Below are 72,089 nucleotides of genomic sequence, written 5' to 3'. Positions count from 1 at the left end.
TGGCAGAGCTGGGGGCAGGTGCACCCACATAGTGTGCCATTTAAAGATGGCATAGTTAGGTTCATTACTGAGTTTGAGTTCACAGGACCAGCTGATGGTAGTCAAAGTAACTGGCGAGAAAGAGATGGTGGAAGGTAGTCAATACTAATATAAGAGGTGTATGTATATATAATTCTCCTCTAAAGAAATCACTCCACACTGACAACTGCAATTCCATCCTGTACATAAAGAACCTCACTAGCTTGAAATCATCCAGAACTCTGCAGCATGGATCATTGATGTCCCAAATCAACCAGCCAGAGTAGGCTACACATTTTCTCATCCAATATGCGCCTCCAGAATACAGTTCAAAATACTATTTACATACATACATTCAAAATGGTACTTATGCACTTAGCTACTGACATACGTGTGCCACCCCCAACTGCACTGCCCCTCCTCACTGACCTATTGGACATCAACATCCTTTCAAATACTTTCTGTTCCAATGGACATCGCACCTATAGCAACCGTGGAACTGCCTTCCCATACAATATACAGTCAAATTACTCTCATCATGACTGAGATGATATTCCAAAAGTGACAAAGGCAGCGATGATAAAGCACAGCCCATCTCGTAAAGCTTAAAACCTCTGAAAGTATGTTTTATTGTTGAGGTGAATTAAAATTGCATTCCAGAATACTAACATAAAATTCTTAGGCTATACATTAGATCCTACTCAATTCCCTAAACTTTCTAAACTTGTGACGCATAGATAGCCTTTGTGATGCACTTAACTCTGTAATGCATACACATAACCTTGTTCTTTTCTTTTCCACCAGCAACAGCCCTTTCTGGCATGAGACATGCCACTCCTGTCAGCTGATGCCATTAATTAAGTGGCAGCACAGAGGCGAAGGTCCTCGTGGCACAGAGCCACTGGGGCACCCACAGAGACCATCACACTAAACATGACAGTGATAAAGGAGGAAAAAAGTGAGTGACAAATGTGAGCATGTGAGAGAAAGCAAGAGAGGGGGAAAGGCGAGAGAAAGAGAGCAAGATAATAAAGAGGATGGACCAACACTAAAGGGAGTGGGACGAGTCAGCTCTGAGAACGGGCTGTGTACAAGGAACCAACCCCGGTGGGAACGGACACAAAAGTGAAGGCCCTTGACAAATGGTAACAGACATCAACAAGCACACAAATGCACACACCATTCTCTCTCTCTCTCTCTCTCTCTCACACACACACACACACACACACACACACACACACACACACACACACACACACACACACACACACACACACACACACACACACACACACTTTCACTTCTCTGCAGGTCCCCCTATTATAGATACAGGCCGCTACAGCACCATAGGAACAAATTGCAGAGAATATGTGCGTCCAACTCACATGGCCCAGCACAAAGGTGACCACCCCAGCAGTCCAGCACCACCAACCTCCAACCTCCAGCACCACCAACCTCCAACCTCCAGCACCACTCCCAGCTCCATGTGTCCTCATCAAATAGCCCATCAACACTGGCTGCTCCCCCTCTAGCCAGCTAATGCACAAAACAAATCACACAGCTGACAGCATAATTCACAGTGGGGCCTTAGCTGGCGCGCCGCTTAAGGCTTCCCCTTGGCCCATTGAGGATGGCCCCCCTCCACTGCGCACCCCATCCCCCCCCCCCACTCGTCTCCTCTCCGCTCCCCTCAGGAGGAGGCAGGAGCAGACCCACCAGCTCAGTGTGTTCCTCTCTATGCCTGAATGAATGCGCTTGAGCCTAATACCGACTAATCTGGTCATCAAGTAGCCCTGCTGCCATGCACTGAAAATCTGACCCGCCAGCAGACCCTCCTCCCCACCACTGCCCCATCAGCCCACTCCATCCAGAGAGTACTGAGGATGGTGAGCAGGGGGTCGGCACCCACAAGCCACTCTGAGCACACTCAAAGAGAGAGGAATACTGAGGAAAAGTCTGAAAGACAGGAACTGAAAAGAGGGAGACTGGCACAGTGGAAAACAGAAAGAGCGTAAAAGTGATTAGCTCCCTCTGGGTTTAGCTAAGGTCTTAAAAAACTGTTTCAGTTCACCAAACCAGCTACTAAAATGGTTCTCAAACTGGAACCCTACTAAAATATGCTATATGTGCTTTTTACAAGGAGTAACACAATCACATTAACACTGATCAACATGGAATTCAAAAACAATCTCCAATGTAAGTCTATAGAACATTAGTGTAGTCAACTTTCCTCATGAATCAAGATGTTGTTTAAATCAGACTTAATAATATAGCATGTCTGAAGCCACAGTGTCAGGCAGGTGTAAATTAATACACACAATGTCAGTATGAATGACTGCAGTCGGTTGACTGGGTGACCGTCTGACTGACAGGTGGATGCACTAAAAGTGCCATCTGTCATCAACAGCCCACAGGAAAACAACACTGGAGATTTGTGACAGGGTGGGCACACACACTGAGCCACACAGTGATTTGCAATGATGCACTTCAGTGCACAGGTGATGTAAAGAATCCCACCATTCATTCATTCATTCATCCATTCATTCATTCATTCATTCATTCACTTTTTCACTCCTGTGTACCTTTACCACTCTCTTTTCAACTGTTCAGGGATGCCTGCCACCTTTGTCGATTGAACGCCCTGCTGGAATTGAAATGATGTTGTGAAGCAGGTAGGCTAGCACTAGGCCTATTAGAAATCAAGTTCTCACAAGATTCCAAACTTTCTCTCCATTCATCTAATTCTCCTCCTTGCAATATGCCTTCCCACATTAAAAAGAATGATTGTTCACTCCATGGGAATACCAAGGCCAGTCACAGGCAAATAATGTCAACTTTTAAAAGAAAAAAACGTTGTTAAATTTCAGGTATTTTATGCTATTAGTAATAAAAGTAGCCTAGTCATCATCATTAACCAGTGAGGATCACAAAAAATGTTAGAACCAACAAAATGTTGCCAAATCCCAGTATCACCACCTCTAAATCTACTACGTAGGCCTACACCCACTCTCCCCTTCTCAAACACACACCCTCACACAAAGAGTTGTTGGTATGAAAAGACCACTTGGTATCAGTAGCAACAGACGAACCTCAGCTGCCAGACTATTCATTTAAGTAGCGAGTTTTGACCAATCAATTCTTGTTTGGGTGCACAAACATAGCGCTTGACTTGATAATAACACAGACCTAGTCCGACTACCGTAGCGAAAGCCCCTTTTCATGCGTGACAGGTCCCTTTTTGTGGTGATGGACTAAATAAATGCTATAGCTTACGCCTGATGCCGGCGAACGATTTAATTGAACCAGTGCGTTATTGTATGGTGTCTCTTGAGAGTATGTGTTTGTTGTCTTTATTTAAAAACAGAAAATGTGAACAAGCAGAACATAGAGATTCAATCAAAGCCAAAGTCCTTGTCTGAGACGGATGCTGGTCAGTAGTATTTAGTGAATAGGAATAGGTTTATTCCTTTGTAGCGCGACCTGCAGAACACTACATTTCAAGTGCCATGTCAGTTTAACAAACAGCCTATGTTTCAAAATCAGTTCAGTGTATTGGCCTCAATAAGATGTACAACGTAGATACCATCGAACCTATTTGTACTTGAACTTCGGTGTTACTGCGTAACAGCAAAACAACAGCCTCAATTCAGTATTTTAAATTTTGTTTTATTGGCTATATAGCCAATGAAAAGTTATTTTAGACAAATCACATTCTAGCCTATTGCTATACTGCAGCTGAACAACTACTCAAAGAAGCAGGTTTCCAAAGTCCTTACCTATTTGACAGAGAAGCAAGAGCTGACCAAACCAAAGAACGTTCCTTAAGCTGGTAACCTCCATGTTCTCTCTACTTTGTACTCGCAGAATGGGTGATGGATTGAATTAAGTTATAGGGGGTAACACTCCCACTGCGAGAAATAGTTTACATTTGTCTCATTCCGATAAACCTTTGACGTTACCACGCTCCACACTGCGCTGGCGACTCTCGCCCCGTTGCGAATGCAACCCACGGCCTTAACAAGACAGAGAGCTGCGCTTTACGGTGTGCGCCGCCCACAGACCACATCAATCTAGGCGCTACTTTCTGTACAGAGGTGAAGTTGCTCACACGAGAAAAGTAAAATGCCTTTCTCTCTGGGGAAAAAATCATGCTCAGTACTATCATTATCAGGTAACGATATTTCCAATACGAGAATAATGTCGCTGTGGAATGTGGGTTAATTGGGATAATGCCAGTATGTGAGTGTGTCAGGAAAGGGGCAGAAATAATCCTACTTGTGCATGCAGACGCACCACACAGACATTCAGTTTAACAAAATGTTACTCATGTTGAGAAATGACTGATTTTTTGACTGAAATAATCTTGCATTTAATGATGATCATCTATAACACATTCTGACAGACAATACAACACACTAACCATAAGAGTATTACAATAATGGTGCCTATAGTGAATACCTTATGAAATTATTTAGTGCAGTGATTTTATGTACATTAGATTATTATTCTTAACGGGCAGTTGAGTAAGAGTATTTCTGGCATTCAACAACTTAAAAAAACAGTTGTATTTTCCAAATGTATTTTCATATTTTATTTAATTTGTTCCCTATATATAGGTCGCCTTGAGGCATACAAGTGAAACAGCTTTCTGGCCAGTCCACTGATGGGGTCGTTTTTCTACTTTAATAATGTTCTGCCATGCTCCCTGTTTGCACCCCTGTGAATACATTTGCATATTTTACACTGGATCACTGGATTATCTGTAATGTATGCACATGCTTCTCACTTGTTGAATTGTATGTTTCTGCAGTGAAAAAAAATCTGAATCTAAATCTGAAAAACTGAATCTACATCTATTACAGGCATTGTGTGTGTGTGTGTGTGTGTGTGTGTGTGTGTGTGTGTGTGTGTGTGTGTGTGTGTGTGTGTGTGTGTGTGTGTATGTGTGGATGTGTGAAAGAGAAAGAGAGAGAGAGCACTTAAATAGTTTGGTTCTTTCAGGATGCATTTGAGAAAGGAGATATTCTATTTCATATTCCACTTATTATTTCCTATTCTCTATCTTATGACTCGCTATGGGACTTGATCTCAAATGCTCTTCTTATGCAATTTGTTTTGTTTTTTTAAATCAGCTAATTGACTGATTCATTGACTGACCAATTGTTGTGTAGGCTACTATAAGTACTTGGTGATATGAGTCTCTGAAGGCCTGGTATAAATGGGATGTTGCTTTAATTATGCTGTGTCCAGGAATGTTCTGGACTATGGACATCCTCAGTGGGATTTTCACAGAACAATCCTAGAGGGAATATGTTTAATTGGACAGTATGTTTCATTTGAAGAGAGTGGCCATGCGGACTTTTCCCGGAGTTAACAGTGTCACGAAAAGGTACCCAGTATAGTAGTAGGACTGCTTTAATGCTCTGCATGATTCCGACAAATCTTGACATAATAATATTAGGTCATCAAATCATGAACACTGAACAAAGCTTCACTTACTTTTCACATTATCAGATGCAGCAGTATAGTTTTGGAGATTGGATGGTATATAGGCTAGTAAATATTTTTACCTACAGTGAGTTTTAGATTAAGTCCATTTTTAAAATGATTTCTGCAGACATTTGCTAGGCTACTGGAATCTATAATTTTGGATGGTAAATAATACTGAATGATGAAGTTCATAGTTTATGTTAAAGACATCATAGTTTTTGTCTAATTGGCTAAACAGACTTGCAAACATCAGTAAAATTACACTTGACATCCAACCTTAACATTAGAATTTACCAAACCCTTTACATTTTTATCAAGATATATTAGCAACACTGAATGTTGTAGTTAAAGCTTTTAAACACTTTTTGTAGTTTTGTTTCATCTTTTGACTATTGTTGTGCAGCTACTTCTGATACTATCTTCAAATCAATTGATTCACATGGTATTCAATCAACCACTTTCAGATTCATGTATCTATTGTCATGTGAAGGACAGATAAACACATCTGTTGTTCCAAATGGCTGCAAATAAGCATCATTCACCTCTGTAGTCTGGGCTGAACCGCCTCAAGTTGTCACAACACTAGGTTACATTGCCAACTTTATCACCAAAACATGAGTTACTGTGCTAGCAAACTTACTGCCAGTTGGGCTGTTATTTGTGTTTGTAGGGTTTGTGCATGTCTTTCAGTTATTAGATTGCTAGCTTTCAACCAAAACACTTTCAAACAACCCCTCTGTATCATTTCTAGAGATTGCCAACAGTATGAAAATAAGTCTAAGAGTAACCCCTTTCCCTTTTTTAGAAGAATCATTAGCCTTCAGTAAAACAATTTCATAATTTCTCTTTTCAAATGCAGGTTTATCGGGGGCCTTATTTGCAACACATTTTGGCCAATAGACAAGCAAATAAAAACACCTGAAACAAAGTCTCAAGATGAACTGCTCAGAATAGAAGATTAGTAAACATATTTCCACCCATCTTTTAGTGTGCATTTATGATAGTTCCAAAGGGACTTCATTTTTAAACTTCTCCCTCAAAGTCTGCATAGGCTACATGCACAGTTCTTTATATAGATTGTTATTAGCAACCAGTCAGATCTCAGTGTTCTAACAATTTGTGTCATGACCTCATTTCCTCACAAATGACATTGATCCCTCTGCCTCCGCATCAACTCTGTTTTTGGTTCACTGCCTTAGCTCAATTATTTACTTCACATTACAATCTACAGTAGCTTGCTACACCAGTTTTATTGACAACAACCTATGTCACCCAAATCCCAATTTAGTGGTAGGCCAAATCAATGGCTCAAAGTGCATTGTGGGTGATAATGGTGACAGCTCGCACCTGCTATGCCCTGCTTTGAGATCTGGTCATCCACTACAAATCACTTAATAGTTATGTGAGAGCAATACTAATGGAAAAATACTTTAGATTAGAATGTTGAAGAAAAGCATCATAATGAAGATTGTGTCGGCATAATTAATTAAATGGCCCACTTCCTATTTTAACGCTAGTTGAAGTTCTCTCATCAATATTTCATGGGGACACAAACAAGGCAACAATACTCCCTTACTAATAGTACTACCTTTCATGAAACTGAATAGATATTTATTTAGAGCATGAACAGAATATGAATCAAGTTATTTGTTTACCTTATAAAGGAGTGTATTTGTACTCTTTCCCTTTATTTATGAAAAGTATTCATAAATATTGCAATTACAAATCATAGTGAATCACTGATGGAATAAGATATGAAAAAGAAATGCTTTCAGAACAATATTGAGAGTCCCTGCACTTGGCTCTCATACTTTTGATGACCCATCAATATTCAAAGCTCTGCTGCTCTATTGTTGAGGCCAACAGTTTGTGAGCCTTGGTTACCATTCATGTTTTATGAAGATTAACTGTCATTGTGGGCTTCCAATGTACCACTCCTCTGTGAGCATTGTGAGCCTGTCTCCAAACTCATTTTCTGGGCTCTGAGAGCTGTATCCACTGCAGCGTGGAGCTCTCAGCATACCAGTCCCAGAACAAAACACCCCTCCAGAGCCCCAAACTTGGAGTTGAAATCAAAGTGCTTACAAATGACATCAGGTTCCCTGAGTGTCAGAAGAAAAGATGGGAGGCAGCATTGAAGGCTCTTTCATCAGAACCCAGCCCAGACTTCTGTGTCAGCCATGGCCAGTGAGCCCATAAAGAGGTGACTCACAGACACACACACACACACACACACACTTACTGTTTCTAAGACTGGGAAAACTCACAGACTTAACCCTGACAAAAATATAATGAGAGAGGTTTGAATGAGAATTACATGGAGAATTAAAACTGATGTTTACAGTACCTTCCTCATTCCCAAATGACAAAAGTTGGCATTTAGTATCTAACAAGTTACTCTATACATATACCTTAAAGTTGATTAGATGGTTTACACAAGAACATTTAGTTCAATAACCATCTACAAAATGAATTTCATTTACTCACATTCCCATAATATCAACTATTTCTCTGGATTACAAGAATATTGATAGCACCTCTGTGGTGATTGCTATCCACTTCAATAATTAGATGGAAAAACTATTTCAGTCACTGAAATTATTCCCTAGATTTGGCATGCATAATTAATACATTTGTATTTGTAAATGTCCCGTTCTTAATCTTCAAAGCCTGCTAATATTTTTGTCCCTTTGGGGACTGTTTCCGACGGCCTCCAGTTATTGGGCTAGCTGGAGAAGAAGCGCAGGGAGACAATGGGCCTAAGAGCCCGCCTTTCTCTGAGGGTCCCACCTCACAATGGACTTCCTCAGCACTCATACAAAAGAGCCTGAATGTGCATAAAAAAGTCCAAATTCAATGGCATTCCTATCCCGCCTCCTGCTCACAATACACCCAGAATGCATACTCTCTATTTCCTTCTCACATACTCAACTGGGCAGCTGGACCAACATTTTAGGGTAACCTTAGAAAAGCATGTACTACAGAAGTATGACACATGTGCTATAGTATGGATAAGATGCCTTAATGGATAGATGCCTTAATATGCATATAGGCCAATGACCATGTCTGCAGTAACACATGTCTAAGTGACAAAACTTTATTCCAGAACAATAAGACAGTGTAATTTCATTTGAAACAATAAAACTATGTGGTTGTACAAAAACATCCAGGTGTTACAGTTGAAGCAATTTAAAGCATTCATTGCCTTAGTCCAAATGAACACCCCTTTTATAAAAAGGTCCCAATAGGGCTTTGTGGTTATCATCAGAATAACATCTCAGTGCACCCACTGCCCTTGGGACCGGGTACATTAGCTCTCCTATCACATCCTCAGACTGATCTGCGGGAGCCCTATTGTCACTAACTACAACGGCGCCTTTGGCACCCCAGCAGCTTAACACCCTGGGGCAAACTGGCGTCAATGGCAAGAGCTCCAATAAGAGAAAAAGCGCCTGGCTGTACGCAACAGAAGGAACGGCATAATCCTTTTGCCCTGTACATCTCCACAGGCCGTTTTTACGCCACAAATCAAAAGCCTCCTTGCCAATTACCCCCAGTATTTTCACCAATGGTCTGCCTCAGAAATAAGACTGCTGCTCTGAGAAGAGGAACATGTCCGTATCAGTCTCCATTCTCCATCCACTTTTGTCCACCTGGGAACATAAAAATATTTAAAAAATAGTTTTTATTGACATTATTTTGCTCTAGATCACATTTTGTCCAAACAATCACTCAGTAATGTACTGCAGTGTGGGGCTCTATGGGACAAAGTCAAGATAATCATCATCACAACTGAACACCCTTAACTTATCAGTGTGGGATGATGTGGCGGCTGTACCATCAGGACCTGATGTACTTTAAGAATTGTTTGAATCAAATCATCTTCCATTTATAGCAACAGCCTTTCAAATATTTGATAATGTAGCTGTCCATTTAGTAGTGATCATCATTGTGTTCATAATGTACATCTTTTCATAATGTCTGATTTTGGAAGAAGTCCAGTCCTCCAGTCTTACCAATACCTGATAGGGTTTGTTGATTTTGAGAGGGTCAGAGCTTCCTGTGTATCTATCTGGGGCAGCATCAGTCTCTTCATGGCAATAGTCATTCTGATTAGGGCATCATGGCGAGAATCAAGACCTTAGACCTTAGTTAACTTATAACATTGATTGCAAGCATAATACACAATATCATTCATTAATATAGCTCGGAAATGAACAAAGTTGTCTCAAGGTGGTTTATAGAGCCCACGGCCTGAACCCCACAGAGTAGGCATAGAGATGACAATGGAAAGGAAGAACCTTGACTCCAAAAGGGGGTCCAAAACTCTGTAAGACTGGCACAATATTGGAACAGAAAGGGATGCCATGTCCTGCTCAGCTGAGTCAATTGATATATTCATTGCATGTGATTCGAATCACCCCAACTTTCTGCTTGCTTAAATACATTAACATAGCAATAGCCATTACAATGAAACCTCCATTGTACAAGAGAGAAAATGGTTCTTGAAATACACTGGGTGTAGGTAGACAGGCAGAGATAAAGTATCTTCAGTTAAAGTTTTCATCCCTGATGGATAAATCACATTTCAAAGTCCAAAGTTAGACTGTTGTTGCACTGCTCTGAGGCTATTTAGTGCTTTTTCACATTTTGCTCTTATCTTGGTATTTTAACACTCATTTTCAAACAGTGCCCCCTAGTGACATAATTTCAACCTCACACATCAAGCAGATGCATGTTCTAGGAGTTGAAACACAAACACAGCAGGGGAGTGCGAGGTAACTTGGCCAACAATTGTGTCTAGGAAACAATTTATCTCAAATATGTGGATTAATTAAGTTGGAATTTATTTATTAATTTATTGCATATGAGGCAGCCTGGGGCAAACTGAGCCACTGCCTTAAAGTAAGTCAATTCTGTGGATTATTTTGTTTACTTTTTCTCACAGAAATACATCAAATCTGGAGATTACTGAATATTTTTAGTTTTTCTTTCCTCTCAGACCCCCACCTGAAGTTAAATAAAATGATTAAAATTACTGTTACATCCTACCAATGAATAAACATTTCATATTTTAGATGAAACACAACTCCATGTCATGTTAACAGAAGAAAAACAGATAGGGACTTCATAGTCATGCTAGCAACCACTTACCTCCCTATGGATCATGTTGTAGAAGCATTGTTTGGTCATCTTGAATAGCATTTCTTCTACATGTATGTTATTGTCAACAAGGTTTGCTATTAAACAGATATATATATATATATATAGTCTTTTCCAGAGGTGGGAGGTCTTAACGAGAAGTCCAAGTCAAGTCCCAAGTTAAGACAGAGATGTCCCAAGCAAGTCCAAGTCAAGTATTACCAAGGCCAAGTCGAGTCCAAGTCCAACTCCTTATTTTTTCGAGTCCTAAACAAGTCACTATCGTATTACCGCATATTAATATGTCATCAATCATGCTTTCTATATATCATTTTTATCAATATATAATACAAGGATACAAGGATACAAGGAAGTTTATTGTCACATGCATAGTTACTGGAAGTAAGAAATGCAGTGAAATTATGTCTGGTGTCAGCCTATTTGTGCATTTATGGGGGGGGGGGGGGGGGTAAAAAGTGCAGTAGAAGAGGGGTTTAGTAGATTAAGTGGCAAGGGCTGCATAAAAAAGGTGGGGGAGGATTGGGATTGGGTGGGGGGCACCAACAAGGAGCACCCAAGAGCAAATACTTATTGACTATTGACAAATACATATTGAAGTGTTTTAAAACACTTATAAGCACAAGCCCAAAGACAAAGTATCCTTTGTTCTCTTACTGAGGAAAAGTACGAGTGAATACAGGATTTTTGATTCTAATGAGTTCACTATGTAATATTATGTCCCGACTTTCATGCTAATGAAGCAACTTTAAAGGAACACACCGACAGAGTTCGATAAGTCGAACGTGCGATAAATCTCTGTGCGTGTATAGGCTACTCTGTCTGACCCCCACTGCTAGTCTAGCTTATTACAAGTGCCTCGAAGTGGCTGGCTTCATTAGTCTACACCTCCTAATAGTGACAAAAGAATTCCAACATTTCCTATTTACATGCTGTGATTTGTATTTACAATGTGTACAAATAACAATGTGAAATGAGACACAGAATTTTAGGGGCAAGGCCACTTGGCCGTCAGTTGGGCATATTTGGTGGTGGGCACAAAGGCCACATGTCAGGGCACCAAGGCCAAAGTTAACTATACAATAGTAGGCTATAAAAATGATCAAAGTTGTATTAAGCCTATTCACAGCAGTAGACCTGCATCACTGTATGAAACAAACATGAAACATGACACATTACATAGAACTCATCTGATCATTTAATATTTACAGATATCTATATTTAAACATTTTTTTATATTTGGCCAGTTATGAAATCATGTATTGAACAATTTAAGCACAGCTCAGCTTTAAGAAACTCAAATAGCCTAGATGCATGCTTAGCATTTTGTGATCATTAAGGCTACTTTCACAAACTCTTAGTCAGCTGTCCTCTGATTTACCAATATCTAGGCAATATTTGTAACATTTATTTTGTATTTGGCCGGTTATGAAATCATGTAGAACAATTTAAACACATTGTAAAGCTTAGAGCCCAAATTTGGAGACATCCATGCATGTCGAAATTTGCTGCAAATTCAAAATCGGATTAATCTGGAATGGCTAACTATACAGAGGACTGCTTTACACCTTTGTGTTCGGTAAGGTCTGCTGTTTATTCTGATATATGGTTTGTCATGTGTTAAAGGAAGGGTTCGTGAAGTATTCCACCGAGATGAATGGGTAGGGAGATGGGTGCAGAACCTTCAGTAGAATTTATGATTAAATTTAATTATTTACTTTTCTTGCAAACCGTTCACCACAGCAATTTGAGACAAAGAATTCAGACAAGGAATTTACCTGCAAATGTTGTGGAGGCCAGCACAAGGCCAGACAGTGCCCAGCATTCGGAAAGACCTGCTCCAGGTGTCATGGACAAAATCACTATGCTAGAATGTGTCTTTCAAGGGAGAAGGAATGCAAAGTTCATGTAGTGAATGAATGGAACAGATGAGGACAGTGATTCGCAGAGTGATCCAGACTTTGTGTACAGAGTTACTGAGGGGAGCAGTGAAATAGAGGAGACGGGTCAGCCAGTCAATGCAGATGAGACTGTGCGGCCAGTCAATGCAGTGCAGACAGATATATGGGTGGCACCTCTGTTAGTTAATGGGGCAGTGGTGTTGTTCAGACTAGACACAGGGGCAAAAGCCAACCTGATCAGTGTAAAGGACAAAGAGAAGCCAAACATACAGAAACGCACTGTCCCACTGAAAACATATACAGTAATTGACAGCAAATTGAAACCAAGGGGGTGTGCCGGCTTAAAATGCATGTGAAAGGCAAGACACAAAACCTCATGTTCGTAGTGGTTCCTGATGACCACAAATCGTTGCTCGGAGACAGAGCATGCAAGGACCTAGAGCTGGTCAAGAGAGTCTACCAGCTCAACAGTGAAAAGGTGTCAGACACTAACACAGAAAATGACTGTAAATGAGATAGTGCACAGGTTTCCAGAAATGTTCAAGGGCCATGGAACGCTGCCTTTCACATACAATATCCAACTTAAAAGTGATGCCAAGCCAGTTATACATGCGCCGCGGAGAGTACCAGCACCACTCAGAGGCAGTCTAAAAAAAGAGCTGGACAGAATGATGGATCTGGGAGTAATCGGCCCATCGAGGAGCCGACAGACTGGGTGAACTCCATGACATGCGTAAAAAACCCCAATGGTGAGTTAAATGGTTGTGCCTAGACCCCAAAGATCTCAATGACAACATTAAACGAGAAGCATTACCAGATACCAAAAAGGGAAGAGATCACAAGTGAAATGGCAGGGGCGAGATATTTTAGCAAACTAGATGCATCTCATGGTTTCTGGCAACTGAAACTGGACTCTGAGAGTAGCAAGTACTGCACATTCAACACACCTTTTGGCAGATACAGCTTTCTTAGATTACCATTTGGAATAAAATCGTCCCCCGAAATGTTTCATAGGGCGATGGAAGCAATCATAGAGGGGCTAGAGGGCACCCGTGTGTACCTCGATGATGTAATAATATGGGGCTCAACACAAGCAGTACATATTCAAAGTCAAAGTCTGCTTTATTGTCAATTTCTTCACATGCCAAGACATACAAAAAGATCAAAATTACGTTTCTCACTATCCCACGGTGGAGACAAGACATATTCTACCAATTTAAGTCCACAGACAAACATAACATTCAAGTAAACAATAAAAAAGTAAATAAGAAGGCACATACAATGAAGAAATAAGAGCAGCAAAATTGGGTTGAAATTGTGCAATAAGTGCATAGACAGTCAATATAATAGTGCAAAGTTAGGCCAATAAATGGCTGACCTAAGTAAGCAAGTGGCATAGTGGTGCAAGTTATGTAAGAGCAGCAGAAGTGTGTTGTGTTTTCAGGACAACAGGACAACAACAACAAGTTGCAAAGTGTGCAAGTGTACAAGTGGAGTAGTGCAAGTGGAGTAGTGCAAGGCAGCCATTGTGGGTCCAAAGTCCAGGATGTTATGTAGCTGAGGGTGGAGGGGGGAGAGAGTTCAGCATCCTAACTAGGGATGTAACGATATGAAAATTTAACCTCACGGTTATAGTGACCTAAATTATCACGGTTTTCGGTATTATCGCGATATTTTTAAAAGGGTGTTCAATTATGTTCAGAAAGGACTAATAGGCTGAAATAGTTTCAAAAAGTGTGACAGCATTTTACTATTACAAAATATAGGCAAAACCTTATCAAAAGTGCAACATTTAACCAGGGACGCTGGAACTCATTTTCATCTGGGGGTGCTCATAGAGGGGGTGCTGAGGGAGGGTAAAAAATTGTTCCTGAGTAGATGTGATTCTTTTATTCTGGTGCATTTTAAGGTGGCCTATTGCTACTGGAGAAGGGCATATTTTCATTCACATTCATAGGCCTACATCCTGACTGCACAAACAAACCTGGCTGAGCTGAGCATTCTTAATTCATAGCATAACGTTACAGTGACATTGTGTGTTGTCCCGTTCACTTTTTCCTTGGTCATGTATAATTGGCTTTGTGCCACAATTAAATCCATCAAGTAGATACAGAATCAGTAGGGTACCAGTTTTGTTTCATTGTACCAGGCCTACTGTATGTCAAAAGCAGGCTTGGATGAAGCTGGGAAGGATTAAACACACGGTTTCTACACCGTGGTAATCATCCGTGATAATCATGATATTTGAAATGAAAACGATAATTGTTATCGTCAACATTTTTATCGCGGTTTACCATTATACCTGTAATCGTTACATCCCTAGTATCGGCCGTTCTAATTGCTGATATCGATAGTATGTGCGTGTCTGTATGTGTGTGCGAGTGTATATGTGTGTGTGTGTGTGTGTCTGTGTGTGTGTGTGAATTTGTGTGTTTCTGTCTATGTGTGTGTGTGTGTGTGTGTGTGTGTGTGTGTGTGTGTGTGTGTCTGTGTATTTGTGTGTGTATGTGTGCATGTGTATGTGCGTGTGTATGTTGTATGCACTGTATGTGTGTTTGCGAAAAGAGTGCGTGTGAGACAATATCCTCTTCAAGCAACCCTTCGCTCAACACCACCATCTACAGGCCAATGAGTGTACAGTCACTAAATGTACACATATCTTAATTTTTTTTAGACCCCCCCATAGATGAAATTCTACGAAACTTGGCATACCCCCAGAAAATGTCAGGTTAATCATACACATAAAAATTGGTGCAGTTCTGAACATCTTAACTAAAGAGAGGGGCAATTAAAGCAGAATGATATTACATTTTATTTTTTTACCGGGAGGGTGCAAATCACAAATGAGTGATTATGGGCTAGGTTGATGTGGGCCCTTGAGACCAACATACCATAAAATGTCTTCATCCTCGGTGCCACGGTTCAGGTAGTTAACTTTGACAATCCCTATATGACCGCTTCGCTAGCTTCACTAGTGGCGGTCATAATAATAATAGGCCCAAGGCCATATCAAGACTAGACTTGAAAGCCACACCTAAACCCATTAAACATAGTAAGGGCTACCACACCTAAAGCTTTTCTTAAAGGTAAACTATGCAGTATTGGCAATTTCCTTACTGTTTTTTTCCGGTTTTTAATAATTTTTTGCTTGCTCTGTCATGACGAATGGCTGACAAACTCCATCGCTACCTTTTTCTAGCCGATGCCTGGCGTGTATGTGTATTTGAATGCAGTAAAGCAATTTGTTACACTCATTATACTTCCTGACAATGAGGCCGTCGGCCCGCCGGCCCACAGTTGCAAGGGTGGTTTTTCCGCTCACAGGCGCTAGGGGGAAGCGAGACGGCCATTCAACCCGAAAAAAGTCATATAACCATTCCAATGACTCTGAAGCTGGTAAATTAAGGTAAATTAAGCTAAAAAACTTGCATATTAAGCTAAAAAAAACTGCATAGTGTGCCTTTAAAGGTAAACAAGGTAAACAATGAATCCCTTCTTTCAGATAACAGGTTTTAGAAAGTTACCTTAATTGACTGTACTGTGTAAATTAACTGTACTATTTCTCTTTCAGGTAACAGTGGTAATGAACGGTAGGTAATAAGATAAGTAACAGATATGCAACAGTAGCAATACACAGGATATCCTCTTATTTCAGGAAACCAAGGTAAGTAACGGTAGGTTGTTTGCTTTCTTTTTACAATGTTACAATAACCTTTACTCTAAGACCATTTTCAGGTTAAGCAACACTCAGATATGTAAACCACAAATACTCTCACAAGTCCATCATCACTCTTGATCTTCTAGTTCTGCTATACTTATGGCAGACAGGTGTCCCTGTCTCTGATGTTAGTGTGTGATGCTCTGCGGGCTGCACAACCTGGTGTGCGTCAGGAGGGTTTGTCACTTCTGCGTGTGACTGCTTTTGAAATGTCTCTGTCCTGAGCAGGCATTTGCAGTTCCTCCGGAATACCTGTCCATCCTCCGTTCTGACTGTGTACGACCTCGGACCCACCTCTTTGAGCACCACTGCTAAGAAAGTGATCTCTGTGACCCCGAACTGACATTTGCTTTCGTTCAGTTTCAGACCACTCAACTGTATCCTTTTCAGGAGATTCAGCAGCCTTTCATTATGTTGCATATGTAGGGAAATGTTTAAGCAGGCAGCCACTTACAACAACCAGACAGACATTGAGGAGTATACCGACACTGTAACCTCTTACATTCACAAGTGCATCGATGATGTGACCCACACAAAAGACATCATCACTTGGGCTAACTGGAAGCCAAGGCTGACAGGGGATGTCCTCAGGCTGCTGAGGGCCAGAGACAAAGCCTACAGAGCTGGGATGAAGCTGGCATGAGAACAGCGAGAGCCAACCTGTCCCGTGGCATCAAGGAAGCAAAAAAGGAATACACTTACAAGATAACCACCCACTTCAAAGACAGCAGGAACGCACAAAGCCTATGGCAGGGCATTCAGTCCCTCACAGACTACAAGCCCGCGCCACAGAGCTGTGAGAGCAACATCCCTCTGCTCAACAATCTGAACCGCTTCTTTGCTCGCTTTGAAGCACAAAACAGCACTTGCCCACAGAAGACCCCTCCCCCTCCACACGAGCAGCCCCTGTGCCTCTCTGCCGACAGCGTGAAGAGGACACTTGCTGCTATCAACACCCGTCATCAACAGGCCCAGACAACATCCCAGGTCGTGCGCTGAAGGACTGCGCTCAGGAGCTTAAGGGTGTCTTCACAGACATCTTTAACACTTCCCTGAAGCAAGCCATCGTCCCATCATGTTTCAAAGCTGCCACCATCATACCTGTGCCGAAGAAAACTCCATTCTCCCCCCCACCCTGGACCCCTTCCAGTTTGCATACCGAGCCAAACGGTCCACAGAGGATGCAATCTGCTCTGCCCTCCACCCAGCCCTCACCCACCTGGAAAAAAGAGACTCATATGTGAGACTGCTGTTTATAGACTTCAGTTCTGCATTCAACACCATAATACCACAACAACTCATCTGCAAACTTGACAAACTGGGACTCAGTACCTACCTCTGCAACTGGCTACTGGACTTCCTCAAGTAGTACGTGTTGGCAACAATATCTCCCCCAAGGCTGCGTGCTCAGTCCGCTGCTCTTCACCCTGCTGACGCATGACTGCACTGCAACCTACAGCAACAATCACATAGTGAAATTTGCTGACGACTAGGGATGTAACGATTACAGGTATAATGGTAAACCGCGATAAAAATGTTGACGATAACAATTATCGTTTTCATTTCAAATATCATGATTATCACGGATGATTACCACGGTGTAGAAACCGTGTGTTTAATCCTTCCCAGCTTCATCCAAGCCTGCTTTTGACATACAGTAGGCCTGGTACAATGAAACAAAACTGGTACCCTACTGATTCTGTATCTACTTGATGGATTTAATTGTGGCACAAAGCCAATTATACATGACCAAGGAAAAAGTGAACGGGACAACACACAATGTCACTGTAACGTTATGCTATGAATTAAGAATGCTCAGCTCAGCCAGGTTTGTTTGTGCAGTCAGGATGTAGGCCTATGAATGTGAATGAAAATATGCCATATATGAAATATGAAAGTAGCAATAGGCCACCTTAAAATGCACCAGAATAAAAGAATCACATCTACTCAATTTTTTACCCTCCCTCAGCACCCCCTCTGAGCACCCCCAGATGAAAATGAGTTCCAGCGTCCCTGGTTAAATGTTGCACTTTTGATAAGGTTTTGCCTATATTTTGTAATAGTAAAATGCTGTCACACTTTTTGAAACTATTTCAGCCTATTAGTCCTTTCTGAACATAATTGAACACACTTTTAAAAATATCACGATAATACCGAAAACCGTGATAATTTAGGTCACTATAACCGTGAGGTTAAATTTTCATATCGTTACATCCCTAGCCGATACATAATTACAAATTCAGCAGGATTAAAGGAAAACCAAATATTCATCATCATTTGGCTGCATTTCCAGTATTGGCGTTACGTAGTAGTTTGTCCACCAGATGGCGCATCGTTGCAGTGAGACATACATTTGTTGGAAGTTAATCCAGAGACTTTCTAATGTGGACACACAGCACTCAAAAAATACTCCATAGAAATGCACGGGGCTAGTTTGTCACGCCAATATGGCCGTTGTCTACACATATCCCACCCCTTCCTCGACAAAACGTCGACATGTGAATACATTGAGCCAATCGTGGTGTGATGTGAATACATTGAGCCAATCATATGGTGTGTTATGAAGACATAGACCTCTGAAGTTCGCCTACAAAAAAGCAGCCATCTTTGACATCCGGTATCTGGCGATTTTTCCTATGGTAAAATAACATGGGGATTTTGAATTATCGCACCTGTTAAACTCTCGCAGGGATGAAAAAGTCTGAAATGCAGACGTTTTCCCGAACACACTTTTATCCTCTGCCTTCGAGTGGATACTGTGATCTCCGGTAAGTGAAGGCGGCACACTTAGATTTTTGCTACTCCAGAGCTAACTTGCAATGCAACTTGCCATAGGTAGTTAGCTTCAGTTAACAACCGGATCTCCTTATATGAGCAAAGATGGCCGTTTTGGTTCTTTTTTGTAGGCAAACTTCAGAGGTCTATTGTGCCAATCATTTGTTGTGATCTCGTCGCTGGAGCAAGATTGGTGTCGTGAAGCCTTGCGCACGCGCATTTCTGCCGAAATGGATGCCCGATAAGTGCCCAAAAAGCGTTGTCAAATGGCCGCCGAGTGGAGTGACTTGCCTAAAAGGACTTTGGTTAATCTAAACAGGGTTGGAAAGTCAATGGACGCTTCCTACATGCAAAGGACAACACTGTAGTTTACCGCAGAGAACGTCTAATAAGGGTAGGAGGATTTTCACATGAAATGTAATTCCCATTTCTTCTTGAAGCCGAAATAAATCTGAGAATGTTTATCGGACATGCTTAGTTTTTACTGCAGGTACGTTAATCTTATACAAGTTATATCAATAGCCTAGGTAAAATCATGTTAGGCCTACCGTTAGCATTGGTTGAGTGATGGAATCCAATTTGATTGGTGTATTTGTAGAAAACCATAAATGTGTTTACCAAGCAAATTGATATCAGCGCTGTAATTGTACCTTTCGACTGTCATCTCATTCTTCTGACCATAGCCTACTAACAGGAGCTAAGTGAGTTAGCCACAATGCGTTCGCTAACGCGATGGTTTTCTAATGGAAAATATACCTGAAAGATAACCTGTCTATGAAGCATCCTAAACAGGCTGGGACATTTCTGCTTGCTAAAATAGGTTTTTCTGCTGTTGATTCGCTAACAGTCCTTGGTGGCCCTGTCAGTGCTTTGTAAAATGTTGCATTAAGATCAAAAGTCTCAAAAAGCATCTGAGCTAACGTTCATTCCCAAACACCGCTACTTTAATCCTCATCCTTCAATCCCCAGGTGTTTCAAGTAAGGAAGAACATGGCTCAAAGTAAAGTAACTAGGGCTGAGACGACGTAATTGACTAGACTAGGCCTACATAAATTCGTCAAAGTCAATAATTTGTGTCAACTCGTCACAATGTAGATTTATTAACGCACCAGTGATGATCTACATCTCCACCAAATGTTTTAGAGCGCACTTTGCAAGTCACTTAAGTCACGTGTCTGCAAGGGGTGAATAGTGTCCTTCTTCTTCTTCTTTCGGTTTTTATGGCGGTTGGCAACTAACTTTAATGGTGCATTACCGCCACCAACTGGACTGGAGTGTGGTACTGGAGTCTAACCTTTCCTAATAGGATGCAAACAAATAAAAACAAACAAACAAACAAACCAAACAAAACAAAACAAAAGATCATACTAAATTCTTTTAATTAGTCCTGTATTCCTCAGGAAGCCAATTACATAGTTCACACACATTTCTCCTGTGTTTCTTTGCAGAATTTCTTCTAAGTTTAGCCTCAGCTGTTCTCCTTGTAATTGTGAGACTAGTCTTTGTCTTTCTTCCTGATATTTATTACAGTGTAAAATAACATGCTCTATAGTCTCTGGACTACCACAGAATTCACAGTTGCCATCAGCATGCTTCATTATTAACAAAGTTTTATATAGACGTGTGTGTCCATACCTCATTCTAGAAAATACATCCTCCTCCTCCTTGCTTCTATTCGTATTTCTGCTCTTTCCCACTTTATTCTGAATATTATAGAACTGTCTTCCAGTCTGCCCACTGTCCCATAATGTTTGCCATTTACCCTTAACTATGTTTTTGACCATACTTTTAATTTCTGCTTTGCTGTAGTTTACTTCAACATCTACATTAGAATGTCTAGCTGCTTGCTTAGCACTTTTATCTGCTAACTCATTTCCTATAACTCCTATATGAGCTGGTACCCATACCAGAGTTATAGCAATTCCTGACATTACTAGATTATTTGCAACTTTCAGTATATCATATACAATGTCCTGCCTTGACTTTGACTGAAATGTTTTAATACTGATCAAAGCTGAGCTAGAATCTGAAGCAATTACTGCCTTCCTTGGCCTATTGACCTCCACCCAAAGCAAAGCTAGCCACACAGCAATCAATTCAGCTGTGTAAACTGCTAAATCATCACTGATTCTTTTTCCAACTTTAATGTTTAATTTTGGAATGACATATGCAACACCCATTCTTTTATCAGCTAATTTAGATGCATCTGTATATATAGTTAAATCCTCACTATACCTCTCCATTAAATAGCTCTGCACCCTGTATTTGTCCATGTCATTATTTTGTTTTTCTTCCAATAATCCCAAATCAGTGGACACCTCCCTAGAAACCCATGGTGGGGTATCTGGGAAAGGTACAGTGGGACTTATTTTTAGTTCATTAAACCCCATTTCATTTACTTTACCATTGATGACCCAACCAAAACTTCTGACTTGAGCGTTTCCACGCTCTTGGCATTGCTTCAATACCGACTGACTCATATGACGTTCATTATGACCTCTCAAGTTTGCCCAATACACAAGGGCCAGCTGATCTCTTCTAAGGTGAAGAGGCATTTCTCCCATCTCCACCTGGATAGCTGTTACTGGCGTGGTTTTGACAGCACCACAGCATAACCAACGCCTGATTCTGGATCACATCCAACTTATTCAGCCAAGTTTTGGCTGCAGAGCCATATATTATGACAACCATAGTCAAATACAGACCTGATCAATCCTGTATAAATTGTTCTTAGAGCAGGTCTACTTGCTCTCCACTCCACTCCGCATAGACACCTCATTACATTTAATACCTTCTTACATTTGTCAATTATTTTTTGAATATGCACTGCCCATGTTAACCTTTGATCTAACCATATGCCCAAGTATTTAAAGGAATCAACCCTTTCTAACTCATTATTGGATAACTTCACTTTTATTTCCTTAGCCAATTTCTTTCTAGAGAAAAACATTGTTTTGGTCTTATCAATTGAGATTCTAAACCCCCACCTAATAGACCATTTACCCACTACATCAACTGCTTGCTGTATTTTATTCGCCACAAATTCTACATTCCTCCCCCTTTCCATAAAGCCCCATCATCTGCAAACAATGCTACATCTACAAAATTCTCCACTTCCTTAAAAATTTCATTTATCATGATAGAAAACAACAAAGGACTGATAATACTCCCTTGCGGGATACCATTTTCTACCTGATAGCTCTCACTTGTCACCCCATTTATCCTCACCATTATTGTTCTTTCTGACAAATCAAAAGTCCTTCCTTCCACATCATGTCGTATGCTTTCTCAATATCACAAAAGACAGCCACCACTGACTCCTTATTTACTTGAGCTCGTCTTATTACATCCTCCAAGAATACTAAAGGATCCATAGTACCTCTTCCTCTTCTAAAACCACTCTGATAATTATGTATCAATCCTTTAGACTCAACTATATATATAAGTCTATCATTCATAATTCTTTCCATTGTTTTCCCCATTTAAGATGTAAGTGCTATTGGCCTGTAGTTGTTAGGAATCTTTGGATCTTTCCCAGGTTTTTTAATAGGGATAACTATAGATTCTTTCCATGCTCTTGAAAAAATTCCCTCTGTCCATACCTTATTATATAGAAACAATAACACTTCCTTTCCTTTGTCAGTTAAGTTTTCCAACATAGCATAACAAATCCCATCCCCCCCTGGTGAAGACTTACCTAACTTTCTCAGAGCATTATTGAGTTCAGTTAATGTGATTAATTCATCCAACACCCCTCCTATCACACCTTCATTCTCAAAATCATGTTTAAAATTTTCCATTGTTTCTGCTCTTGCTCTCTTTTCCTGTTGGCTAAGATTTTCATATGTACCTTACTCAGAACCTTTGCAATTATCTCTGCTATGCCAATGTTACTAGTAATTACATTCTGACCATCATTTAACACAGGATATCCATATTCTTTTCCACTCCCTTTCATTTTCTTTATCATTCCCCAAACTCTCTCCACTGGAGTAGTTCTTCCTATAGAGTCACAAAACCGTCTCCAGCAACCATTCTTAGCCTCCCTTATAGTTTTCCTTACAACTGCTTGAGATTTCTTAAACTTAATTAGGTTTTGGAAATTATTTGTTCTTTTCAAAACTCTGAAAGCTTTGTTCCTATCTTTAAAGGAACACGCCACCCAATGTCAGTAGTAATATATGTTCTTACCTTAACTTTCACGAGTTGAGTCATACCTCTCCCTTGTCGGTACGTGCACTCAAACGCTCTGGTGCGCAGCTGGACTGTGTTAGCATGTTGCTATGCTAGCGGGCTTTGACGGGGACTAAGCATAGAAGTAATCAAAAACATCCACGTTTTCCCAACTTAAATACAGTTGCACGAGTAGTTGATAGAAATGCTACAGCCACGCAACATGAAACGTGGCGATTTTCCAAGCGAATAAACCGGAGAACTACAATGTGTGGCGCAATAGCACTTGGGAGTACTTCGACCTAGCGTAGTAGTATTGGTATTGGTAGTATTAACACCTAATTGTAGATCCTATCCACCACAGAGTTTAGAATCCATGCTGGATCGACCCTCAGCCTCTCCCTCCCCTCTGAGCGAGAGAGAGGCACACACACTAGAGATGCGCTGATGGGCTATTATTTCAACCATAACTGCATAGCAAAACTTATCATCCATCAGCCATCCACCAAAGTTTTTTGACCAATTTTCAAAACCGCACCCGCCCACCATCCGCTGGTTGTTTTAATGTAGGCTATATGGGTGATGCAGCGCTGCTGACGTGAGGCTAGAAAGCCCTTGCCTGTTCTAGAAAGACTGATCTAATGCAGCAAATATATTAGTCGTACAAAGTCGTACATTGGCTATGTTGTAGCCTATCCCCAGAATATCAGCAGCAAACTCAGTCTCTGTCTCGCAAAACAGTCTCCAAATAGAACGCACATCGGCCTGTTGCCTATTCTGCCAGCTTGTGACAATATATCGTCCAAAATGCTTGATTGCATTGCATTCTCCACATTTTTAGCTAAATTTTCATGTACCACATCAGCATTTTTGTTCAGTGAATCTTTTGTAAATTGCTTTACAATAGCGTCGGGCCCTTGTCAGCAGCCTTCGGCTTGCCTCTTGCCATTCACTCCTTGTCTTCCGATGTCATTTCTGAGTCATCTACAGATGTTTACACACATTCACCTCCCTAAATAGAACCAACTTGACATTGACTTCAACCTGTGTTATATCCTAGATGAGACTGCCTGGGTTATTTTGTTTCGATATTAGCCTATATATAAAACACATAATTGTAGCCTACCATTCAGGGAATAGGCATTTAAAAGAAAGACAGAAAGTGATATGACTCAGAAATGACATCGGGCGATGGCAGTGCGAGATGTTCAGAACGTAAGAGCTAAAGCTTCTACAAACTCAATAACATCCACAGCGGAAAAAGAAGGTAAGAAAAATAGTTGGAAAACTAGATGTGTAAGGCAAGCAAGCAAGTTTGGTGGTTGTTACTAAAAATGTGAACATGCACGTTGCACTGTTGTGCGGTGGACTTTCAGAATGAACGGAGTCGGAGTTTCTTTAATATCGAGGCGTCATATTTGTCCGATGGCCTGCTATAAAATGAATTGCGCTGTCTGTCTGAAAAAGACGCGCTCGTGCAGTCAAAATGAATGGGAGTCTTCAGAACAGGCTTGTCAGTCAACCTGACATAACAGTGTGTAAAGTAGCCTATAATGTGAATGACTTGTTATTTTATCAAGGATTTCTTTCTTTTTGCAAAAAATAAAGTACAATAGGCATTAATTAGTAGGCCAGGAGCATGCTGAGATTATGTGGCAAATTGCGTTTTTTATTACAATGATAAAATTGTAAAAGGACGTGACCGAAGCTGAGGCAAGCAGGCAATAGGCCTATAGGCCCGACGGTAATTGTAAAGCAATTTACAAAAGATTCACTGAACAAAAATGCTGATGTGGTACATGAAAATTAAGCAAGCATTTTGGACGATATATTGTCACAAGCTGGCAGAATAGGCAACAGGCCGATGTGCGTTTTATTTGGAGACTGTTTTGCGAGACAGAGACTGAGTTTGCTGCTGATATTCTGGGGATAGGCTACAACATAGCCAATGTAAGACTTTAGCCTTTTAATATATTTGCTGCATTAGATCAGTTTTGAAAATTGGTCAAAAAACTTTGGTGCTGATGGATGGCTGATGGATGGATTAAGTTTTGCTATGCAGTTATGGTTGAAATAATAGCCCATCAGTGCATCTCTAGTGTGTGTGCCTCTCTCTCGCTCAGAGGGGAGGGAGAGGCTGAGGGTCGATCCAGCATGGATTCTAAACACTCTGGTGGATAGGATCTACAATTAGGTGTTAACAATACTACTACGCTAGGTCGAAGTACTCCCAAGTGCTATTGCGCCACACATTGTAGTTCTCCGCTTTATTCGCTTGGAAAATCGCCACGTTTCATGTTGCGTGGCCGTAGCATTTCTATCAACTACTCGTGCAACTGTATTTAAGTCGGGAAAACGTGGATGTTTTTGATTACTTCTACGCTTAGTCCCCGTCAAAGCCCGCTAGCATAGCAACATGCTAACACAGTCCAGCCGCGCACCAGAGCGTTTGAGTGCACGTACCGACACGGGAGAGGTATGACTCAACTCGTGAAAGTTAAGGTAAGAACATATATTACTACTGACATTGGGTGGCGTGTTCCTTTAATTCTATTGTGTCCTGATCTTGTTGTTGTTCTCCACTTCCAGCTGGAGCTCGGCCGTGCACTTCCGCGTCTGGGACTGAGGTGACGTCATCACGCACCATTTGCCTTGCTGTGACGCGACTGCAAGCACCAGGCTGCTGCGGCTGAACTCTATTTCCCAGAAGGCTCTGGTGAGACTGACCCTTAAAGCACCAGTGCCCTGCGATCAACATTTCTAGTGGGACCATTCTTTGTTTTTTGGCCGGGTAGGGCTCCGGCCAACGGACAATATTATTTGCTTTCTTTTTTTTCTATTGTCCTATTTGTTGTGTATTTAAGTCTCTGTATTGAGGCACTTAGGGGCAGAACCATGGGGTTGAAGGGGGAATGTTGTTATAGGGGGGGATTGTGCAATATGGGTTTAGTTTTAGTGTGTGATCCACGTGATTGATATTCATGATTTTTATTGAGTGCTGTGTCATAGACCTTATCCGTATCTTGTGTGTTGCATTACGGCTTTATGTGCCCCAGTAAGGGGGATTATCATCTTCACCGGGGTGACTTGTAGTGGTAACTGACCCGGAGTGCAGTGCCCCTATATTCTGCCCATATTTGCCCCAGCAGGCTGCCTTGTGTGTTTTTAGAAGAATTGATAGATAAACTTGTAGTTGTATTTTTGTAAACTTCGTCTCTGTGTTGTGTGTGTGTGTGTATCTGGGATCGTCATTGGGTACTGGGCCGGCTCCTTGTTGAGGCCGGCGACACTCATTCTTAACAAATGGATGCAGTATGTAAGAGTCAATAAAGAAGTCTCACAACTAAAGCCTATAAGAACAGGGCCCCCACAGGGGTGTGTGAGTTCCCCAGTCCTCTTTACCATCTACACAAATGATTGTGTGAGTAAACACCCACACAACTACATTGTTAAATTTTCAGATGACACTGCCATCTTGAGCCTATTATATAGGGATCAAGACACAACATCTTACCATTCAGAAATCAAGCAGTTTGTAGATTGGTGTGATGCTCACCATCTAGTTGTGAATGTAAAGAAAACTGAGGAAATGATCTTTGACCCTAGAGCAGTTTCCGAATCAATTCCAGTGTGCATCCATAACACCCATACGTCAGGTCTCTTCATATAAATACATGTTCATATAGAAAGTCTTTGCTCTAAGCTCCAGCAGAGGATGTATTTTCTGAGAAGATTAAGGCTGTATGGTGTCAGCGGGCTCTTGTTTTTATTTTTACAGATGATCTTAGAGAGTGTGATACAGTATGGCATGCAGACCTGGTATGGCAATCTGACAGTTCAGTTAAAGTCCAAGTTGGGGCGTTTGGTCAAAACTGCACTGAAGATTGTAGGTCATCCAGACCAGGGCTACATACAGAATCTATGAAAAGTCAGTCCTCAGGGAGGCACTGAAAATTGTAGAAGACCCCACACACATCCTGCACGAGGAGTTTGCCCTCCTACCCTCAGGTAGACACTTTAGAGTACTAAACTGCAGATCAGATTAAATAAATACAAAAACTCCTTTATTCCAACTGCCATAAAGATGCTCATTGATAGATAGCTGGCTATATGTTATCCAGTGTGCAGCTCTGACTGAGTTGTCTTTTGTTGTAACTGTGGTGGTGTGGGACTGTATCGCTAACTGTTGTTTTTTAATTGCCTTATGCATGAGCTGTGTATGTCTGTGATGCAGTGATTGTGAAGCCCAAGACAAATTTCCTCTGGGGACAATAAAGTATACTGTAAAGGAGTAGACAATATAGGCAGACACGGACGCAGCGAATATGTTTAAAAGCCCGAACTCGGGGAAACTTTAATCACCGTAAACTTAGCTCGCATGTCAGTTTAAAGATACACCACTGAACGTCATCAGAACACGACACAATAAACAGTACACAACAACTCAACAGATACAAGTGCAGGCTGTGACTGCAACAATTAAGGTTTTGCACCTCCGTTCTAATGTTACATCACAGTTTGTTTATAACTAGAGTGGTAGGCAGAATGGTAGGCAAGGGACTGCAGAGTGGTAGGAAAACATGCCTACAACAGTCGGGTTGCATAGGCTACACTTAGTTACAAATAGCTTTAAAATTGAAATTTTAATATCAAATATTGGCCGAGATATGCTGACTACTTGTGTAGGCCCTAACAGTTGGTTTTACAATAACGTTAAGAAGCAAAAAGGTGACAAACGACCGTTTACCATTAGATCCTCATGGTTGTGGAGGATGATCGTTAGCAGCTGTGAAGTGTTTTATTCTGTGGCCTAATAATCTAGCCTAGCCTATCTATGAAGACGTAGGCTAGACTAAATAACTATCTACAGTCATCCAAAAATGAATTGCCAGAGATAGCTATTAAGGGAAATATTGCAGCATTTAAACATAAGAATATTTTTACCGGAACAGTTTGTTCTAATTTGTCTCCTGAAATTCGTGCTTGTGGACATCTATCACATGTCATTCCTATCTTCTGTCCTATTTAAAGTTATCATGAGTGTCATTTGATTATATAATCACAACAAATGCTAATAAATTAAAACAGAATCGGCGTATGTGCTGTACAGTTAGGCTAACTCCCGTATGTCAAAATAAAACAGATTTGATCCTATGAATTGTTTTGCGATCACACACAACTGAACTTAAAGGAACCATATGTAAGATTGTGGCCAAAACTGGTACTGCAATCACTTTCAAATTACTGTAGAGTGGTGTATCCCCTCCCCCCTTACTCGAGGTTGCCAACCCAGATGCCGAAACAGTACTGACTTTGTGATTATTAGATAGGTGGAGGGTGGCGCATCAGGCCAAAGCACAACATGACATGACAAAACACAACATCAACATCAGTTGAGGGCTGCAACTTAAATGACAATATCCTGGCCGGACTACTGTTGTCAGTGATATAAGCATTTGAAATGAACATGATTTCTTAATGTCTAGTGACATATCAGGGCCATTTTATGATTAATTGAAATACATTTCTTACATACGGTTCCTTTCCCCACTAACACAAAACGTTAAGGGAACGTTCGGGAACGTTAGTGTATGGTTCCCTAAAGGGTAGTTCGAACCAAACCAAAAACTAACGGTTAGGGAACGTTACCTAAGGGTTTCTTAACGTTCCTAAACGTTAAGGGAACCAACCAACCAAAACGTTCTCCTGTGGTTGCACAGTACCTTCACACAACGTTCCCGTTTAGTTGTTATTGGTTGTTTTTGGTTGTTCTGAGTGCACCCCCACGCCAGTAGGGGGAAGACGCCTGGTCTGCATTCAGAACCGATTGCAGTTTCACGTTGGATTAAACAAACAATAATACTTCGGTAAATAAAATATAAAATATTTTTATAATAGTTTTCTGCTATCACTAGAATACATTCAGAACATGTTTCATTTGTTTCTGTAGCCTACCATTACCATTTTACATTCACACATTTTACATTATTTGCATTCGAGGCTTCTGATTAGGTGGCAATGACGTCAATGGTAATGCGTCTCTATTCATTCCAATTCCATGCCGTGTTAAATGTGTTGGCATGTTTACATATTATCTTTTTTTCTCTCTTGAGCACCTCACCATGTACACAGAACTACAGGCCAGTCCTGGCCCTGTCACTGCAAGCGTCTCATGCTTGATCACCCTCAAGCACACTGTGGATTTTTTAATTTAATTTATATAGTATATTTAGTATTTAGTTTTGTATAACAACAGCAATTTGTCACCGTTTGTCATTCACCGTGCTGTGAATACAGCATTAACATGCTAGGCTAAAGAGCTTGAGATTCAGAGAACCTGCATGGTTGTGCTCATCCTGTCAGAAAATAGCAATTTGATCAGTGATCATGCATCATATCAGCGCAAGCTTGGTTTGAAACTGGTTTCTGGGGATGGGGTTTACACGATCCTTCACTGGGCTAGTGCCTGCGTTAATATGACCATTAAAAAAAAACATAAAAAAAAAACAGTAGGCTACTGCTCCTAACTGAAGAAACGTTTACGTTACTGTAAGGAAATTATTATTATCATTGTATAACCATTTGTGTAAGCAGAAATATTGTTGTGCTGAGTTCTAAGAACAGAGAGTTCAAGTTAAATGTTGTTGTGCTGAGTTCTAAGAACAGAGAGTACAAGTTAAGTGTGCACCCAGACAGAAAGGAACTGCACCCTGTCTGTGTGTGTGTGTGTGGGTGAGAGTATGTCACAATGAAGTTGCTACGTCTTGCTTCCTATTTTCTGTGTGCATCTGTACAATAAAAGACACAGCTTTTGGGCTGCAGTCAGAGACTGATGGTTTGAGGAATTCTTCCTTACATTAGCAGGCTCTTCTCTTGGTACCAGAGTTTGTGGGCAAAGCCATACTACGTGTTGTGGTTCTTGTATCTATATGTTGGGGTTAAATTCCCTGACAGTTACCAACAATGTTAACAACAAACTCAGCTTCACTGCTGCAAACAAAGTTGGCTATATGCTTCGCCATATAACGAACCAGCTGTGATAACAAAATCTTTACCTTTTGTTTAGTCCACTGAAAGTTATCCACATATCAAACGATTAAATACACAGTTATGGATGAATTGTTTTGGGGAAGCAGTTGCACTATATCCAACTTTTGCTGCCTTTAAGCCACTTAAAGGAACCGTATGTAAGAAATGTATTTCAATTAATCATAAAATGGCCCTGATATGTCACTAGACATTAAGAAATAATGTTCATTTCAAATACTTATATCACTGACAACAGTAGTCTGGCCAGGATATAGTCATTTAGTCAGTAGTGTTTCGGCATCCGGGTTGCCAGCTTTGCCAGTCGGTGGGGGGGGGGGATACACCTCTCTACAGTAATTTGAAAGTGATTGCAGTACCAGTTTTGGCCACAATCTTACATACTGTTCCTTTAAATCCATAGCCTAGATGAGCATTGCACATACGTTACAACTTGACGTGATGGTGAAGCTAAATGCCCAAGAAACGTTACGTCATAAAAGTTGTAGGCCTACTAAACGCAAAAACTTAATGACAGCTTGTTCGTGGTGGTGTAGTGCTGCCTAATTGAAATGGGATAGGCAGGGTTATCTTATATTCGGCTATTACGTGTGGCACATTTATTGGGCTTTTAGCCTCTTTGAATTTGTTTTGTGATGAGGAACTGATCACTGAAAGACTGAGCAGCAGAAAAGTCATAGTCGATACATAAATTGTTTATTATTATAATTAGGCTATTAGCCTACTATTACTTTACTATTATTACTGTTATTATTATTATTATTCGGATGAGGCAAATGAATGTAAATCTGAGTCTGATATGTTGGCTACAAACAGTCTATACTGCTGTAACTGCACTGCTGCTATTTTTAATTGTTAACTTCCAGGAACTATTTGAGGCTTAGCTGCCATTGTTGGAAAAAAATGGGCCTACAATTAATTAACTTTAACAATCACACAATCTGAGTTTTTCTGGGTGGTTATCTATGCAGATCGTCTTCGAATAAGCTATCGTTGATATATGTTATAACATGTTACAGGATTCATGACTTTAACACCATTAATGTTAATGTTAGGCTACATGATTCTGACTGATAGCCTGACAAGTCAGACCCACATTAAAATGTAGGGTCTGGGCACTCACCGTTCACAGTGCTCAGTCCTAGGGGCGGGATAATCGGTTGTCTTTCAAATTCCCTCTGCACGCAATAGTACAGCGCTGAGTCCCATGCGTTTTCTAGGCTAGGCTAGTTCAAACTTTTGCTATCTTAAAACAAGCTAAACTCGTGTCACAATGTTGGCCAACAGCAACATTCATCTTCTTTGTTTTCAAGTAGGCTAGCAGGGAATTCAAGCCAAACCGTTGCAACTCCATCAATCTACCATCAATCATTATGTTAAGCCCGCCTAACGACTCTATACACGATTTGATTGGCCTGATAGAAGTTTAATTTTTCGAGCTCACAAGCCAACGGAGAGTTGCTAGACTAGCCCTGGAAGCAAATGTAATTTGCTGACGCTGTCTAGTGCTGACTGCCTACCAAAACCTGTCACTGTTCAGTTAAAGTTAACGTTAAATGATCAAATATTGTTTAATTTTGTGTCAACTTTCAGAGGGAAGACATGTATGACTCCTTTCTGGCCAAATTTCACAGCTTCTAAGAAAGTCTATCGTCTTCGTGTAAACCGAGTTTTGTACAGAGAAAAAAAGTTACCTTTAGGCTACCATTAGGCTACATCTTTGCCGGTTATCCCATAACGTTACAGATCAATGCACCAAATCAGGGCGATTTTAGCGAAATAACGTTCCTGTGACAGGCTATCAAATACTGAACAACATTTCATTTTCACCTTTATTGATGCCTGAAATGTTGACATTGCTGAAATACAGAGATGTAATACCCTACCGAGAAGCAGCTGCAGACAACGATGTTCAATAGGTTCAACGTGTCCTTTGCCTACCAGGTGGATGTAAACAAAGCTATAGAACCTAGAATACGTCACATGAAAAACCTTAATACCATTCAAGTGAACACGTAATGGCTGGCTGTGAATTATGCACAACGTGGTGCCCCTACAATACTTTACTTTAATCATTTGGATTTTGAAAACACTTTCTTCAAATACAGTGGCCACATAGTACATATCCATACTGTAAATCCTGTTTATCTTTAATCCTGTCATGTTCAAACACAGTGAATGGATTGGGACTAAGGGTGTCCATGGCAACATCAGTCTTGAGTCATTCACTAGCATGCCACACAGGCTAAGCCTTCTGTTGGTGTTGCCAGGCCTCCCATCAACACATTTGCTCTTGCTTTTTGCTCACTCAAGTTTAGCTTGTATAGACTTTCATTCAGGACGGTTCAGTACCACCTGTGTGGCCTATTCTATCCATCAGAATTGGGGGGGTCAAGCAGAAATCCTGTGGTCCAGCCCACTGCAGCCATTCAGAGCAGTGAGTGGACATCACAGAGTCACAGAACCATGTCATTTGATTCGATGCCAGTAAAAGGTGAATAACCACACAATCATGCAGTGTTCATCTCTCCCTGAAAGAGGAGATAAATACGTTTCAACTTTAGACACATATTCTTCATAAATTCACATATCAACACATGGAGAGCATTTGTTGAACACATACTGTATGAACACCAATATGTAGGACAAACTTTTTGTATCTTACCGTGAAAAGAAAATAAGACATTCAGTTTCAGGAATATAGAAACATTCAAATTCATTTGAATCAAAGGGAGTGAGAACAGAATTTCTCAGGTGTCATTACTGGGAAATGAGCTGAAATTCTCTATAGTACACACTACACTCTTCACATGGTTGGTTAAAAGAAGCCTACAATTATGTCCTCACCGACTGCCTCTTTAACAGATGAGTGTGACATTCTTATATACTCTCTGGTACTAGACTTAATTAATTTTTATTTGCGCTTATTGCCAGAGTTTCTTTAATACTAGCTTGTCAATTGAGTCATCCTCATTAGGATGTAGTGTGTGTGCCAGATGCTACACTAAACATATTAACTTGCCAGTGCACATGACAATGTTTACCAGCCTAATATTGGTGCTTATCTAATGTTTGGTTAAGATTTTTGATGTCTAGTTTACTTACAGAATCATAAGAGATCTGAAGAAACTTGACTTTACAGCTGTCTCCTCAGACAAAAGGTTAATATTTCTGGATAGTGTCTGAAGGGGGCTGAACCATGCATGCATCATTTTCATGTGTATTTTCAGCACCTCAGTGCCTTCTGGTGCCATCACGATGAGGCACCTCAAGAAATTGATTACATGGTCACAGATGGGTTCACACCCAAGTAAAGATAAAGCCTTTAGTCATCAGTGTCCCTGAAATGTAACAGCTAAGTGTGGAATGACCACAAGTGCTGTGAGTTTTTACAAAGGGAGGATGACCTCTCTCCTTCTCAGCAGTCAGAAGGGGAGCACTGCAGCAGCAGCATGGTGGCTGTGGACACGGAGGCTCACCTCCTCCGCCGGGTCTCCACCACACGGAGGCCAAGCGGGATGGCCCTGCCGCACAGCAGCAAGCCCCGGCACACCCGCAAGAAACTGCAGGTCATTATCTGTGTGCTCTTGGTGGAGCTGTGCGAGCGCTTCACCTTCTTTGGTATAGTCTGTAATATGATCCTCTTCTGCACAATCAAACTGGGATATGACAACCACCAGGCAGCCATTGTCAACTTGTGCTTTGTTGGAGCTAGCACCCTCACTCCAGTCCTGGTGGGCTGGTTTGCAGAGACATGCCTAGGAAGGACCAAGGTTCTCTATATGTGCGCCCTCATGCACTTCATTGGTAAGAATCTTTTTTTTTTCAAAGTTGTCTTTATCTGAAGGTAAGACAGTGGCAGTCGCTATTTCGCCAGATATGTAAAATGCCCAGGCACTCATTTTTTCATTAGTGTTGCTAGATTCACACTGCTGTGGTTTAGTGGTTCACCAAAGCTTCATTTGCCCATCACTAGCATTTCTGTATCATGTCTAAATAAAATGTATTCTTGCCATGGTTGAGTTTACACAGAAATTTACAAACTACAGTGCATTCTTCTCAGACATTTTTCTTGCACTATTATAATGACAAACATCAACAAAAGCAAGGTAATTTAAGCTTCACCAGCACCTAGACTGTCTTAAGACTGATCAGCTCTAGTTATTGCTCACTACTCGACTCCATTTCAGACTTGCTGCTGCAACACCACATCTCATCAGTCATTTTTTTCAACTAAACTTTCAGGCACTGCTATGCTTCCAGTGGTGGCATTCCCTTTTGAGGACTTTTATATGGATACTCACAATATAATACACCACCTAGAGCCCAGGGAGCAGCAGATTCTATTCTACATTGGCCTCCTGGCTGCAGCTCTAGGAATAGGCGGCATTCGAGCCATCCTCTGTCCTCTGAGCGCCTATCACCTGCAGGGCTACGACCAACATCAGCTCCTATCCTTCTTCAACTGGTGGGTTTCACCTTTACTCTATCTGATATGCTGTGTAGAAATGGTCAAGGCTTTTCATAACAGCAGTTTTTAATGGTAAAATCTGTATAAATTCAATCAATGCATGTTACTGGGGGTTTATGATTTTCTTATTATTATACATTGCAAACTAATTTAAAATGTTGCTGTGAAAATAGATTTTGAGGGCAAATAAATACTTCTAGATCAACAAAATCACCAGTGACTGGATACAAAAACTGAACATTTAAAATAGAAGAATGTAAGACCATCACTTGCATTATAGGTTCTATTGGTTGGTCAATCTGAATTCTACAGTGGTGTTCTTGGGAATCGCCTACATCCAGCAGTCAGTGGGCAAAAATCTAGGATTCCTTATTCCATTTACATCGGTTCTACTTGCACTTATTGCCATACATATGGTGCGAAGCAAACTCACCTTCCGTCCAAAGAAAGGTAGTTATGAGCCCTATATTTCAGCTAAATTACTCTTAGACTCTACACTTAAACAAAGATTATTAAAATCTAAATTTGTTTTAATGGTCTGTAAGAGAATATTTAGAAGAGAACAAATGGATTTGTTGCTTCTTTCTAGGAGGAAGCTCCTTACTGACCACAATGGGTGTGTTCCTGAACTCACTGAAGATGTGTTGTTTACATTACCGTTACTTGAGTGGGGACGTCTCCAGTTGGTTGGACCGTGCGAAGGAGAACAATGGTGGCCGATACAGTGAGACACATGTTGAGAATGTCAAGATCCTGTCCAAATTGTTTCCTCTTTTTGTCCTCCAGCTCCTCTACCGCACCTGCATAACACAGGCAAGTCTTTTACCTGCATAACACAGGCAAGTCCTTTAAGAGGTCAGGAGTCATGTCTCACATCATTTAATCTCTACAAAGACTAGATTCTAGAGAGGTGTAGAGGTTATCATTCATTTAGACAGTCTTAGTAAAGTGTTTAGCTGATGCCCTTGAAGAAATATCTTAACCAATGTGTGCACTGTGTGTGTACAGATTCCGTCAGGCTACTATCTCCAGACCATGCACTCCAATCTGAATTTGAATGGCTTTCTGCTGCCCGTAGCCGCCATGAAAGTGATTAGCATCTTACCACTACTGTTACTTGCTCCCCTACTTGAGTTTGTGAGCACCTGCCACCTGTCCATGCATAAAAAGCCCCTCTCTCCAGCCACAGCAATAAGTAAGGCTTACAGTGTTATTCTGTGAAATAAACATACAGAGGCATTCACTGTCATAATAGACTCAAATATGGAGACTGAGGATATCAAAATACGGTGTCTATGAGTGATGTTGTTTTACTTCAATGGTCACTGTGTTTATTTGCCTTAAGCTCTGGGTCATACATGTGCCACTCTTTCTACACTGGTGGCTGGCATCACAGAGATCTACAGGAAGGAATATCCCCTGGTGGAACAGACCTTGTCAGGGAAAGTGTTGCAGGTGTCCTCCATGGCCTGCTTCCAGCTCACACCCCAGTATATTCTACTGGGAGTTGCAGAGGCCCTAGTGACCCCAGCATGTAAGTCCTCTCCTTCCCTAAAGATCATCTTAGAAACAGGCCCAAATGGACACTCAAATAACACTGAAACTCTGTTTGCAATTGTATCCCTGTCAAACTTCATCCAGGCTCTATTATCTCCTTCTGTCTGACTCCCAGTCATTTGCGTGGAATTGCTCTGCACTTTCTGACTCTATCCTATGGAGGAGGATGTTTCTTGGGTGCTCTACTTGTCCAGCTGGTCTTTTCAGTATCTGGCGGTAAGCTTCCTGTAGCCTATTTTTTGAGGTATTGGCCAAATTGGGGAAGACCTTAAAATATTTGTCATGAATGCTTCTGGTAAATGCTTGCTGGGTGCTATACCTGACACTGTCATTTGGACAGTGTTTCCAACCCAGACCACAAAACTGTAGTGCAAAAGCTCAGTGGCTGGTTGGAACATAATTTATCTGTCTTTCACATACTATTAAATAAATTTCTTTCTAGTCTATCTAAACTATCTTACTAGTCTGTTGACTTGGAATCATTCCATTTACAATCTCCGCTCCGTTAACACTCTGGCTCTAAATATCCCACGTACAACAACTGAATTTGGTAAGACTGCTTTTAGCTATGCTGCTCCTTGGTGTTGGAATTTGCTCCAAAAAGTTTTGAAGCTTTCTGTTTTTATCCCACTTGGACATTTTAAACAGTTACTTAAACGATCCAAATCTGAACAGTGCACATGCTTCCAATGACCCCTTTATGTGATTTTTATATTCCAAATCTGAACAATGCACATGCTTCCAATGACCCCTTTATGTGATTTTTATATTGTTTTTACATGTACTGTAAATCTGTTTTGCTTGTTGTGTCAGAGGCTTGTGTCGCTGTTTTTTTGGTCTGTCTAGTCCTCATGTCTTTCTTCTATGTTATTCTGTCCTTATTAGTCTGTCTTGTCATCAATGTTTCTGTGTAACTTGTGTATCTGTTGCCCCAGGGCTCCCTTGTAAAAGAGATTTGAATATCTCAATGGGACATCACCTGGTAAAATAAAGGATAAAAAAAAAAAAAAAAAAAAAATTGAAGATGATAAGTTGCCTATAAAAACAAATCTCAAAAGTGGTAGGCCTACATTTTATGAATTTTATCCAGTTGTTTTAATAACTTTAGGCTATACTCTATTCTTTTAAATGTGCAGTTAAGTAAGACTATTGATTGTGGGTTTTAAAAAACTATTTGTAGGTGGATTTTACCCGAATATTCTGAGTGATGGAAATCTGGAGGTTTTTTTCTTTCTATTGTCTGTACTGATGGCAATGAACACCGTAGTCTTTTGGAAACTGTCACACAGGTAGGTTCCCTATCTTCTCATGGCCTATATCTTTGTTTTGATATCCTTCACCAGTTTTATGACAGTAATAGCCTTATCTTCATCACCAAGGTACTCAGACCTAACTGTGGAGTTGGGAAAAGGAGTGAGGAGCAGTCATCTTGCTGAAAAACTGCTGCAGTACAAAGCGTGCCTCCGGTTCTATGACACAGTGCACTTTGGAACTCTGCCCTCTGTGGAAATTTAAACCTGTTTCGAGACTGATGACCCTGTAACGCTGGCGTTACGCACTCACAAAATCAGAGACATCAAGCCAAACACGGACAAGTTATTATTGGTCCATTAAATATTTTTTCTGAATGTATTTTTTCTTAGGTAATCTATTACAATATATAATTGTTATAATGCTTACAGATCTAAGCGTCCTATTTCCCTGATATAGCCTAGCTGCTAGGCCTATTCTAAACATTTGGAAATGTAGGCCTAGCAGGCCTAGTAGGCTACAGTCCAGTAGGGCAACAGCACTTTTGATTCCAAGTGAGAATCCATCTAGCTGACTGGAGTCTGTTGCCTACACACCCCCATCATCATCCATACTACGCTCGAAGGAAAACCGGTCCGTGTAACGTTTTGCAGTGCTGTGTTCTATTTTCAGAATTCACATAAAAAATATAAAAATAGGCTTTAAAATCTGTTATCCATTCTTTAGGACGGCACAGTAAAGGGGTTATTGATGCTTATTTTGATTTTCAATTGAGCAGTTATGGTTTTCTGTTCAGAAGTTAAAAATTGAAATAATGCGTACATTTTCTAATTTTCTTTTTTTTGCGCTTGTGGTTGGACTGAACCACGAGCACCGGGGGGAGAACACCATCTAGGACGAGAGCACTGCCTGAAGTTGTTCGTGATTTTTACTCATTACTTTAGAGATTAATAAATAAAACTTCGCCGATTTTTGGGAGATGGGACGTTAAACATAACTTTCAACCTATGTTGAACAGTATATTTGAATACCATGGCCATGCCATAGCCTACCATAGCAAACAATTCCCCAAAGCAGAATGCTTTGCCATCCGTCAGTTTAGGCTATACAGGCCTATAGGCTACCCCAAGCACTGTTTGACATGGGGCGTTTTTGCTTATTTAACACTTTACACTAGACTAGGTTCATTAAACGAAGACACAACAGTGAATAATTTATCAGTTTTATCAGTTAGGCTACTACAGCTCAAGTCCTTGGTAATGCTCATGTAGGTCTCCAAAGCCTCCCAGAACAGCTCTTCTCTATGAGACATGAGTAGAACACGTAGGCTAGCCTACTCATAAGTGTCAGGACGCAGCAATGTCTCCCTCTGCATCTGAAGTTCTGGTCTCGAGCTGACATTATCAATCGTTTGGCACCTTGATGCAAGCTGAACTGTGTTTGATAGCCTTCCATCTCTACATCCGCTGATAAAATGTGATCACCAACACCGCATGCTCTGTTATCAGGTCACCCCCCCCCCCCCCACGCTTGTGGTTCAGCCCAACAAAAACGGTAAAAAAGGCAAAAATCCAATATTAACTGAATTTTACTTTTGTTTCCAATCCAGTTTCTGTTTTTTTCTTTATCTTGTGTGAATAATGACAAATGTAGAAAATAGCAGCAATTATCTATTTTGCTGACCAGTTAAAAAAATGAAAATGAACACATTTTTTATTTGGATCAGATGGATGGAGCAAATAGAACAAAGCGCTGCAAAGCGTTACACGGACCAAAACCGTCTGCAGTTTGTCTCCACGGTTTCTGTGGATGGAAACATGGATCTACCTGAGCCGTTAAGGCAACGACTGGGAGGACTCACAAGAACCGTGTTTATTGACCAGAATCGTACGCAACCAACTCCAGAAGATCAATGTGTTTTTCTGAGTAAAGGTAACTGCAATTCGATATAAAGATAAAAAGAAAGTAGCATAGTGTCAACTGCAGCTCACCAGGAGAGGGACTCATAATGAGCGCAAGTTAAAGCGATGGTTCTGAGTAATTTCACCCTAGGGTCCTTTGCACCATGACCCCGAGCCAAACACCCTCCCAGAACCTTTTTTCCCTTGGTCGAGTACCGCTGTCAGAAACTAATACGTTTCTGCAGTCGTAATGGTACCAGCTTTTATCTCGTAAATTACCCCACTAATAATGCCCTGAATGGTACGAAACTTCTACAGTATGTTCTTTACTTATAGAAGTTTGTAAATACACCAGGAGTTTATTTAAATAAGACTTGCCTGATGGATGCTACTATCTGCTACTATACCGCTGCGTCGATGTTACTTCCGTGATTAGGGAAAAGCCCGTATAGTTCCTGGCAGGAAGCCTGCATAAGGATGTAGATCCAGGAATGCACTAATATTTTGTTCGTAGTACCAGTTTGCAACAATTATTAGTTAACACTAAGTTGTAAACACTTCGGAAAAAAAATATTAAAAACTGGATATACCAAAAAACGTTGATGTAATCACTTCCTGCCAGGACTTTTACGGGCTTTTCCCAAATCACGGAAGTAACGGCAACGCAGCGGTATAGTAGTAGATAGCCTGGATGGATTACTGCACGGGCCTACCGGGCCCAGGGGCCCAAGGGGTCAGGGGGCCCTGAAGTCCAAGCCTTTGCACGGAATCAATATCAACAAATCAGGATGTAGGCTATGAATCTGATTGAATTTAGTATTGGCCATCCCCAAAATGCACCAGACTACAGGAAATCACATCAAACAAATTAAAAAATTTAATTTTTTAACCCCCCCTCCCACATATACGACAATTAGTGGGGGGCCCTTAATACATCTGGGCCCAGGGGCCCAAAAGTTCATAATCCGCCCATGGCAGATAGTAGCATCCTTCAGGCAAGTCTTATTTAAATAAACTCCAGGTGTGTATACAAACTTTTCAATGCCTCGTTTTATGAGTAAAGAACATACTGTAGAAGTTTCGTACCATTCAGGGCATTATTAGTGGGGTAATTTACAAGATAAAAGTTGGTACCATTACGACTGCAGAAACTCATTAGTTTCTGACAGCGCTACTCGACCAGGGTTCAACCAAGGGAAAAAAGGTTCTGGGAGGATGTTTGGCTCGGGGTCATGGTGCAAAGGACCCTAGGGTGAAATTACTCGGAACCATCGCTTTAACTTAGGCAGATAGGCGAGGAGCATCTCGCTGCAGCCTGCAGGAAGGCGGGGCTTGACATCAAGCCCAGCCCACATCCAAGTCAGCCATGTTTTTTGTATTATGTCACGCAGTTTAAAATTGCTGGCGGCGAGAGGGAGGCAGTCAGCAGCAGAGAGCTAGGACTCGCAACGAGACTGAGCGAGCTGCTACATTCTACTAACCAGCAACTTACTGCAAAACACGTTTTATTGTGTAATTCAACACGTAAACTGTGGATTCAAACCAGTGCAACAACTCGCAACAGCACCAACGTTTCCATAAGAACGCCGTTGTCACACTACTCGTTCGTCAGATGGCAAGAGGCTGCCGGCGGCCCACCGGTTTCGCTGCCGCCGGCGGACCGCTGAGTTTTTGCACATCGGTTCTACCGCGGTCCGCTGGGCTGGGCCGACAAGTAGCCTATCTACCGGTGGTCCGATATCTGCTTGCTATCTGGGCAGTAGCCTATATTTGAGATGAGGATATGTCTATCTTGGTCTAACCGGTTAACGTTACACAATGCATGCTTCTGGTTCACCTGTTAATAAAGCAAAATCGCCCCTTGTAGGCTACATTTGGCTGTAATGGAGAATTCTTGCTGTTAAATTGATAGTCCATGATAATGAAACAACACACCATTCTACTTTTGAGGGCTAAATTAAATGAATGTTGGCTCTTTTTCCGTTTGAACACATTGTCATCAATATTTAAAATTCATTTTTTTGAATGTGCTATGGCTTAAAAACCGGAAATCAAATACACGAAAAAGTACACAAACCCAGTTACAGTAACTAGCCTAGGCCTACATGAAACATTCACTGTTGTTGCATGAAATGTCATTTGTGTTTAGCCTACATCATCAGTTTATCATCTAATATGAAACAATAAACTATATAATTCGCTACCGGGCTGTCGGTAGTAAAGCCAAAGCGTATGGGGAGTGACGTAGGCAAAGAAAACATGGCTGAGTTGGATGTAGGTGGGGCTTAATGTCAAGCCTCGCCCAAAGATTGTTAAGGCGGAGCAAGATATTTCATCAGGAGCCACTTCCGGGAACCCGGATCGCACGAGGGGGGGTCAAAATCCCCCTTTATGCAGAGCAGAGGCAGCGACTGCTCCATTGAAGTCTATGGGCATAGCTCAGAATTTTACCACATATGCTAAGGTCTTGGTTCTATAGAGTTAGGAATGTGAATTTCGGGCACGTTTTCATAATCCTCAAACCCTTCTGAACATTTCAGGTACATTTTTAGCATTTTTGAGCATTCCAGTCTGGAGAAAATCGACTTTATATCAGGTGTGCGCTGGTTATTTATGCCGCTGCTGTTGGCCGGTTGCAACGTACGCTCATCAATACGTCATCGACACGCCTCTTTATGCAGACAGGATTCGATCCCCATTTCGCGCCCATAGACATGAACTACGACGAAGTATCTTGCTCCGCCTTAACAATCTTTGCCTCGCCTTCCCGCAGGCGATATTTTTTTTCCCAGGATGGTAGGGGAAGAGTCCCGCCCTACTTGCCCTGTGATTGGCCGGCTACTACCTTTTCCGTTTCTATGGAGATGGGTAGTAATCAAATCATCATTCTGGTCGTGGACGTTGAACAATCTTCCCGCAGGCTGCAGCGAGGTGTACTTGGAGGGGATTGGCTGCCTCGGCAGCAAAATAGCAATTGCTAGCTGGCAGATTTGTGTAAAACTTAGTCACATTTGCTGATTTATTTGTCGTGGCTCTTGAACGTTAACGTTTAAGTTGGGTAGCGTCAGCCGGCTAGTAGCTATGCCTATGGACCAGGCAAGCTAAGCTTTACTAGTGCTAGTTGGTTAGCATGATAAACATTGCTCATTGTTATCCCTAACAATAAGCACTCCCCATGTTCTTAGACGATGAAGTTATCTCCAGTCTCCCTCTTCAGATGTCCCTTTACTTTAACCTGTGGTTTTTCCCTATGTGGTGGGTATGTGAAGTCATCATGCTCCACCTAAAGGTACTGATAGGCTATTTGTCTGTTTGTTAGTCCTGTCCTGTTGATTCACAACCTTTTTGTTTCCAAGGCCACCACCAGCTGTGTCCACCGAAATGTTCCATCTGTGCACACTCTGAAGTCCAATGTAGTTAGTTAAACATTCAAAACCAACTTTCTACGTTCCAATAATCTTCAAATATCACGTCATAATTTCTACATCGACAGATAATAAAATGTCTATTGTATGATTATGTGTATTATCCTGCTTGAAATTTTCTAAAAGGGTCTCATTTGTTACTTCCGTGTGTGACAGCTTGAGTGCATCTGGTGCTACAATTAATAATCTAAAATCAAGGCCTCCCTTGCAGCTACCTGAGATCCCCCTGTGGGTCAGACCCCCATGTTGAGAACCCTGCTGCACAAAATGGATCTCCATGTTAGGCCTACTTGAATTTCATCTAACTTTATGTTTCTCCCATGCAGTATCCAGCCCTTCCTGACTACTACAAGTTTATTCTGGTGACTGTCCTAATATTGATGACCCTTATTGAGGGAATTAGGCTTTACCTTGGCTATGTTGGAAACCTACAAGATAAGGTACATTTCTTTCTCTAGAGTAAACATTGTTCATCAAATAAAATAAAACTCAAATCGTTTAACATCTGATGCTTCCTCTACAGGTACCAGAGCTGGCTGGCTTTTGGTTATTGAGTCTACTTTTGCAGTTCCCTCTCATTTTGTTTCAACTTTTTAATGAGTCCATCCTTGTTCAGCCACTGGAAAGAGGAGTCCATATAGTGCTGTCCTTGTTCGTTCTTACAGAGGTAACAGGCGATTTGTCAGTTCACTCTTCAAAAAGTTGATAGTTTTTTCAGAAGTTATAATTTCACTCACTTTTTTGATTGATGGTGTTCATGCAGAAAAAAAAACAATAATTATGTTCTTATGTAAAAGATAATTGATTTATTTTTGCCCTTTATCTGTGCAGGCTCTGTCAGGTTTTGTGGCCCTTCGAGAAATGGTACATCACACAGAAAGCCATTTCCATCTTCAGCAGTTCGCTGGTGTCCAGGAGCTGAGAACATGATTGAGAACTATCAGCAGTGGAGATTTAGTTCTACTAACAGAACGATCAGTGCCGGCCCGAGCCTTTTGGGGGCCCTAAGCAGAATTTGATTTGGGGGCCCCCTCCCACAACGCAGAGTCACCTGTGCTTGGCGATAATTGACAACTTCACACTATAATGTCATATTATAAATTAATACAGTGAGGTTATGTATTAATACAGTGACTGATTATGAACTACTGTCCCCCTGGACACAGATGCATAAGGACCCTCTCCCCCTACCCTATTTGTGCAAATGTGGGTACAAACGTGTGTGTGTGTGTGTAGGGGGGGGGGGGGGGGGGGGGGTACTCCCCCAGAAAATTCTGAATTTGGTAGATGTGATATCCTGTATTCTGGTGCATTTTTGGGATGGTCAGCTGGAGAAGGGCAGTACCTAAATTTGTTCAGATTCATAGCCTTTTGCTTTTTGACTTATATAGGTAGTGACTTCACACAACTACTTGGGGTTCAGGGTCCCTTGACCTCTTGGGCTCGGTAGGCTCATTCAGTAATCCATCCTTGCTCACGGCAAAAATGTTTTGGGGCTCCGCTCTAGACTTCTGGCCCCATGTGCTTGGTAAACCAATGTATTAATATAGTTGTTATTTACACCAACCCTGTCACCTTTTAATCTTAGAGGGTACTAAAATCACAGATTTATTTGAAACATTCATATTCAAAGTGAAGCACTAAGGGTGGTTTACTGAAGTTGAATTGACAAATAACAAAATACAACTGCATTTATATTTGTTGTAAACAAGTACATCAGTTTAATGACTTGTTTTTCAACAGATTTGCAGAACAAATCCGTAAATGTGCATTAAATGAGCAATCTTCAACTACAAAATAAAACCAAAATAGACAAACATTAATAATCAAAAATAAAATGTCCCAAGATATAGATACTTATTCCTACTTCGTTCCTGGCTTTCAGGCATCTGCAACTCTGCAGTGGACGAACCTGCAATGATTAAATAAATACATAAATAAATGTAAAAAAAAAAACTATGTTAAATGTGTGTGTCATGTCATATTAACAGGCTATGTAACCATTTGCCATCAAGAAAACCTCACCTTCTGTGTCATCAGCTTGATGAGGTAGTTAGGTAGAGGTAGAGATGTGCTCCAAAGTACTTCAACAGTGTCTCTGAAAGTGCATATTTGATCGAGCAGAATGAGTTTATTTTTCTATCATTACTTACACTCATCAACAAGCAATTCCACATGTAACAATTCATATTTTATTGGCAAATGAGGCATAATCAAACGCTTAACATGGTGATCTACTGCAGCCTTAATATTAGGGTAGCACCGCTACATCACTCGCCACTATCTTAATCAAATTTAAGGTCTATTTTCATCACAGAAGGATCTGTCGTGGAAATTATCCACTTCCCGAAACCTCCAATCCAACTAGCACTCTGATGTCAAAGACCCGAAGGAGAACACCAAGACGAGAAATGCTGAAGACTGTTGATCCTTTATTCACCGTATTGCAGTGATGATACAATCCAAACAATGTCAGGACTGAACCGTCAGGCAAGAGAGTGATGAGTTGCAGCTGCTACCCCGATGAGATCTGATCTGAATGTGCTTGAGCTCTCTCTTTTATGCTCTCAGGGGCCTGAGAGGCGTTCCTATCATCAGGAGCGTCACCAGGCCCCTTCTGGCCAATCAGAACGTTTTGGGACTTGAGATATTGGTGGAAACTCCTTCTCATATAAACATTAAAAAATGTGTGTTGCTAGGCAGAATACATGTGATCAAGTTCTATGTGTAATCTGTTGCCAGGCAGGGTATGTTTTGATTTGGTTCTATGTGTCATCCCAATTTTGGTTTCACTTCCCCTCCCTGGAAGGTCCCTGCATCTCCTCTTCTGCTAGCCCCTTCTATTTATGCCCTTCTGGTAAGCACCTTTCTTTCCCAGGCCCTGTTTTTACTTTCACTCTTAGCCTTTGACAGCTCAGTCTCATGACTTCCAGTAAATGTTGCATAACAGTTGCACAAACAACACCTTTATAGTAAATGGAATGTTTCCAATAAACCAGCACACACACACAAGTATTATTATTATGTCTAGATAAAATCACCACATATTCCCCCCTTTGAGGCTAAATTAGCCTCACTATGCAGCATAAGCGGTATTTAAACACAGGAGTGTGTCATAACCCCGTATATTGTCATGACACCTCAGGCTATATGCACAAGAGCAAGTTACAGGGGCATGGCGTCTACTATTAAAACCTTATACTAAACATGAAACCTTAAACCTTATGTCAGAACTAATAACAATATGTGTCGGCATTACCGCCCTTATGTGAGTAAGTAATAACATTGGTAAGCAAACCCCGAACGCCCAGATCAAGTGACAGAAGGACCAATTACTCGTAAGAACGAGTTGTGAAATCTCCCCATTTATCGACTAAAACAAATGGCTGGGACCCGAAACGGATACGTCCCCAAAGTGACCTGAAACCTCATATATTTCAACCAGTCACTTTTTGCACACGAGGTTAAGTAAAACCCCATGCTTCATGGCACTCAATGCACTAGGTATGGTATCAGGCATTGGCGCGGCCTAATCCGTCACTCATCTATACCCTACGGGCGCGAGGTTATTCCGCAAACCTTATATATAAGAGTAAATGATAAATCAAGAGCCCTGGACGCCCAGAGCAGGTGACAGAACGACCAATTCCTTGTTATGAACATATGGCTAGGACCCGAGACGGATTTGTCCCCAAAGCGGCTAATGTGCTAGTCACTTTGAGCATAAAAGAATTTTCATGCAACGGCCATCGGTGCCAAATCGGAGTTACATAACAACTTCATGATCCCACTCGTCACTCACCCATCCTTCTTCCAGGTATATGGCTCCTTAAGTCAATTCTTATATAAAGTATGTAAATGGTGTATATATGGCCCTTGTCTGGCCTTTACGCACCACCCCCCTTTGTTACTCGCAACGTCATCCCCTTACTCCTCCGGATTCCTCCGGGCATTCACACTAGCGTGAGAACGGGTGAGCGCGCCGGCCGCAGGCGCGCCACACCGAGGGGACGGGCCGCCATGCTCTGCCTTAGGTTGCCCCTGCTGGCCATTGGGGTCGTACCCGTCCTCGAGCACTGACCGCGCCGCACACCTGCCACACCACTAGGCGGGCCAGGCCCGACGTACGGTAAGTTGGGTGAGGTGAGCGCTTCTAGTAGCAAGCTTTGGTTATACCTGGCCGGGTTTGGATGGCCTTGCAGTTGAGGGCTAAACCTCATATAAAATTGACTCAAGATTACTTAATGCGACTTATTCGTGTCAGGTCACAGCCCATAACCCTACCTTTTACTCTGTCACCTGGGCGTGCAGGCATGTGTCTTGTGAATTACCTGTCTGTGCTGTGTATGTGAGTGTGAGTCAGTGTGTGTGTGTAGAGATGGGTGACTCGCAGGACCCCACCTCTACTCGTACATGACCGGGAGAGGAAACTCCGGGGGAGGAAACTCCTGTTCCTGCTCCCGCTCCTGCTCCAGCATTCGGGCGAGGAAGTCGCTCTCCATTACATGACCCTCGTTGAACTCGTCTTCCATTATTCGTCCCACACTAGTTTGCACTAAAAGAATTCTCTCACTTTCATCCTCCTCATCCCATGGTATCATTACATTCTGGACCACGAGCTGTCTAGCAACCACCTTTGAGCAAACCTTTCCACAACATTGAGTAATACAGCAAAACATTCCTACCACTAAGGCTGCTCCTAGCAATAACTTCCCCAGAAATGCTACAATCTTACCCCCCCATGACCCAAAGGTGTCCGTCAGCCACCGGGTTACAGGGGCAAAGATTCCTGAGATATCCGGGATTCCATCAAACGTCAGTCCTTTTCCAGAGTTCTCGTGGGCTTCCTTGTTTACAGCCTTGAGTCTTTTCATTGCGTTTGTGAAGTCGTCCATGTTCTCGCCTTCACCTGGGACGTACGTACAACACGAGTCTGTTCCAACGATCGCGCACACTCCACCTTCCTTTGCTAGTATCCAGTCCACTGCTATCCTGGTTTCCATTGCCATTTTTGTGGTGGCGTTCAACCTCCTGTCAAACGCGTTGAACGCGTCTATAGTGGCATTCATGAACCGCAGGGCGTTGTAGTGGATGTAGTTGATCCATTGAACATTCTTGGCGATGCCTACGGATGCTCCGTAGAAGGGGAGGGCGGCTTCAAATCCGGCGAGTACCTCGTCCCGTGCCTTGAACTGTCTCGGGACGTTGTGGGGTTGTCCGAATACGTCCATATACACTCCATCGTCAGCGTCTCTTCGGCTTCTCCTCAGGTTCCCTTTTATCGGCGTTTGCTGGTTGGCCCCTGGGCTGGTTGAGTTCAATGTTGAGTTGCGCTCTGACCAGGGGACTATGTAGGTTTGCTGGGCCAGGGTGACCCTGGCACACTTTCCTCTCCAGTATTTTGGAAGGGTGTTTCGCAGTCCCCATCGTCTTCCACAGGCCCACCATAAGTCTGCCAGCGGAATATCCTGTTCATACATCCAATTCACGCTCAGCATCGTGGTATTTACTTCGACTCCAATCCTCTTCCCGTGGTCGCTGTTCTCCACCAGGCGGAAGTAAAAGTTGTTGAGTTCGTGGACCCACTTGGCTGCACAGCGTCCTTCGAATGCTCCTACATCCTTCACACCTTCCTTGACTGTGTTTGCCGTGGGGTGTACTTCAAAACACTCGAACTCTACATCCTCTGGAATCTCGTAGAGATGATGGGTTTTCTTTATCACCCTGGTCCCCATGCCTGGGTAGTCCTTCCTGCACCTCGCCTCGTTCTGCTGGAGCTCATGCGCTTTCCCTGTCTGCTTTCCGGATAATGGGCCTATCTTAGTCCATATCTTCCGTAGCTCCTCGCTTCCCAGTCGCACGAGACATCCAAACGGGGAGAACTTGTCTTCTGTGTACTGCTTCCCTGACTCTTGGTGCACTATATCTTCTTCTCCAGTTCCTGGTGCTGGCAGCACTGTCAGCTTTGGTTTCACCGCCGAACACACGTAACACCCTCCTTCTGGTTTTACTGTCTTTGCTGTGTATTTGGCCCATTGCATCCATGAATTATTCTCCCAGGCGCCCAAAGCGCCCGTGGATCTTTTCCTTCTGTTCTTGGTTTGAGTCCCATTAACCTGTTCCTTTTCCAAGACCTTGGGAAGCATGCCTGTACTATTTACATTCTTGCTCTTCTTTTTACTCTGAGTCACTGCATTGTCCAGCACCGGGATGTACTCGTTACTTCCCGATGCTTCTGGTTCTGGTGTGTGTGTCTCATCTCCTGATCCTCCTATGTACAGAATATTGTCCGTGTCTAGGGCACTGTCGTCGAGCATCTCCTCTCCGTCATTGGGGGTGGCAGTCTGCACCCCCTTCGTCGCTCTCGTCGTCTTCTGGGGAGCCCGGGAGGGGCCAGTCAAGGGCCTCGTCGAAGCCTCCAATCCAATGGGTACCGGGGGAACTGCCCCAGTTGGTCCCTTGGAGAATTCGTCTTGTTTCTTGGCTGGTCCCTGGGCGGTCATCCCCGGAGTGGGGGCCGCCCGTGTCGTGCCCTGAGTCCGTCGGCCTTTCCACCACAGGCTCCGCAGGAAGCCGCGAGCCCTGCTGAGGAGGTGTCCGGGGGGGAGGCGTAAGGACAGCGGGTAGTCTGAGTGCGTCGAGGGCCTTGGCCATTTCTGCGGCAGCTTGCTGTGCTCCACTCTGGTCGTCGGCAGGGGCGTCGGCTGGGTATGGGTAATCCCAGTCGCTGTAGAAGTCCCCAAAGTTGATGGTGTCGTTCCCTTGCTGGTGTGATGGTGGCGATGGCGGTGCTTCTTCTTCCGGCCTCGGCGCTTCTTTGGCGTCGCCTCCTGTGAGGTCGGGTGTGTCCGTGGCATGAGAGTGGGCTGTAGGGTCGGCTGGTGGACCACCGCTGGTTGAGGCTGTGGCAGGTCTGGGTACTTGGGATTCGGGAGTGGCTCCCATCTCAGGTGGATGTCGCCTTCTCCTCCTCGAGCCTGGCTCGGCCCCAGCATCGCCAGCACCTGTAGGCACAGATAGGGGAGGGAGAACAGCAGGCACCCCAGGTACATTGCGCCCAGAGCCATCAGCAGGAGCCGGCAGTATCCTCCGCCTCGTACTCCTACGCGTACTCGGTCCTCCCCTTTGTTCCCCACCACCATCATCCTCCCCGGGGGAGTCTGGTGGGGGTCCTGGCGGGCTCTGGTCCCCGTCATCGTCCTCCGACTCCTCTGGACCTCTCGCTCCTTCTGGTGGCACCGCCCTGTAACAAGAGTTAAGGTGATACCACAAATCTGATCCTTGCACTCTTACCGCCCGGGGGGTAGCCTGGGTCACTCTGTAGGGCCCCTCTGCCCTGGGGTCGAGACATGACCTCTTAAACACCCTCAGGTACACCCAGTCTCCCACTTGGATCGGTCCTGGCTCAGTCCTCCGCTCCCGCGCTCTCTCTCTTCTCTTCTGCTCGTTGAAAACTGCCCTGTGAACTTGAGAAAGCTGTTTAATATAACTGCTCACCTCTTGTTCTAGAATTTCCAGCGGGGGCCTCTGATCCCCTCTGAACCGTGGCGTGGGCATCGCCCGCCCCGTCACCATTTCGTGCGGGGTCAGATGCGTGGTTCGATTTTTTTCACAGCGCATTTTCATCAGCGCGATTGGTAGTGCGTCAACCCAATTTAGGTTTGGTAGATTTGGATCGTCGTGCGCGCTTCGGACGATCTTCGCTATTTTATTCTTCAGCGTTCCGTTCGCTCTTTCGACCATCCCCTGAGACTGTGGGTGGTAAACACAACCAAACCGAGTCTTGATGCACAGCGCCTGTGCAATCTTTTTCCACGTGTTGGCCGTAAACGCTCGGCCATTGTCGCTGCTGATTATTTCTGGGATCCCAAACCTGGGTATCACCTCCCTCGCTAGGAATCGAATCACCGTTTTCTCGTCCTGCCCTCGGCTTGGACAGGCTTCTACCCATCGTGAGTAGCGGCATATTATTACCAGTACGTGTTTGTACGTGTTCACCGTTCGACCCATGTCGATGTAGTCCATTACCAGGTGTTTGAACGGTCCCTCTGGGAGTGGCACGTGTCCCAGGGGCCGTGGTCCTATGCCTATTGTTATGTTGTTTCTGTAATTGTGTGTGGCACAAGTGTGGCAATTTCTTAACACGTAATTGATGCGATCTTGGAGGTATGGGGCCCAGAACCCTTTGTCAAGTATCTGCCGCTTGACCTCCCCCCTTGCGCAATGATCCACATCATGCGCATCATGAATGAGGAGATCAAGGAGCCCACTTGGGGCCACCACCCTTCCGTCATGACTCCTCCACACGCCATTCCTGCCCTTCGACGCACCTCTCTCCTCCCATAACAATGTTTCGGCTTGTGGAGCTGCATTCTGTGCGTCTTTAATAGCGCTAAGCGTGAGTAAAGGATCCACAATTCTAAAGGTTCGTCCGTCAGGCAAGGTTCGGCCCACTGGGGCTTGTATCACTGTGTCGGTTGCTGTGAAATAGCGATCAATTACGCTCGGTGAGTATCTAGCTTCACAAGGCTTGTCGCAGCACTCAGGGCAGCTGGCCCTCTGGCATAGCGCGCAACAGGCGGGATCTACCTGGTGCTCATGGTCGTCATCACACCATTGGGAGCACCACATACACGTATTGTAGGGGTAGGGGCATTTTGTAGGGCAAGGCATACTGTGCATCGCCCTGTTAAGCAGTATTTTGTGCGGTTCGTTATCCTGTGGGGATTTAGGGGCTGTATTCAACTTCCTAGCCTCTAACGCCGCTTCCTTTGCTGCCTCATCTGCCTGTGCATTCCCTAGGGTAATGTAGTCCTGTCCCTTACAGTGCGCTTTGCATTTGCATATTGCGAGTGTTTTTGGACGCATCATGGCTGCTAACAACAACTGAATTTGCTCTAAATGCTGAATCGGGCTCCCATCCGATTTCTTGAACCCTCTCTGTTTCCACTGGGCGCCATGCACATGGCAAACATTGTGAGCATAGGCGCTATCTGTGTGTACGGTTGCATCCTGCCCTTCTGCTAAAGAGCATGCTGCTGTCAGCGCCTTTAATTCAGCTAGCTGCGCTGAACATGGTTGTGTGCACGGTTCGCTCATAACTGTCACAAAGGTTTCTGGACCTTTCATCTGCACTACGCTGAACCCTGCATGCGTCTTGTTGTCATAGTTATGGCTAGAACCATCCACAAAGTAGGTGATTCCTTGTCCTAACGGCTCACTCTGCAGGTCTTCCCTCAGCTTGGAGAAGGCGATTGAGTCCGCCACACAGTCATGTGGCTCGCCCTCATAATCAAGCGGGATGAGATCGATCCGCCGGGTTTCCTGTCGTGTCGCATGCCTTTATAGTGACATCTGGGCAGAGTGACAGATTGTAGTACCTCAACTGCCTCTGAGGCGTCACGCAGAACTTCCCTTGTTCCACTAACTGCGCTATTGCATGGCTGGTGTGTATCACCACTGGCCATCCCATGGTAATGTTGGAAGCTTTGACGTATGCCGAATATACTGCTTCAAGACCCTGGAAGCATGGTGGGTAGCCTTGGGCCACCGCGTCCAGCTTTGAGCTGTAGTAGGCGATTGCCTGTTTGCCGCGTCCATGACACTGTGTTTGTGCCACGATCGCGGTCATGTACGCGTCCTTTCCTGCTTCCTTCCTGACCGACACGTACAGATAGAAGGGTCTTCCGTAATCCGGCAGTGCAAGTGCAGGTGCTTGCTGTAATTCCCCTTTGATGCGTTCAAACGCTTCATTTCCATCTATTGTCCATGTGAGGCGGTTCCTCAGGTGGCTGGTTCCAGCTTGCACGATCATGGCTCGTAGTGGGGCTATCTTTTGTTCATAGCATTCCACCCAGTCGCTGCTGAAACCTATGAGTCCAATGAACGACATCATTTGCTTTACTGTGTTTGGCCTTGGTGCTTTGGTAATTGCTTCAATGTGTTCTGGGGCGATGCCCTTGTGCCCATGCGAAATTCGGCGACCCAAGTAGATCACCTGGGGCTGTGCAAACTGTAGCTTCTTCCTCGATGCTTTGTACCCCCCTTCGGCCAGAACGGTCAGCACATGGACTGTATCCTTCTCACACGTTTCCTGGTCCGGGGAGCATACCAAGACATCGTCAACATACTGCAGAATCGTGCTCCGGCACACGATGTGTTTTAAGTCCTCCTTGAGCGCCTGGTTGAAAATGTGCGGTGAGTGCTTGAACCCTTGTGGGAGCCTTGTGTACTGGAACGTCTTGCCTTGATATTTGAATGCAAAGAACTCCCTACTCGCGGGTGCCACTCGTATCGTAAAAAATGCTTGAACCAGATCAATGGCGGAGAACGTTGTTGCACTCGCCGGGATGTTGGTCATCAGTACGTTAGCATGTGGGACGTCCGCTGGATAGTCCTCAATGCGTTTATTAACAGGTCTGAGGTCCTGGACCATTCTCCATCGCACTCCGTCTGCCTTTAGTACAGGAAATATGGGTGTGTTGCACCTTGCACTTGGGACTTCTTCTAAGACTCCTGCTCCCAGGAGGTCTTCAATTGTTCCTCTTATTCCTTCAGCTGCTTCTGCTGAAATGGGGTACTGTGGTTGGAAAGGCAGCGTCGCTCCTGGTTTCAGTCTGAACTCCACAGGGCTTGCTGACTTGACCAATCCTATGTCACCATCTCCTTGTGACCATACCACAGGCGGCACTTTTCTCAATATTCTCTCTGTTCGTTCGGTGCCTGTCTCTGTCGCTTCTTGTAGCATCATCATTTTCCAGGGGGTCGGTCCCGGCCTCCCTGTCTTCTTATCCGTCTCATTGTCTATGTAGTACTTCTTGTATTCCTCCCATTCTGGGTCAGATTTGTTGATGGGCACATGGTTCTCCTTATCCCAGCATCGATATCCTGCTCCTCCCAGTAGGCCATACATGCAGTATGGGTTGCCATAGGGGCATCCCTTAACGTAGGGTATGTCACGAACCTCCTCCGAGGCCATTTGTCCGCCCTGATGGCCTTCCTGGGAGTGTATTGCTGGTTGTGCTGCCCTTTTCTTGGGGCACCATGACAGCTGTCGCATGTATGTGCTCCACTCCGCATCTTCTTTGCTGAATGGCACATGTCTCGTTTTGTCCCAGCAGCGGCGCCCCGCTCCTGGGAATAGGCGGTAGAGACAGAACCGATTCCCATATGGACACCCTTTAGCATAGGGTATCTCCTCTTTCTCCTGCGGTTCTGTGTCCATGATCTCGATCACTTGTGGGACTCCCCACACGGTGACTGGTCTGTCCAACTTTATCCTGAACATTGGTTCTCCTTCACAGCTTATGGCCGTTTGTAGTCGGTCATTCCCTGTATCTTTCCATTTGATGCACTTGGCCTCGAGCATTACTAGGCCCATTTCTCTTGCTCTGTGACCTCTGGCCACTCTCAGGGTGATGTGTGGCATTGTTCCGGGCATGTTGAAGATTACGCCTAGATCCCATCCTTCCACGAATTTCACCTCAGCGGCTACTCCTTCTTTGGCCACCACTAGTGCGCGTATGTCAAGTGGGATGCGTCCCCACTTACCCACTTCCCTATTCCATTTTTCTTCTCTCTCTTTGTTTGGCGTTTGGTCGAATTTTATCGTGCAGTGAAAAGGGCATCTTGGCGTCCTCAACTGAGCATGAAGGCTGTTTATTTGAAAGGCATGCTCGTTGTAGACCACTCGCTCTATGTTTGGTTCCAATCGTCCAATCCAGTAGACCTGGTGAGTTTCAGTTTGAGATGGGGCACTTATTCTTAGGGCCATTTGTGTTGCCAGTCCTGTTATCTGTACTCCTGTTGGGGAACACTCAATTTGAAGTCTTAGGTTGCACAGCGCATCTCGTCCCAATAGGTTGACGGGCGTGTGTTCTGCTATTAAGACTGGTATCCTGATTTCCTTGTCTTCTATTTGGATTGATACTGGGGCTGTCATTGGAATTAGCTGCGTTTTCCCCGAAAAACCCACTGTCTTCATAAACTTTCCTGAAGACCTGGGGAGGTGTTGGGCATCTTTTGGGTGAAGACAAGTATACGTTGCCCCTGTATCCACTAAACATTCTACCTCCATGCCCTCGATTAGAACCTGCAGCATTGGTTCTGCGTCAGCTCCCCTTGTCAGGGCGGGGAACTGACCCTCCCCTGGGTTTTCTGGGCCTCGTCAATTCCAGCTTCCCCCGTAAGGGGAGACTGGACCAGAGGGTGCCTGCATTTGCTGTGGAGCTCTCCCTTGATGTGGAGCATAATTTCCCCCTTGCATTTGTCCTTGGTTTGCCTGTCCTCCTTGGTTGTTCTGGCCTCTGGCTTTTGTTGGGCAATTCCTGGAGATGTGGCCTATTCCTCCGCATATCCAACATTCAATGTTGTTCCCTTGGTTTTGCTGGCCTTGGTATTGTCCTCTTCCATAGCCTCCTCTGCCTTGTCCTCCTCTTCCCTGGCGGGATCCTCCTCTGCCTCTTGGCTGGTACCATTGTTGTCCCTGTTGCTGTTGTTGTGGGGGTCCATATGGCGCTTGCTGCCATGTCTGCATCATGGGCTGCACAGGCTGTGGTTGCATCATTACTGGCTGCTGCATCATGGGTTGTTGTACCACTGGTTGTTGTGGCTGTGGGACAGGGGCTGTAGTGGGCATCACTGGAGCTTGGGTGGCTGCCTTTTTTGCCCCCTTTGCCTCCTGGAGCTGTACATGGGTCAGCTTCCTTATGGTCTCCTTTTCTTGTTGCTCCTCCCTGTCTTTCCCTTGTCTGTACAGAGTTACATGGTGCACTACTGCCAGCCTGAACTCCTCTTTGGGCATAGCTGCCACGCGCCAGTCATTTTCCAACTGTGTTCTTACTTCCTTTGGCAGAGCGTCCATGACCGCTCTCCTGAATTGCATGGTGAGGGGTCCTGAGTCTTCTGGCCTTTGTTCCATCCTTATCGTCCATTCCTGTGCTGCCTTTTCCACGAAAGCGGCGGGATTATCACTATCTTTGAGCTTTTCTATCCAGACGGCTGAGGGGCTGTACTGGTTGGGGTATGCTGCCCTCAAGGCTTTCCATACATCATTTCGGACACTGTCGAAACACAGGGCATCCCTGTTGGCATTCATCAACCGCCCTAGGTTTTCTCTCTCCAGTACAGCCTCTGTGTCTGCCTTTCCCAATATCAGGCCGAGTAGATACTTTATGTCTCCCACGGCCAGATTTCGGCCTTGAGTTTCTGATTCTAGCCGACTTATCCATCGACCCGCACCCTCATGCAGGACAGGGAGTCGTGAAATGAGGCCATTCACATCTGAGTGGGTCCACGGCTGGTAGTGGGCCGTTTGATTCTTTGTTATCAATGGTGCCATTACCACTGTCTCTTCTTCATCCGATTCTTCTGGGATGGCTTCCTTCCTTTCCTTTTCTCTTCTGGCTCTCTCTCTCTCCTTTTTTCCCTCCTTTTCCAATTTTTCCAGCTCCTTTTTGTTTTCTTTCAGGCCTTTTTCACTCCTCCTTCAATTTCGTTGAGTCCCTTCCGTACCCCTTTTCTGATCTCGTCCAGGCCTTTCTCCACTCCTTTTTTCATCCTGCTGATTCCGAACAGTCCTGTGGCGAGTACACTTGGCGGGATCATCATTGGGAGCATTCCGGCCTTTCCTCTGCATGCCTCTACTTGTCGCTGGTGGGTCTTCACACCCTTTTCTCCTCTAAATGTTCTTTCGCAGCCGAGACACACTGCGGGGTCCGCTTCTTGCGGGACCTGTGGCAGTTCTCTCTGAACTTGCTCTACAAGGTACTGTTCCAAGATACCCAGTCCTTCCTCTTCATCTTCCGCCGACTCATAGTCTTCTCCTGAGCCGACCTGGCTGTCTGCTCCGTCCATGTCTTCCTCTTCGTCTTCCGCTATCGTACTTGGACTGCAGGATAATTTGAAGGTTAGTCGGCGGGCCCCCTTTTTGTCGGAGGACTCTCGTCTGGGTTCTTGATAGCTTTCCCTTTTCTTACTCTCCTGTTTTCTTTTCAGTTCCTCATCCTTCTTCCTTTCTTCCTCTCTGAGCCTTCCTTCCCTTTCTTCTTGCGCTACCATGGTCTTCATTCTTTTCAGGACTTCTGTCATTTCTCTATTTAGGCTCTCGCAGCATTCCCTGCAGGCCTTTTTATATTTGGCATGCTCTGGCGTGCTCCCTGGGCCTGCCCCTCCGTCTCCCCACCTTTCCACCTCTATTATTTCCTCCATAATCTCCTCGGCCAGCTTTCCTTCCTTTGATCCAATTCTTTTAGCGGCTTTCAACTCCTTCAGACCTTCTTCCATTCTCATCATTTTTCTCTCATACCGTTCTTCACTCCCTTGTTCCTCTTTTCTTTTTCTTCGGTGTCTGTCTTCTGCTTGTCTAACGGCCTCTTCCACTTCCTTCCAGCATGCCTGGATGTATTCCTTGAGCCTCCTCTCTAGCTCCTTGCACCCCTCCATCACAGGTTCCTTGTCCACCTGCGACCTCACCCAGGCCAGGGTTTCCAGGGCCTCTCCATCTCGGGCCTCTCTCTCCTCCTCCCCTGTGGCCTTTATCCATTTTTTCATGACTGCCTCCAGGTGGTCCCACAGCTCTTCAAACCACTGTTTCTGTCTTTCTTCTCTCCCCCCAGGGGCCTGCTCCCTCCTTTGGTCTGGGAGGCGTGGGGGTTCGCTCCTTTCAGCTTCCGGGTCACCCGCGCCCGTCTTCTGGCTCTCCCAATAGGGCTTTTGGGGGCTGGTTACTGGAGGTCCATTTGTCTCCCAATGTCCTTTTGTGCTCGCTTGGAAGTCGCTTACCACCTGCTCTTCCGTAGCCTCTTCTCCAATCCATTCCTTCCTTCCATCTGGCCCTGTGTTTTCCAGGAGGTATGCTGGGATTGTCGTCCCGGTTGGGGACGATGGTGGAGATGGTTGTGCAGACGCCGGTTGAGGTGTCGATAGTCCTGGCTGGGGGTTAGCCTGTTCCCATCTAATCCTCTTTATTTCTTTCAAAACCTCCGCGCAGGATCCTTCCAGGGTGATTCCTTTCACCACTAGCGGGGCCTGCACTGCCAGGTGCACCGTTGGGGCCTGTGGTCCATACACCGGTGCTTGCATCGCCAGGGCCCGCGGGTTTCTCTCCTCCAAGCGTCGGAATATCTCCCGCGCGTTATCTTCCTCTCGTGGCACATCCGGGTATAGTTTGTCCTTTTCCCTGTATGGGGGAGGACGTAGCTCCTCCACGGGTGGAGCTCCTGGTTCTGATGTTTGAGTCAAAGCATCCAGTTCCCTTCTCGTGGGCTGTAGTTGGGGGCACTTTTCTGTAATGGGCGTTGTGGGCGGAGTGTCGGGCGGTGTGTCACTCTGGTCAGCCCTCTGCCTCCTCTTCCTTTCCGATATTTTCGCGAAGGCCTCCAGAGTGTTCAACTCCTTCTCTCTCTTTTCCTGCCTCCGTGTGCTCTTGTCATAGCCTTTGTAGTTCATAATTTTCTCCCTCATCTGTGCAATTATTGTCGGGTTGAGTGACCCTTCCTTTGGCCATGCTGTGTGGTCTCCTTTGTATCTCAGGAACCATTTGTGGTTGATGCTCTTTACGTCTTTCTCAGCAATGGCATTCTCCTTTACTACTTCCTCCAGGGGTGTCATTACTCTGGTCGCCATTCTTCTTAGAGGTCCAAACCGTAGTCTCTCCTTTCCTGTTCTGCTATGTCCTCACGGTCAGTGCAGAACATAAGATAGTCCTTCTTGTATCGCCTTTCCCTCTCCCTCTTGTACCTGTTTTGGTCTTTTTCTTCCCAGTCCAGCCGTAGGTCGCTCACTAAGTATAGTATAGAATTCCGCACGTCGTCCCACTCCTTGAAGACAGTATTTAGTTTGCCTCTTCTTTCTTCAAATGCCTTCCCTTTATCGTTCACTGCGCTTACGCTCCACCCGTTACTCCCGTGCTCGGAGATTCTTATTATCCACTTTTCTTTTATTTTCAGGTCACCTGATGTAGCTCCTCCTTCACTTCCTGCTGCTTGGGGCTGTGGTTCCTCCTGCTTCCTCACTGGCAGGCTATTAGGGGTTAGTTCCCCCAATAACGAAAGCGTCGCTTTTATGTCTATGTCGTCTCGATATTTGCACCTATACGGGAATTTGCACTCAAAGGGGACTTCACCCACGTATCCTACGTATTCTTGGCCTTTTCCGTCTCTGACGCTTATCTCCCAGTCGTATTCGTCGTATTCAACGATATCTATGGCCCAGAGCACGTTCTGCTGTCCCTGTTCCATACACTTCTTAGAATCCTTTCTGTCCTTATCCAAGGAGCTCTTGAGTCTCTGTCAGTCTGATATGTCACTTTCCTTTTAGATGTCAGCGTCTTCGGTAAACTGGTAGGCTCTATTACCCCACATATATCTGAAATAGTTTCCTTCAAATTCCCTCACTTCTTCTTCCCTACTGCTGAACTTGAGGGAGTCCTCTCTGTCTTGCCTCTCTCTCTCCCTCTGGCACCTGTTCTGGTCCTTCTCCTCCCAGTCCAGTCGGAGGTCGCTTACCGTATACAGTATAGTGTCCCTTACTTCTCCCCAATCTTCAAGGACCGTATTTAGTTCAGCTCTTCCTCCCTCGAGTACCTCCCCTCTATTGTTTATGGCGCTCACGCTCCACCCCCTGTTCCCGCTTTCAGCGACCCTTATTGTCCACGTCTCTTTTATTTCCGAGCCGCCAGATGTGGCCCCTTCCTCACTCCCGGCTGCTTGGGGCTGTGCTCCCTCCGGTTCTTCCTGCGGCAGGGTAAAAGGGGTCAGCTCATACACCAGGGGAAGTGTTGCCTTCTCGTCTATTTCGTCCCGATATCTGCACCTGAAAGGGAATCTGCACCCAAAGGGGAACCGCCCTACGTACCCCACTTGTTCTTGATCCTCTCGGTCTCGGATGCTTATTTTCCAATCGTGTTCGCCGTACTCAGTGATATCTATGGTCCAGATTACGTTTTGTTGCTGATGTTCCATACACTCTCAAAGTTTTTCCTGGACCTAGCTGCTGAGTTTCTGAGCTTTGCTAATCTGATGTATCGCTATCGTCACTCCTTGTGTCCATAGGCGTTCCTAATTCTAATGGGTAAGCTTTCCCTATCAGATGTTCTACTTTCTCTAGTAGCTCTGTGTAACTATGGCACCGATATGCACCGCTCACAAGGCCCTCTCGGTTTCTCGTGAATATGCACCACTTATTGTCCCGCTGTCGAATGAAAGTGATATGCCACTTACTTTCTAAGTTCATTCGCTATTTGTGGGCGTTACTCTGTTTATTCTCTCTAAATTCTGACTTTTATCTTATCCTTATAACTATCCTCCTTACTTTACCACCGCTATTTCATCAGTGGGGACTTTAAGCCCTTACCTTTCTTTTCAATAATATTTCTTCACTCAAAATGATCCTTTAACCTTTTATTTTTATTTTCCACAAAGTACATTTATTGGCTTTATTTTCTCTTTTATTTATTGAAGCAAGTACAAAACCTTTTACTTTAAGCAAAATCAGCAGATTACAAGTTTTTATTAAGCAGCTATTATGGAATTTTATTCAGCTAAGCAGTCGTTATAGAGGTCTTGCAGCAGTACCTCCCCCTTTTTTCTTTCCCCTAGTTATTTGTCCTTCTCCTCCTTGTAGCTGGAGAATCTCTCTCAAACTTGCGCTTTCTGCCCTCAGGTGGGGCAAAGAGCTGGTCAACCACTGGCCTTGTGTTTACCCCCACAAACTTTCCTACCTGCTCTATCACTGTCTGCAGGGCCAATGGCGCTACGCGGGTGCCTAGCCTGGAGTGGGTTCCTCCGTATTTGTCAAACTGATCAATGTGAACTGAATACTTGTCCCTGCTGTTTCCTTCCTTGTTCCAGAATATTGACACTGACAAAGACCCTCTCATAAAACTGGCCAGCCTACCTCTGTCTCGGCCAACTATCTCCCTCACCTCCCGCTCTATATCCTGCACTGACTGGGGCTCAGCCGGGCCGTGAACCTCTCCCTGCTCTCTCTCTTGTCCTGGCTCCTGTTCAGGCTGAGACACAGTGGGGCTTTGGCTTGGGCTGTACTGGGGATTGGTTGGGCTGTAGCTTACAGAGGGTGGTGGGTTATATCGGGGAGTGGCTGGGCTATTGACTATACGGAATGGGCTGTGGATCAACTGGTGGGATACGGTATTACCTGGATAGGGAGTTGGAGCTCTCACTGGACCCCCCTGATCCGGCTCCTGGCGCCCCTCTTCTTCTGACCCTAAGCTGCTGTAGCCTGTCTCTGGTGGGGCACTGGCCTCCCCCTGTCCAATGTCTACCTCTATCTCTCCCACACTACTGTTTGGAGTGAACTCCCCTGAGGAGTCTGTGTCGGGCTCTCCCTCACCTGAATCGTCAGAAACTTCAAGGCGGTAAAGGATTTCTCCTAGGGTCTCTGGCCTATGGTCTCTCACAATCCTAAGCTTGGGCACCGTTGTTCTAGCACGGGGCTCGGGGGGGGCATCTGCAAAAACCTCCAATAGCTGCAACAATCTTCTTATGTTCAGACTATGGTTGTTGTGCAACCTTCTTATGAAAATGCCCGCAGCTGCTTCGATTATGTGAGTCTGACGTCCGTCTGTCAGTGTGACGATCCTCCTTCCCTCGCCGAGCTCCTCTACCTCAAATGTGTATGTGTACTTGCCTTGCATCTATTGTGGGCCCATGCCCAGGCAACAAAACAAAACACAACGGCGCACACTCAGCTTTTACAGAAACAACAACAAATTATGATAAAATATGTTTTGTTCATCACCCTTTTTGTTCAGGACGGTTTTTTACACATTTTAACTCACAGCTAATATTGCAGTTTACCTATTAACCCGTTCTATTCTCTGAGACACACATATATTTTAGGGCAGCCCGTGCTCCCTTTACACAAAATATTATTTTAGTTTTCTCCTTGAAAACTAGATTTCCTCCTTGGAAATTAAGACACTATTTCAGTTTTCTCCTTGAAAACTAGATTTCCTCCTTGGAAATCATTACATGGCCATTTAACTCAGTTTTCTCCTTGAAAACTATTTTTAACCGGTTTTCACAATCACAAAACGCTTTTAAGATCAACAGTACAACCCAATCTCTGTCTTGTGTCTCCACTATTCTTTTGAGGATTCTGGTAAAACACCCCTTCCCGGCCTACCCACCGACTCCCACAGTACAGCTCTCCTAATAATAAGCAAAACGCTTACCTTGTTTTGGGCCCTGAGAGCTGCACTGGAGAAGTCTGCTTCACCCGGGACGGAACTGTTTCCCCTGTTGAATCCTTTCAAATCTCGGTAGGAACCTCCAGATCTGTCGTGGAAATTATCCACTTCCCGAAACCTCCAATCCAACTAGCACTCTGATGTCAAAGACCCGAAGGAGAACACCAAGACGAGAAATGCTGAAGACTGTTGATCCTTTATTCACCGTATTGCAGTGATGATACAATCCAAACAATGTCAGGACTGAACCGTCAGGCAAGAGAGTGATGAGTTGCAGCTGCTACCCCGATGAGATCTGATCTGAATGTGCTTGAGCTCTCTCTTTTATGCTCTCAGGGGCCTGAGAGGCGTTCCTATCATCAGGAGCGTCACCAGGCCCCTTCTGGCCAATCAGAACGTTTTGGGACTTGAGATATTGGTGGAAACTCCTTCTCATATAAACATTAAAAAATGTGTGTTGCTAGGCAGAATACATGTGATCGATCAAGTTCTATGTGTAATCTGTTGCCAGGCAGGGTATGTTTTGATTTGGTTCTATGTGTCATCCCAATTTTGGTTTCACTTCCCCTCCCTGGAAGGTCCCTGCATCTCCTCTTCTGCTAGCCCCTTCTATTTATGCCCTTCTGGTAAGCACCTTTCTTTCCCAGGCCCTGTTTTTACTTTCACTCTTAGCCTTTGACAGCTCAGTCTCATGACTTCCAGTAAATGTTGCATAACAGTTGCACAAACAACACCTTTATAGTAAATGGAATGTTTCCAATAAACCAGCACACACACACAAGTATTATTATTATGTCTAGATAAAATCACCACATCTCCCCACCCAACATGATATATTTTCTCAAACACTACCATCTCTCTCCAAAGATCTTAGAGCAGAGCGCACGTACTGTTCCATCTTTGCCTATGAAGCTGGAACGTTACCGATGCCCAGAGTCGCGCTAGTCAGTGGGTTGGGGTTGGGAGCCTGGGCTTAGCCTGCTGTTGCTATCAGACTTACCACTATGTTACATATTATTGAACAGTAATAAACTATCAACACTTTCAGGTGCGAAATCAGAAACAATCCCTCTGTGGTAAATTTACCTTCAGCTACGTTTCCATGTAGCTACTGTAAGTTAGTGCTAATGTCCACTTCAGTCAGCTAGCTAACTTTAATTTACAACATAAGCCCACCTAGAGCTAGGGTACATGCTTGATTGAACATCCAAAACAATCCCAATATCCTTGACATCTGAAATACACCTAGATAAATATATATTAATGGGAGACATTTCTCTGTTGATGGCGGGGATTTAGTTCTGGTGATGGCTTATATTCGATCATGACAGCTAGCTACCTCAAGCACAAAACATACTGTAAATAATCATGCAAACATACCTGTATCTTGCTAGTTTTTCTCCTCCTCTGTCATTTTCTTCTTTCTGTTTTCGGCACCAGAGGGATACGTCCTTTTTTGTGACTTGTCTTAACATCTCACCGTCTCTTTCGATTTTTGAACTTGATGCAGTGTCTGCACGAATTGTCTATGCACCCGAGGTGTCTAGTTTATGCGCGTGACTCAAAGGCTGGCAGACACAGTAGAGGTAGGCAGGCATATTGATCATGAATTCAGAATTTTCTTGTTTTGAATTATTGTTTCATTTATTCATTCATTGATGTCACTTGTTTACGTTTGTAAAAAAAAAAAAGAAACTCGATTGGCAGCCGCTTAGTTCGCTTATGCCTCGGGCCGGCCCTGAGAACGATCACTCTGCACTAATTAAGTGTCCTTGTCATTTTTACATAAATCATTCATGGAGAATGCATTAAACATTTAAATAGAGCTTTTACATTAGTTTGGTGAAGATGGTGATGGTCATATTGCCAATGTAGTCCATGAGCCACAGGCCCAAAAAGGGGCGTGTCACTACCACTTGGGGGGGCAAATTCTCACTATATTTTTCTGAAAGCTACATATCTCTGGAGTATAAAATGGTATGATAGCAGGTTGGATCTTGTAGCTTTGTGGCTGTACAGGCCTTCAAAGTTGACCTCTGATTTGAAAAAAGGAAATTTTGCCTATTGGCTTTTTTTTGTTAAACCACTCATAAGAGCCCAGAAAATAATCCAAACCTCATTATTACTGATGCATATGTGGTGTTTGATGTTGGCATACATATTTTGAATCATTATGTGATTTTGCCCTTAATTTTGGTTGATAAAATTCAAGATTTATGTGTAATAATGAGCAAATCTACTTTTTCAGAGACACAACGTGTTGCAGCACTAATTGAAATGCCCACTACCTCATTAATCAATTCAGTAAATTAGTATTTAATAAGAGATATTCCAAGAGATCAAAACATCATGATTACCAATCACATATTACCTTTACATTCAAGGAATACCATATGAAAATTGTTCACATCACCACATGTACCCAGCTTAACATAAATATTATAATTTTATAATGTCCAGGGCACATGAAATACATACAGTAATTTCCTGTGTATTAGCCGTATTGTGTATAAGCCACAGGACAGTGTTTTATGTTGAAGTTGAAAGAAACAAAACCATATACCATATTAACTGCCCCTTTGTATTATAGCTGAAGAAATTTTGCAAAATCAATGTATAAGCTGCAGCTAATAGTTGGGAAATTATGGTAATTGCATCACAGGTGCTAAAATGATCTACATTATACATTTCAGTTGTACTTTTGACTAGTAAGAATGTGGGAATGAGATGTAGATGAACTGGTTGGTGAAAATATTCATACTTTACACATTGTTATCATTATGTACAATTATTATTATTATTATTATTATTATTATTATTATTATTATACTTAAAATTGTCTTTCATCTGATGTTAAAATAATTTCCATTGAAAAGAAATAATAACTATTTTCCAACATCTACAAGTACATACATTTACAACAGTTTTAAAAATTCTACACAGTTCTGATGAGATGAGATCCATTTTCAGAGGAACATGAGTTCATTTGCATATCTACAGCAGGCAAAGCAACACAAGAGGTTAGGGATGATCTGATTCAGGCTCATACTACAGGCAAAGATCATGACATAGAGGCTGGAGTCAGATACACCTAAGCACAAACTCCATGATACATTGACAAAGCAAAAATTAGACATTTACGAGCATGAGTCAAAAAAGAAAACACAGGCACATGGCAAGAGCAAGACCATCATGTTCATCAAGACTGGACATGAGAGAAGTCTTTTGTCACCCTCTTGAACCTTGGCGACACCTGAGGGGACCCCAAGGAAAACCTCTAAAGCAGCACTTGCAGAAACTTGCATCACTATCAGATAATCTTCCAGATGAATATAATACAGCAACAATCATTGATGGAATGTCTCTGGTCCAGAAGGTCAATAACAATGTCTCAACTTATGCAGACATTGCTGCTGCTATTCATAGCATGATCCGTAAAGCGGCAAAGCAGAGGCAGATCATTTTTTAGATTAAATTAGATTAGATTTAGCTTTACTGTCATTGTGCAGAGAACAAGTACAGAGACAACGAAATGCAGTTTGCGTCTAACCAGAAGTGCAAAAAAGCAGAAAAGTGCAATGTGATATACTGTACACAGTATAGGCAGGTGGTGCATAGACAGGACAAGAAATATAGTGCAGTGTAGACAGTAGTATACAGTTGTTTTGCAGAAGGTGGTTTAGAGTAGCATAAATTAAATATAAATATGTGCAGTGTATTAGCAGTTAAGAGCAGAATAAATATGGCTATGTACTGTAATATGAACAATGTATGAACAACATGTACAGGTATGTGCAATGTAGTGGCGGTACCATTATAGTAGTAGTAAGAACAATATAGATATATGCTGTGTATTAAAAGAATATACAGAAAAACTGAATAAATATGGATATTTAGTATGAACCATATAGAAAGATATGTACAGTATGTACAACTATGTGCAGTGTGGTAACAGTACCATTGTAGTGCAGAAACAGTAACATTACAATAGTATTAAGTGTATGTGCAGGATGAAAAGCAGTGGAATATGGCTATGTACAGTATAAGTGTAATTACAGTATGTACATTTGTAAATAAATAGATGGATGGGATAGATGGGTGGGATAGGGTAGTGCAGTTGTGGGGGGGGGGGGGGGGGGGGGCTAGTCCGATGTCCGCCTCCTTGTTGTCCCTGTCAAGGTTGCCATGGTCGTGGACACCTCAACAGGCACAGGCAAGGAGGCATCAGGCGGGGCAGGGGGTGATGGGGGCTTAGTTGGTTGGATGTCACCGGGATGCAGAGCTAGAGTTCAGTAGGGTGACAGCCGCAGGAAAGAAGCTTCGGATGTGGAGAGACCTGTAACGCCTCCCGGAGGGGAGTGGAGTGAACAGTCTGTGGTTGGGGTGAGAACAGTCTTTGATGATGTGTGCCTTACGCAAGCATCGCTTGCCCTGGATGGCCTCGATGGAGGGGAGTGAGGAACCGGTGATGTGTTGGGCAGTTTTCACCATCCTCTGCAGTGCTTTCCGGTCATGGGCAGAGCAGTTGCCTTACCAAACTATGATACAGTTGGTGAGGATGCTCTCGATGTTGCAGCGGTAGACGTTCACCAGGATCTGAGGAGACAGATGGACCTCAGAAAGAAGAAGAGACGCTGGTGAGCCTTTTTGATCAGGGTAGAGGTGTTGAGGGTCCAAGAGAGGTCCTCAGAGATGTGGACACCCAGAAACTTGAAGCTGGTGACATGCTCCACCTCAGTCCTGTTGATGAGAATGGGTGTGTGTGTGCTAGCTTTAGACTTCCTGAAGTCCACAATGAGCTCTTTGGTCTTCTTGGTGTTGAGAGCCAGGTTGTTATCAGTGCACCACGATGTTAGGTGCTGGACCTCCTCCCTGTAGGCCATCTCATCGTTGTTGCTGATGAGACCAATCACCGTAGTGTCATCTTTAAACTTGAGAATGGTGTTAGAGCCATGTACAGGTGTGCAGTCGTAGGTGAAGAGGGAGTAGAGGACAGGGCTCAGCACACATCCCTGTGGTACACTGGTGTTCGATGGCTGAGAAGGTGCGATTATCTAACTGAGGTCTGTTGGTTAGGAAGTCCAGAATCCATAAGTTTGTTTTTTCTTTTATCACATACACATTTATTGGTAGATGTTTTTTCTTTACCTTGACATGTTTCGACGTATACTTCCGTCTTCATCAGAAGGTCACACGGTGGAGTAGTGTGACACATTTTTATCAGCTGATGTTGTTACGGAGGTGTGATCCACCTGTCAGTTTTTTGACAGGTGGACCACACCTCCTGCATGCCAGAGTCATTAAGCAGGAGAACAACCGATACCACCGCTGGATAAAGGAGGCGATTGAAATAAGAAAGCGGAGCCCAAAGACGATGAACAGAGATGAGAGAGCATATGCTCTCCCATACCTGGAGTGCCGTCCTGGGGGGCGACTGACTGACAGCAGGAGGTGTGGTCCACCTGTCAAAAAACTGACAGGTGGATCAAACCTCCGTAACAACATCAGCTGATAAAGACGCGTCACACTACTCCACCGTGTGACCTTCTGATGAAGATGGAAGTATACGTCGAAACATGTCAAGGTAAAGAAAAAACATCTACCATGTATATGTGATAAAAGAAAAAACAAACTTATGTATCTCAAGTGTAGACACAATGAATGCAATACAAGTAGTCCAGAATCCAGTTATAGAGGGAGGTATTGATGCCCAGTTCACTGAGTTTGGTGATCAGTTTGGAGGGGACGATGGTGTTGAACGCTGAGCTGAAGTCAATGAACAGCATTCTTACATAGGTGTTGCTATTGTCAAGGTGGGACAGGGCAGAGTGAAGTGCCATAGAGATGGCATCCTCTGTGCTCCTGTTCTGACGATGAATTCAATGAATAGATTAAAGATCCTTTGTACTCGTTTCAGCTACAATTTAAAGAACATTTGTACTGCAGACCTATGTATGTCATCATTTAACATTAATTTCAACTCACAATTGAAAGTAAGGAGGGTAGAATAGTTATGATCAATAAGGTCTGCATTCAGGTATTGCCATAACATGTTGCTCTGAAAACTCAAATTAGCTTTTTTTTGCACATAAATCTTGAATTTAATCAACCAAAATGATCAAACACCACATATGCATCAGTAATAATAAGATTTGGATTATTTTCTAGGCTCTTATGAGTGTTTTAACAAAAAAAGCCAATAGGCGGAATTTCCTTTTTTTTCAAATCAGAGGTCAACTTTGAAGGCCTGTACAGCCACAAAGCTACAAGATCCAACTTGCTATCATACCATTTTATACTCCAGAGATATGTAGCTTTCAGAAAAATATAGTGAGAATTTGCCCCCCCAAGTGGTAGTGGCGACCCCCTGTGGCTCATGGACTAATGAATTTCAGTGGAATTGAACAGAATGGCTTCCAAAGAAATTCATATTGTAAATATCTGAGTGGCCAGCAAGTATCAAAGGTTTTATTTCTTAATTTAATATTGTAAAATAAATGAATTAATTTGTTGAATACAATAAATAAATAATAATGTTAAAAAAACAGACCAACAAACTCAAAAGCAATGGTTATGTGTTTAACAAAAATGAAGTATAGTCTATTGTCCATGCTGTCTTATATTGTCCATATTTAATGCTGGTATAGCATACCTCAACAAACAAGTCCTGTGTATTATACAAATGTGTATTTTCCCAAATTTTTAAATAAAATAAAATCTACCTGCTCTAATGATTTATGTCTCGGTAAAGGCAAACTTGATCATCAACTCAGTACTTAATAACTTTGTCTATCTGTGCTGCAAAAAGTTCCTTGGGAAGTGGCTGTTCTACATTTTTGTCCAGTTTATAGGGTCTGTCACACTCTGCACTCTGGGGAAGAGACCTGTAGAGTCACCTGAGATAACAGACATGTTTTATGGTCATCTGCCAGAGGTCTTAAGGTAAACCTGTGTAAAGAAATAACACTTATGATTTTCTTACTTTATTGCAAGAAAAAGAAGTTGGGCCAGCCTAACCAAACAAATTGATCAGTCTGGGATTCAGTCAAATGTTCCTTCCTACTTAACACCTTGCAAGCTGATGATAACCCACATTGGCAATAAGGAAACAATGTATTTAACTTTTAATGTATACATTTACACACATTCTTGTTATTTGATGTTTGCTGGCCTTTCTATTACTGTTATATTGATTTGTCTAGCTCTAACACTGCCGCCACTGATTTGAATATGTGAACTGTTCACTGCAATGGCATCCTCACTGGTCGCTGATTGGTCCATCCTGGTGACTGAGTGTATGCTACTACTGTGTCCAAGGCTGCTTAGGGTCTGTGCTGCTGAACTGGGGGAGCCACTGAAGCACATCTTTAACCTGTGTCTCCGTCTCGGAAGAGTCCCAACACTGTGGAAGACATCATGTCTCATCCCCGTCCCCTAGAAGCCACACCCAAGTGAGCTCAATGACTTCAGGCCGGTCTCTCTAACATCACACGTGATGAAGACCATGGGGTGACTGGTTTTGGGGATACTCAGACCACAGGTACGCCATGCACTAGACCTGTGATTCTTAAACTAGGGGTCGCGACCCCAAATGGGGTCGCCAAAAACATCCGTGGGGTCGCCAATTATTTTCTGTATTCAGTCTGAAATTATTATTAGGTGAAACAAAGGAAAATAATATTTGCCTTTTCTGCCTTTTTCTTATTTACACGCAGTTAAGAGAAGAGAGAGAAATGTTTTCGTCTTTCAACGAGATCTGGTTCAGTCTATGGGCTACTGGTCCGCTGATAGAAACAATGTAACTATCTGCTCCCACTACGCAAACTCAACTTGTTCCCGCTATTTTAAGTAAAACAAAACAAAAGACATAGGTAGCCTACTAGCCAAAATGGACAGGTGGCTTCTTAAAAAAATTGAACAAATATCGGAAGTGCCATCTACCAATGCGTCTACTCCTCCGTGATCCTCAGATGGGACAAGTCTACAGGCCGGTGAGAATAAAAAACAACAAACGGCGCGTCGGCTTTATTTCTGAATTTCTGAAATATGCATTCACTTGCCAAGTTAAAGATAACCTCGACCACCCACAATGTGTGATTTGCGGCGATGTTCTGGCGAATGAGAGCTTAAAACCTGTCAAAATGAAACAACATCTCAAAATACAGATGTCGGCTCAGCACCTAGGAGGAAAATCTCCGTGTCACCGTATGCAGCATTCCTCCTAGAATTAACTTGCTATGTTCACGAAAGCATGCCCACCCTTCCCATTGAAATTGTTAAAGATAGTAAACCAGAAAAGGAAAATAAAAAAATACTGTTATTGTTATCGCCATAAATATAATTAATGTAACGTTGTAGGCCTAATGCTGCATGTGTGTGTGCGTGCTTGTGTGTGTGCGTGCGCTACGCATAGCACTCTGATCTGATATGGCGGCAGCCTACACTTGTATAATCGTGATTGTTTGGTTTTCTCGGGTCTTGTTCATATGGAGTAAAAAAAACAAATGACTTTGCTTTCTAGTTTTTGCTTGATTTAGTTGTTAACCTTTGAGGGGGATATTTGAGTAAGGACTTAGAATGGGTTTGGGGAGAGTGGGGTCGCCAGACCTCGCCATACTTTTTTGTGGGGTCGCCAGACAAAAAGTTTAAGAACCACTGCACTAGACCGGCTACAGTTTGCATACCAGGAGAAAGTGGGCATGAACGATGCCATTACATATCTCCTACACAGGACACATTCTCACCTGGAAAAAGGGAAATGTGCTGTGAGAATCATGTTCTTTGACTTCTCCAGTGCTTTTAACACCATCCAACCCCTCAGACTGTGTGACAAGCTCCTGTAGATGGGTGTTGATGCTCACCTAGTAACCGGATTGCAGACTACCTGACAGAGCAGCCACAGTTTGTCAGACTGAAGAACTGCCTCTCTGACACTGTGATCAGCAGCACCGGAGCTCCACAGGAAACAGTGCTCTCTCCAGTCCTGTTCACCCTGTACACGTCAGACTTCTGCTACAACACAGTCATGCCACATGCAGTTTTCGGATAATACTGCAATTGTGGGGTGATTCAGGGATGGGGAGGAGGAGGAATACAGGAGCCTGGTGGAGGCAATGGTGCAGGCAATGGTGGAGGCAATGGTGCAAACTCAACCACCTACAACTCAACACTTCTAAGACCAAGGTAATGGTGGTGGATTTCCGGAGGTCTAAGCCCGCTCTGCTGCCTGTCAACATTGAGGTGGTCAATGTGGAGGTGGTAAAAACTTCCCCTATCTGGGGATATATCTGGACAATAAACTGGGCTAGTCAGTCAACACTGAAGCACTCTACAAGAAAGGGCAGAGCAGGCTGTACTTCCTGAGGAGGCTGCGGTCCTTCAACATCTGCAGCAAGCTCCTCTGGATGTTTTACCAGTCTGTTGTTGCCAGCGTCCTCTTTTATGCCGTGGTAGCTGGGGAGGAAGCACTAAGAAGAGGGATGCTGGGCAACTGGACCGGCTGGTAAGGAGAGCTGGCTCTGTCGTGGGAGCTGAACTGGAGTGCATCACTTCAATATCAGATAAAAGGATCCTGAGCAAACTGATCAACATCTTGGACAATGAATGTCATCCACTCCACAGCACTATTATAAAGCAAAAGAGCCTGTTCAGCTGGAGACTTCGCTCACTGCCATGCACAACTGAAAGGCTGAGGAAGTAATTTGTCCCCAGGGCCATTGAACTGTTCAAGGCTTCACTTAAGGGAAGAGAAGAGATAGACTTCTCTGCATAGTCTGTCTGCCTCTCCACCCTCTCCATGTTTGAGTACTGACTGCCCACTACTGTTTTACCACTGTCCACAGTCTAATGTTGTACTACTTTTTTACTGCCACACTGTTTTTCATGCTATATTAGCACACATGACCAATGGCTTCTGCTACAGTACTGAATGGCTGTAACCCTATTACCTCAACCTATTCTTGCACTGACATAGTTTTTACATACTTTTTATA

General features: G+C 43.4%; 2 protein-coding genes and 1 long non-coding RNA gene across 3 annotated transcripts in view; 2 read left to right on the top strand and 1 right to left on the bottom strand.

Annotated features, from left to right (window-relative positions):
• ptprz1a (protein tyrosine phosphatase receptor type Z1a) overlaps nt 1–3,971 on the bottom strand; it is a 55,674-nt gene extending 51,703 nt beyond the window's left edge. Inside the window, exon 1 of the mRNA XM_076272842.1 lies at nt 3,795–3,971. Within this exon, the coding sequence (XP_076128957.1) occupies nt 3,795–3,858 (64 nt within the window). The 5' untranslated portion in view covers nt 3,859–3,971. The remainder of the gene's footprint in view (nt 1–3,794) is intronic.
• Nucleotides 3,972–33,734: 29,763 nt separating this feature from the next.
• On the top strand, nt 33,735–37,825 carry slc15a5 (solute carrier family 15 member 5). Its single transcript, XM_076272831.1, has 9 exons — nt 33,735–34,089; nt 34,528–34,750; nt 35,034–35,203; nt 35,346–35,566; nt 35,762–35,948; nt 36,099–36,287; nt 36,395–36,526; nt 37,491–37,599; nt 37,690–37,825. Exons 1-9 carry the CDS (start codon nt 33,735–33,737, stop codon nt 37,823–37,825), a joined length of 1,722 nt encoding a protein of 573 aa, XP_076128946.1.
• Nucleotides 37,826–42,660: 4,835 nt separating this feature from the next.
• Nucleotides 42,661–43,839, top strand: LOC143100820 (uncharacterized). The gene is made up of 4 exons (XR_012981947.1): nt 42,661–42,751; nt 43,214–43,327; nt 43,411–43,554; nt 43,719–43,839. It is a non-coding gene; the product is annotated as an uncharacterized LOC143100820 (long non-coding RNA).
• Nucleotides 43,840–72,089: the final 28,250 nt, after the last annotated feature.

This window comes from Alosa pseudoharengus, unplaced genomic scaffold (genome assembly GCF_046254945.1).
Source record: "Alosa pseudoharengus isolate Yale_2024_CS ecotype anadromous, Long Island Sound unplaced genomic scaffold, YU_APseudo_1.1 YU_APseudo_1.1_scf_10, whole genome shotgun sequence".
In the NCBI taxonomy this organism is placed as follows: Eukaryota; Metazoa; Chordata; class Actinopteri; order Clupeiformes; family Clupeidae; genus Alosa; species Alosa pseudoharengus.
This window is presented reverse-complemented; position numbering and strand designations above follow the sequence as displayed.

Coding starts and splice junctions, on each gene's coding strand:
- slc15a5 (XM_076272831.1), top strand. CDS start 33,735: ATGGTGGCTGTGGACACGGAGGCTCACCTCCTCCGCCGGGTCTCCACC. Junction 35,567..35,761: donor ACCGCACCTGCATAACACAG/GCAAGTCTTTTA, acceptor GTGTGTGTACAG/ATTCCGTCAGGCTACTATCT. Junction 37,600..37,689: donor TTTTGGAAACTGTCACACAG/GTAGGTTCCCTA, acceptor TTCATCACCAAG/GTACTCAGACCTAACTGTGG.